The sequence below is a fragment of the Hylobates moloch genome, unplaced genomic scaffold, assembly GCF_009828535.3.
Source record: "Hylobates moloch isolate HMO894 unplaced genomic scaffold, HMol_V3 SCAFFOLD_2, whole genome shotgun sequence".
Lineage (NCBI taxonomy): Eukaryota > Metazoa > Chordata > Mammalia > Primates > Hylobatidae > Hylobates > Hylobates moloch.
In genome coordinates this window covers 75,415,817-75,487,905 of record NW_026652277.1, presented here as the reverse complement: position 1 = coordinate 75,487,905, position 72,089 = coordinate 75,415,817, and positions in this window count along the sequence as shown.

Here is a 72,089-nt window from a genome sequence, read left to right as displayed (position 1 = left end):
ACCAAGTGCTCCATCTGTCTGGATTACCTGAGAGGCCCCATTCCATTGAGTGTGGGCATAAGTTCTGTTGCTCCTGCATCTAAGTCTTGGGAGGATCTATAGGAAAGGCTCCCCTGCCCTGTCTGTTATAACCAATGCCAAGAGGGGCCTTTTAGGAGATACACCCAGCTTGGCAAGATAATTTAAATTCCCAAGCTACTCTACATCACCAGGAGCCATAGAGTCAGGCTGTGCAAGAAGCACAACCGGGTCCTGACCATCTTCTGTGAGGAGGAGTTATTGGTGTTGTATCTCCTGTGCAGCCAGCCCCCTCACCACCAGGATCACCACATGAGGCCAACAGAGAAGGCTGTCTTATCACAGGAAAAGGCTATGCAGTTACATCCATCTCCTGAAAAAGCAATCGGAAGACCTTCAAACATGAATAAGCATTCCAAGCAAAAGACTCTTAGAACTGAGAGAAAGTGAAAAACCTAATGCAAGAATTGTCCTCTGAATTTGAGCACCTGAACCAGTTTTGAGAACGTGAGCAATAGGCAGCTCTTTCCAGGTTAGCTGAAGAAGAAGAGAGTCAACAGAAACTTAGCACGAACATAACAGCATTTTCAGTCTACATTTCCACACTCAAAAGTCAAACAAGCAAGATAGTAGAGTTCAGTGTGTTGTCTGAAGTGGAATTGCTATAACAAATTAAAATTTTCTACAAGTTTGAAAAATAAGAATAGCCCATCAATCTTTGCAATTTATTTAAGGAGAGATGACTGCAATTTCCTCCCAAATATTCTGCTCTGCAGAGAATGATAAAGAAATTTAAGGTAGATGTAATTCTACACCCTGAAACAGCATACCATAATCTGATTGTATTTAAGGATTAAAGAAAAGGTGTGACATTTAAAAAGAGAAAACAAAAGATTCTTGATTTCCCAAAAAGATTTACAATTAAACCTGTAGTCCTGGATTTTCCCTATTTTCATTCTGGCAGGCATTTCTGGGAAGTAGAAGTGGGACATAAGTCTAAATGGGCTATTGGCATTCACAGGCATTCTTTTCCCACAAAGGTGAGGAGACCACTATTAGCCCCACAGGAGTGTTGGAGGATTCAGCTGCAGGCTGATAGCTGTCATGCACCATGAGCTATTCCAACTCCTCTGTTGTTAGAAGTGAAAGCCAGAGGCATTGGCTTTTTCCTGGACTATGAACTGGGTGAGATCTCATTCTGTGACATGACTGAGAAATCTCACAACTACACTTTCACTGCTACTTTTATTGGAACTCTTCCATCTTATTTCTATGCAAAACTTGATTCCAAATCTCTCAGAACCTATACAGGGACAGTTTGTCAATGAAACCTCCTAGAGGACTGAACCATTTACTATTCGGTTTTATTTCTTAAATGGAAGAAGTGATGACTATTGTATTAATATACCTATAAATCTAATCCCCTCCCCATTTTTTCTTTCACAGTTTCACCATCTCTAAGAAGAAAGTTTTTGTTCCAATAACTATCTACAAAACAATGCTAAGAATGTTTATCTCCCAGGGATGTTGTGGGGGTTGCCTGATCAAGTGTATGAGCCTTGGCACACTGTTGAGTATGAGGGTGATTTTTTCTGTATGTCAGAAAGCACAGATGGAGTTTGCATCCTTGCCAAACTTCAACCAAAGCAGAAATGGTCAACTTTGCCTCTTCTATATAAAAGTTGAATTGTGCTATTCCTGACACACACAAAAGTGTCTACTTGGCAGGGAACAGGTTGTAACCCTTAGTTAAACCACGGGGCACAAGTGAAAGGGGTGGGATGTGCACCACATAGAGAGGGTAAACATTTTTAGCCTTAATATATCAGGCTGTGACAATTTATTTTTCTGTTATCCCCAGAAGCCACCTACTGGTGGCATTCACCACATTAGGTTTCTTAGAAACCTTCTGCTCCACATAAGTTTTATTACAGCCTATATTCTTTGCTATTGTGCATAGAATTTTATAATATGGTGACTTGTAATGACACTGAAGAGAATTGGAAAGTCTTAATAATGAGGATTACGGTTAGTTAGTAGGTCAGAGACTAAAAAAGACTGGGTAATAAAAATTATTTGGGCATTATGGTACACTGATTTTTCTTCAGAATTTTCTTAAAAACATAGCTAACATTTATTGAGCCCTAAATATGTCCCAGGAGTTGCAGTGTTTTCAAAACAACTAATGAGATGGAGGAAATAGGCTGTTAAAACAAATGAGCTTAAAATTGAGAAAACAGTCTTAGGCAAAGTACCTTTGTTGAGACGTCTCAGCCAGTTGTAAGGAGATGTCTAAGGATGCCTTCAATCACTGATAAACCAGGACTCTTAAAGGATTTGTCAATGGAGTGCTTTATTCATAAAGAAGAAGTAATGAGGTATTATTTTTCCCTCTGATTACAAAAAATAGAGATGTCCACAGGTACGTTTTTAAACTCGTAGTATTAGACACTAAGTTAACCAGAGGATCTGGGTTTATATCTACATTCTGCTAAATTCTGGTAGTGGGCTTAAACTCATTTGCAAAATGGAGGTACTATTTATTTTGCAAGAAAGTTATAAAGATGAAATAATATGTGTATGTGTGTATATGTACCAAAGTTAACACACATATCTTTTCCTAATGTATTTTATTTTATTTTTTACATCTTTTCAGAGATGGAGGTCTTCCTCTATTGCCTTGGCTGAAGTGCAGCAGTAAAATCATAGCTCACTGTGGCCTCCAACTCCTGAGATCAAGGGATTCTTCCACCTCAGCCTCCTCAGTGGCTGGGACTGCAGGCGTGCACCACCACAGCCAACTAATTTTTACTTTCTTTATGGAGATGGGATCTTACTATTTTGACCAGATTAGTCTCAAACTTCTTGTCTCAAGCAGTCTTCCTGCCTCAGCCTCCCAAAGTGCTGGGATTACAGGCATGAGCCACTATACCTAGGCTAAAAAGACATTTCTGTCTCAGTAAGAGAAATGTGAGTACGGCAGGGTGTTAGGTGATATCAGAGAACTGTTAACCATTAGGGGTGATAGCATTGTAGTTCAGGATATACCCTTATTCTTAGAGATTCATAGTAAAATATTTAGGGGTGAAATTGTTCTTATATAATTTTTATTAAAGAATATCAGCCAAAAATGGGGATAAATGAAGCAGATGTGACAAAATACTGATAATTGTTGAATCTAGGTGATGGGGTTTGAACATTCACTTTGTGTACTATTCTTTGTACTTTAACTGAAAAGAACAAGAATAATAAAAGAATAAAAGAAGTTCATTCTGTTCCTATTTCTGGAGTCTGGGAAGTCCAAGAACCAGCACAGCATCTGCCAAGGGCCATCCCATGATAGAAGGTGAAAGGTGGAAGTGAGCATGTGAGACAGAGAGAGAAAGAGGGAGCCAAACTCCCAAGATAAGTAACCTACTGCCAAGATAATGACATTAACCCATTCATGAGGGTAGAACCCTAATGATCCAATCACCTCTTAAAGATCTCACCTCTTAAAATCATTAAAATGACAATTAAATTTCAACAGGAGTTTTGGTGGGGACATTCAAACCACAGAAAATTCCTTCTAAGAAACATTTGGGAGGGTTGATACAAACTAACCTCATACAGAATAAAACAGGGGTCTCCAAGTCCCAGGCCACAGACTGGTACTGTGCAGCAGGAGGTGAGCGCTGGGTGAGCCAGCAAAGCTTCATCTATATTTACAGCCACCCTCCATTGCTTGCATTACAGCCGGAGCTCCGCCTCCTGTCAGATCAGCGGTGGCATTAGGTTCTCTTAGAATCTCGAACCCTGTTGTGAACTGTGCATGCAAGGGATCTAAGTGTCTGATCCTCATGAGAATTTAATGCCAGATGATTTGTCACTGTCTCTTATCACTCCTAGATGAGACCATCTAGTTGCAGGAACACAAGCTCAAGGCTCCTGCTGATTCCACATTACGCTGAGTTGTATCATCATTTCATTATATATTACAAGGTAATAATAATATAAATAAAGTGCACAATAAATGTAATGCCCTTGAGTCATCCTGAAATCATCTTCCTTCCCACAAAACTGAACCCTGGTACCAAAAAAGTTTGGAGATTGCTGGTATAAAAAAAACGAAAAACCGGTGTAAGTAAAAACTTAATTGATGTTTATGAAGACATAATGCTTCAAATAATTTAAGCAACTCTCAATTACATTAATTTATGAAAAAAAGAAAGAAAAATCTGCTTTAAAAAATTGTGATAATGTCAGTGTTCCTCGGAGTTCCCTCTTGGATCATTTTTCTGTATATTCTCCCTATTGAATAACTTCTACATGTAACTTTAACAACGATCATTCCCCCAACGTATCTGTTTCTATGCTTTCAGCCAAACAAGTATTCTAAAATTCAGACTGTAGTATCATCAGACCTCCTAAAGGTTTCCAGTTAGATACTCTAATGATACCTTAATATCACATATCAAAAATGCCTCTTTTCCCTCAGACCTGTTTTTTTCCCAAATTTTTACATGGTTAATATCAGTCTCATCTCAGTTCCTGAAAGCAGACTGAGAGATTCTTTATGTGTCTATAAATCATCCTGTGTCTTGCAGCTATCATGAGGCATCTGCGATCATTCTTTTCTCATGATATGCCTACTTAGAGAATCACAGTCGTTCCTGACCACCCTAAAATGAGCAACATAGTCTTACGATGTTCTTTCTGATTCTACCAAATGTTTTGATCCTCATATCATAAGTCTTATAAGATACTGTTGGGTTGTGGTGAGAGGGGTCTTCCACACTATGCCTCACAGAGCTACCAGCGTCCATGAAATATCTCTTACTGTGCTGGAGGCCTAGAGGTTCCCTTAGGCTCTTTTTCCGTGCCCTTTCTCTAAAAGGCTCAAAATGATTTTAAGTGTGAGAGTGTTCTGGGCAAAAATCATTTTGTCCACTTCTGAATTCTGATTCCTTATCACTTAGCCTCTTCCTTGATGAAGTACCTTCCAATTTTTCCACTCGCTAAATTAATATCTATGCATATGAATGGTAATAAACACCCAATGGAAGCTGTAGAGGGGGAAAGGAATCAATTAAAGAGGAGTGTTTCTCTTTATGCTTGTCATATTACCAATCTTCCCAAATGTCACCACCATCATCTTGGTTACTCAAGGTAGTAGACGGGTAATTGTCATAGATTATTGTCTTTTCAAAATGCCCTTATATTAATTACTCGTTCAATGTACTCAATCTATCTACTATATATTTTTTCAAGTCTATTCCTCCTTTCAATTTATGCAGCTACATTTTTCAGGTTTTAATTATTTACTTAGATGACCCTCACTAACTTTTAAGTGATTTCACGTGTTCAGTTCTTTTGTGTCCTTTTGGATTCCATCCTGCCACAGTCTGCACAATTATCTTTATTGACACACAATTTGAATCATATTTTATCCTTTACTAGATTTTCTCCAATAGCTCCCTCTTGTCTTCAGGAATATGAAATCCTTCTGTTGTAACAAGATACTATTTAACAGCTTTGTAAGTCAGGATCCAGCAAGATAACAGTGATAAGGTAACATAATTATGAGCTCCGGTGGACACTGAAGAGTGTGCCCTAGAGTTTCTAAAAATGAAGGTCTTTAAAAATATAGTGCATTATGGGACAAGGGCATAGGTTTTCTTTTTTATTATTATTATACTTTAAGTTCTTTGGTACATGTGCACAAAGTGTAGGTGTGTTACATATGTACACACGTGCCACGTTGGTGTGCTGCACCCATTAACTTGTCATTTACATTAGGTATATCTCCTAATGCTATCCTTTCCCCCTCCCCCGACCCCACCACAGTCCCTGGTGTGTCATGTTCCCCACCCTCGTGTAGAGAACATATTCCCCTGATTGTCACTGGAGGTCACTTGACTAATTTCCAGAAGTTTGTAACTTGCATTAATTCTACAGTCCTTCTCATTACTCCAATTTATAAAACATCAACACTCTGTTTACCATTGCATAAGAACTAATTACTATAAAACTAAGCTACAGACCTTGGCATCTTTTCTGCAGCATCAGCATTAATCTGAAAGATTTCTCTCCTGAGTGTGGTGCAGGTTTGCTTTGTTAGTTACTAAAGTTTTATCTCATTCGACTCTATAATTGGAATGTTTTTGACATTCACTTGTATACCTTTTATGTAAATGATTTTGTTAGCGTCCTTTGGGTATTCCCTTTCTTGGTGAAGCATGCATGCCTCACAGTTCTTTGGGTATTTCTTCTATGGTATGAGATGCACTCATTGTTTATATAATCTCACTATCAGAATCAGTCATATAAACATATATTTATAACTTAAAGTATATATATAAATTAAAAATAATGATAATATCTCACCATTTTCTAAGAGAACAATTCAATATTCTAAGTAGACAGGTAGCAGCAGCACATAAACACTATGGCAAGGTAGATATGTTCATGTAATATCATTAGGCATGAGTAAGTATCATAGTAGTTTGACCTATGTGGGTCTTCAGGACGGGCTAATTGATCAGGGTCTTTGCCACTAAAATAAGTTGGCATCCTGTGAGATTTAACTTGAGATACATAGAGAAAGAAAACACTAGGTCTAACGAAGAGAGTCTTGATGGAAATCTCCATTTGAGATTCACAGCTCCTCTCCAGATTCCAAGATATTAGTTCACAGATCTGAGACCTTGAATGAAGAGTGTGGGTAAGCCATGAGAAAAAACTTTCAATAGTTTCAAAGACATACATCTTCCTTCTAGCCCTTCCCAGTGAGTTCTACAGCCTTTTTAATATTTGCAACAAATGTGCCACTCTGGTGGGGGATATTGATAATGGGGGAGGCTGTGCATATGTGGGGGAAGGGATCAGTGAGGTTTCTCTGTACCTTTCTCTTAATTTTGCTGTGAACCTAAAATTGTTCTAAATATTCTTAAATAATATAAGTGTCAATGCCTACCACATGCATACGCAAATATAAATGGTTGAAAAAATTACCGCAGTCGAAGAATACTTTCGTCACTTTGCCTCTGAGCTACAACATTTATCTTTCACTGAGTGTAATAATTTAGTCTGGAAAAACTTTGATGATCTCATCATATCAGAAACATTATAGTAGTGCAATAAATATATGGCATCATAATGTTTGGTCCTGGAGAGAAGGAAGTGATATACTCCATAACTATTACAAGATAAAGGCTTATAAAGCATACACTTAAGTTAGAAGTAAGAACAGATATGGAATTGTGTTTTGATGGTATGTTATCCAAATTCTCCTTTTATGATTACCTTTACCTCTCTTTGGCATCCTCTCCTTCACCCCAGCCTTCTTATGCTAAATCCTCAGGGAGATATACATGACTCAAAGAAGGCAATTAACTCATCACTGAGCTAAAATGTCTGATAAACCCAAATGTAGAACTTAGGTAAAGATTTATGGGAGCATGTGGTTTAGGCAAGAGATATAAGAATGTTCTCCTACCTATCTCAAATTTAAGTATTAAAATTTTTATTATGTTTTGTATGGCTAAATGCTTTAAAAAAAGAAAAAAAAAACACTATCTCAAGAGAATGAAAAGACAAACCATGCTGTTATCCAAAATATACTAAAGACTGAAAACTCAATACTAAGAAAAAAACCAACCCAATTAATAAATGGGCCGAAGACTTTAATAGATACCTTACCAAAGAAGATATACAGATAACAAATAGGCACGTGAAAGTATGTTTCATATCATACACAATCAGGGAAACACAAACTAGAACAACAATAAGCTACCACTACCCACTTTTTAGAATGATCAAGATTCAGAACACTGACAATACCAAATGCTGATTAGGATGTGGAATCACAGAAACTCTCATTGATTGCTGGTGGGCATGCAAAATAGCAGGGTTACTGTGGAAGATAATTTTGTCGTTTCTTGTAAAACAAAACATACCACACAATCCTTTAATCATGCTTCTCGGTATTTACCCAAAAGAGTTGAAAATATATGTCCACACAAAATCCTGCACATGGACATTTACAGCAGTTTTATTCATAACTGCCAAAATTTGGAAGCAAGCAATATATTCTTCAGTAGATAAAGGATAAACTATGGTGTATTCATACAGTAGAATGTTATTCACCACTAAAAAGGAATGAGCTAGAGAGCCAAATCATGAGTGAACTCCCATTCATAATTGCTTCAAAGAGAATAAAATACCTAGGAATCCAACTTACAAGGGACGTGAAGGACCCCTTCAAGGAGAACTACAAACCACTGCTCAATGAAATAGAAGAGGATACAAATAAATGGAAGAACATTCCATGCTCATCAATAGGAAGAATAAATATCATGAAAATGGCAACACTGCCCTAGGTAATTTATAGGTTCAATGCCATCCCCATCAAGCTACCAATGTTTTTCTTCACAGAATTGGAAAAAACTACTTTAAAGTTCATATGGAACCAAAAAAGAGCCCCACATTGCCAAGTCAATCCGAAGCCAAAAGAACAAAGCTGGGGCATCACACTACCTGACTTCAAACTATACTACAAGGCTACAGTAACCAAAACAGCATGATACTGGTACCAAAACAGAGATATAGAGCAATGGAACAGAACAGAGCCCTCAGAAATAATGCCACATATCTACAACTATCTGATCTTTGGCAAACCTGACAAAAACAAGAAATGGGGAAAGCATTCCCTATTTAATAAATGGTGCTGGGAAAACTGGCTAGCCATAAGCAGAAAGCTGAAACTAGATCCCTTCCTTACACCTTATACAAAAATTAATTCAAGATGGATCAAAGACTTAAAGGTTAGACCTAAAACAATAAAAACCCTAGAAGAAAACCTAGGCAATACCATTCAGGACATAGGCATGGGCAAGGATTTCATGTCTAAAACACCAAAAGCAATGGCAACAAAAGCCAAAATTGACCAATGGGATCTAATTAAACTAAAGAGCTTCTGCACAGCAAAAGAAACTACCATCAGAGTGAACAGGCAACCTACAGAATGGGAGAAAATTTTTGCAATCTACTCATCTGACAAAAGGCTAATATCCAGAATCTACAATGAACTCAAACAAATTTACAAGAAAAAAAAAACAGCCCCTTCAAAAAGTGGGTGAAGGATATGAACAGACATTTCTCAAAAGAAGACATTTATGCAGCCAAAAGACACATGAAAAAATGCTCATCATCACTGGCCATCAGAGAAATGCAATTCAAAACCACAATGAGATACCATATCACACCAGTTAGAATGGCGATCATTAAAAAGTCAGGAAACAACAGGTGCTGGAGAGGATGTGGAGAACTAGGAATAGTTTTACACTGTTGGTGGGACTGTAAACTAGTTCAACTATTGTGGAAGTCAGTGTGGCGATTCCTCAGGAATCTAGAACTAGGAATACCATTTGACCCAGCCATCCCATTACTGGGTATATACCCAAAGGATTATAAATCATGCTGCTATAAAGTCACATGCACATGTATGTTTATTGCAGCACTATTCACAATAGCAAAGACTTAGAACCAAGCCAAATGTCCAACAATGATAGACTGGATTAAGAAAATGTGGCACATATACACCATGGAATACTATGCAGCCATAAAAAATGATGAATTCATGTCCTTTGTAGGGACATGGATGAAGCTGGAAACCATCATTCTCAGCAAACTATCACAAGGACAAAAAACCAAATACCACATGTGCTCACTCATAAGTGGGAATTGAACAATGAGAACACATGGACACAGGAAGGGGAACATCACACACCGGGGTCTGTTGTGGGGTGGGGGGATAGGGGAGGGATAGCATTAGGAGATATACCTAATGTTAAATGACAAGTTAATGGGTGCAGCACACCAACATGGCACATATATACATATGTAACAAACCTGCACGTTGTGCACATGTACCCTAAGACTTAAAGTATAATAAAAAAAAAAGAAAGAAAACCGAATACCACACGTTCTCACTGACAAGTTGGAGCTAAGCTTGGGTACTCGTGGACATAAAGATGGCGACAATAGAACCTGGAACCTACTAGAGAGGGGAGGGAAGGAAGGGAGAAAGCGTTGAAAAAACTATGGGGCACAATGCTCAGTACTTGGGTGATGGGATTATTCATACCTCAGACATCACACAATATACCCAAGTAACAAATCTGCACATGTACCCCCTGAATCTAAAATAAAAGTTGAAAAATAAAAAAAAAAAGGAATGAGCTATCAAGCCATGCAAAAAAAAAAGGAATGAGAGAAAGTTAAATGCATATTACTATGTGAAAGAAGCCAATTGAAAGGCTATAAACTGTTTGATTTCAACTATATGATACTTTGGAACAGGCGAAAGTATGGAAACAGATGACGACGTGTCAATGTGGGTTCATCAGTTGCAGTACATGTACCACCCTGGTGGGGGATACTGACAATAGATGCTATGTATGTGTCAGAGAAGGGATCAGTGAGGTATCTCTGTATCTTTCTCTTAATTTTGCTGTGAACCTAAAATTGCTCTAAAAAAATCTTAAATAATACATGTGCCAATGCGTATCACACATATATACAAATATAAAGAGCTGAAGAAAATCCCACAAAGAATAGTGAGATTTTTTACTTCTCTGAAGATGAGAAATGTAAAATTGAAAGAGAAAGAACCACATATAGGCAAATGGCCCTTTTAAAGAATGGGAACCTACCTATTAATAATCACGATCTAATCAATGCCCTCTGAACATAGACAATCCTATTAATCATTTCTCTTCCCTGGGGAATGGTGTAAAACGGAGCCAAAACTTTCTTTCTTTATAATATGAAACTGATAATACAATAGAAGGTATTTAATGATGTACACAATTTTTAAAAAAACTTCACATTGGGGAGCATAGTTTCATGGTAGAAGTGTATAAAATGTGAATATGAGCTTACTTTAATTCCGGCTAGAATTTAGTTGTTGGATAATATACAGAGTAAGTTTTAACTAGGGACAATTAATTTTTATCCAGTGTTTATCTCTTTCTGTCTGGCTTTCCTCATAAAAACTGTGCAATTTAGTTATTGTTTTCTCTGTTATATAAAGATATTGAGCTAGAGCAAGATTAGGTAACTTATCAAGGGATCAGAGCTGTTCTTTGACTTGGAAAAAAAAAAAGAAAAATAAGTGTAATCATCACTTGAATAGTTTGGATATTTGTTCCTTCTAAATCTCATGTTGAAATTTGATCCCAGTTTTAGAGGTGGGGCCTAGTGGGTGGTGTCTGGGTCATGGGTGTGGATCCATCATGAATAAATTAATGCCTTTCCTGTTGGTGGGGGCGGGGAGCATGGTACAGGGGTGACTGAGTTCCTGCTTTGCTAGTTCCCACTGAAACTGATTGACAAAAAGGGCCTGGAACCTCTCTCTTCTCTCTCTCTCTCTCTCTCTCTCACCATGTGATCTATGCATGCCTGTTCCCGTCAGCTTGCACTAAGAATGGAAATAGCCTAAGTTCCTCACCAGAAGCAGAGGCTGGCACCATGTTTGTTATGCAGACTGCAGAACCATGAGTCAAATAAATTTCTTTTCTGTATAACTTGTCCAGCCTCAGGTATTCCTTCAGAGCAACATAAACAAAGACAATACTTAACATAATGTATAGTATTACAATTAGATGGTTAAAATATGTATACTCCCAGCAGCTACGTTCTTGGCTGCCTGAGAGATTGGGAGTGTTAGGATGATTTACCAAGTAAGACAGGGACTGTAAATGGATATTGTTATTTGGATGAGAATCCAAGGAGCTACCTAATATTTTAAGGTTAAATAAATCAGAGCAACATGTAATTTTCTTAATTGATTTATGTTAATTTCTATATGCAGCTTCTATAATTTATGTGCATTTGCATTTGCTTTATTTATATATACAGCCATAGCTTTGAAGAACCAGAAGAAAAATGCCACATTTTCTTTGCTAAAAGGTTGGGAAAGATTGATTTAAGAGTAGAATTAAATTTGAAGCACTTTGTACTTTCTGATTTAGCGGTGGCTTTGAGGATGATGATGTTTGGACTTTCTGCTTCCACCTCCTACTTAGAAAATCTAGCTTGTGAATGAAACAACAACAACAAAAAAGAATTAAGGGGTTTGTTTTTGAGAACTGGAGTTGGCAAATGTACCAATGTGTTTATGGTAGCAAATGAAATATTCAAAAGGAAAATGGAATTCCCTTTAAAATTAACTTAATCAGATCAGGACAAGAAAAAAAAGCATGAGGAATTTATGTTTGGCTTTTTCATTATATATTTGCAAAACACTGTAAATAAATACATTTAGATTGCAAAGTCTGTAAGTTTTCCCTGGGTGCTTTAATTGGTCATGTTTACTTCGCTGATGAAGCTAGGAAAATTAGAAATGCAATATTCTTGTGATCTCATAAAGAAACTTTCTCCTCTCATTTCTTCATTTACTACACTGGATAGGCTTATGGCAGCTTATCAGCCAAATATATTGCAGGAAGTGCAGGGCCTCTTTCTTAACAATACATCAAATAATGCCTGTGCCCTTCATGGCCTGGCGTCTGAAAATGTCAGAGCTTTCTATTTATGAGAGATCGGTTGAAGTCTTTTTCAGACTCCTAATTACAAATATGGTGAACTTGTTGCCATAGTTTTTCTTCAGATGCATCGCAAGCAGTCGGTGTGCCACTTCTGTATTATTTGAGGTCATGGATCACTGAGAAATTAACTAAATAGGAAAATTGCCATTTTTCCAACAAACTTATTTAGGTAAAAGTTATTTCAAGTTTCATGGTCTGATGCAACAAGCTGTTTGCTTAAGACATCGTTTCCTCTTAGAATAAGCATGAAGAACTTTTTTTTAATGAAATGGGTCAAGCAATGACCACAGGTTTTTGACAGATCATAATTTTACATGATTAATGTTCGAAGTAAAAGCACTATTACATACTCAATATGTAATAATTTGTGTTTTCAAAACACAAAATGTTTAACATTAGATAGATAGATAGATAGATGATAGATAGATAGATAATTTTTTTTTTTTTTTTGAGACTGAGTCTCACTCAAGTTGCCCAGGCTGGAGTGCAATGGCACGATCTCCGCTCACTGCAAGCTCAGCCTCCCAGGTTCAGGCCATTCTCCTGCCTCAGCCTCCCAAGTAGCTGGGACTACAGGCGCCCGCCACCACGCCCGGCTAATTTTTTTGTATTTTTGGTAGAGACAGGGTTTCACCATGTTAGCCAGGATGGTCTTGATCTCCTGACCTCATGATCCAACCCACCTCGGTCTCTCAAAGTGCTGGGATTACAGGCGTGAGCCACTGCGCCTGGCCTATATATTTTATAGTTCAATCATGTGAAGCAAAGTAGGATAATATTTAAATATATATTACTGGTATTTCAGTTATGTTTACATATTGCCCACTAACCATTTATAATAGAACGATTTATCAGAGGATATTTGCCAATAATATGAAACCAAACAATTTAGTATATTGAATTAATTAGCTAACTAATTAACTTTACCCTTTTTACCCAAATTGATTTAACTATGTAGTTATAGCTATAAGTCATTTTGAAAACCAGAGTTATTTATAACATTTAGGGTGAGGGGAGAGACAGGATATACAAAAATTAAGTGATTTCCCAAAGACATGCTATTTGAGTAAAAAAGATACTTCAAAATTGTGGTGCTAGGGATTTAGGGGACATAGCTGGTGCCCAGCCAAGTTAGTGTGAGCATTAGATCCTAACAGTTTCCTGCTAGCTCCTTTTGAGAGACTGGCTCTTGTCAGAATGCTAAATGGGAGTCAGGTTATCAGACTCAACTTCAGACACAGCCTGCAGTCAATGACTGACTCACAAGGGTTACAGCAGGCCAGACACTGTTGAAGTGACCAACTCTGTGCTCCGAAGCTCCCTGTGAGATCAGGCCATAGCTACAGCCTTCCTGAGACACATCTTTATTTTGTTCCTTTCTTTGCTCTTGATATGGTTTGGATCTTTGCCCCCATCCAAATATCATGTCAAATTGTAATACCCAGTGTTTGAGGTGGGGCCTAATGGGAGGTGACTGAATCATGGGGGTAGAGTTTTCATGAATGGTTTAGCACCACCCTCTTGGTGCTGTTCTTGTGATAGTGAGTGAGTGAGTTATTATAAGGTATGGTTGTTTTGAAAGTGTGTAGCACCTCCCCTCTCTCTCTTTTCCTTCTGCTCCTGCCACGCAGATGCCTCATTTCTCCTTCGCCTTCCACCATGATTAAAAACTCCCTAGGCCGGGCGCGGTGGCTCAAGCCTGTGATCCCAGCACTTTGGGAGGCCGAGGCGGGCGGATCACGAGGTCAGGAGATCGAGACCATCCTGGCTAACACGGTAAAACCCCGTCTCTACTAAAAATACAAAAAATTAGCTGGGCGTGGTGGCGGGCGCCTGTAGTCCGAGCTACTTGGAGAGGCTGAGGCAGGAGAATGGCGTGAACCCGGGAAGTGGAGCTTGCAGTGAGCCCAGATCGCGCCACTGCACTCCAGCCTGGGCGACAGACCGAGACTCCGTCTCAAAAAAAAAAAAAAACCTCCCTGAGGCCTCCCCGGAAGCAGAAGCTGCTATGCTTCCTGTACAGTCTGCAGAACAGTGAGCCAATTAAGCATCTTTTCTTTGTAAATTACCCAGTCTCAGGTATTTCTTTATAGCAGTGCAAAAATGTACTAATACAGCTCTTTTCTACCTTCACTTCTGTTTTCTTGAGAGTACTCCGTCAATAAACCATGTGTAAGAAATTCATGTTTCAGGCCTCACCCCTAGGGATCTCAATCTGAAACAATGAAATTAACCAACTATTAAGAAAATAAAAAATAAAAATTTTTCACATCTGAATGCATATACTGTTTGTTTTCTTCAGAAGAATTAGTGAATCTTAAAATAGTCAGGTTGGGTCTACACGCAAAACAGGCTTGTTTGTTTTCCCTGGACTGATTGTTACTAACCCCACTGTATTATAGACTTACTTTGTGTTTCGACATTGTTTTAATATTTCCTTGGAGCAAAGAACACTGCAAACCGTAATGAGAAGGGAGGTGAGAAAAGAAGCACAGCCACAGGAGCTGAAAAATAAAAGGAAGTGACTCATCCCCTCACAGCCTCCACAAGGAAACAGGCCTACCGATGACTTGAATTTAGCTTAAGTGAAACTGATTTTGGACTTCTGACTCCCAGAAAACTATAAGAGAATAAAGTTTTATTGTTTTTAGTCATCAAGGTTGTGGTAATTTGTTATAGTGGCAACAGGAAAATCATAGAGTACCCACCTATTTTTAAGTTAGGTTTAAGTAACACAATGTATGCACATCCCAATAACTGTGCCTTGGATGGTGAGCACTCTTCCAGTATTGGAGTTAAAGTTCACATTTCATGGTGCATGACAGAAGTTGGATGTTTGATTTTTTAAGTTTTGCCTCTGAGTACTTTCTCCCTCAGGACTGGGTACTCTGCTACCACTGATACAACAGAGCATCCACACAAAAAATAATAACTCAAAGGTAAAATGAAATGCTGAATTACTAGTATTTATAAAAAAACACAGATATTTATTTATTCTTTATATCTATATATAAATCATGCATAATACCATAATAAAGGACAGATAAATATAACATTAAAACATAGATGATGGTAACTATTTGCCATAATTCTGAGCCTCATGTTGAATAAACTCTTTCTGCTAATCAGTCAGGTCTCAGTAAAAGCATGCTATAACTCTACCAGGACAAAAAGTGTTGCATTTATCAAAATAATTAAATACATATGCAAAAACAGATATAAACTCTCCAAAAAAGCTGAATGCTATTCCTGTTGACTGCCAAATTGAAGAAAAGTCAGTATTTTTCTGTCTATTTCATCTTCTCCCTTATTTAACAAAAGAAAAACTCTAACAGAAGACAATTGTCAAAAGATTGTGGTTTATTTTTATACAGGTAAAATAAGCAAGGTGTCCATATTTATAGCTTTATTTTGTCTAGGATACACTTATGTTGTTTCCCTGAAGAATTAGCCCCACAGAATGAATCCAGTTTTATTGTTCTTCATCTATTTAGTAATATCACACCTATAGGTTCAGTGGCAATCAAGATATGATTACATGAGTAAGAATTTAGAATCTTATAATTTTTACTAACCTGCAGCTTGGCAATGAAAATTTAAGTTCATATGTTGCAAAATAGTATAGGTATCCAGAGGGAGGGAATACATGTGAAAAGCAAAGAGAAGCAGCAAAATTCGGCATTTGCTCCTAAAATATCTATTCAATGATATCAAGAGCATTTAAATCCTTAAAAAAATGAACCAATCACACATTAAAACTGGAAAATAGAATTGCTTTCCATTTTAAATATACATGAGCATATATATCCTCTAGGGAAAGCAACATAGGAAATGTCATTGCAATAAGCTACATGTGAGCACTCAATTCCTCTTTAAAAAATAGGGGGAAATAATTTGCATTCTCTGTCAATCTAGCTCAGCATGTAGTTGGGCCTGTCTCAGCAGTGGCAGTCATGTGAGGAGAACCATTTAGATGCAACATTTACTTTGGCACAGGTTTGGTTCCACATTCAGGTTTTCCTCCAGATGGACTGTCTCCATGTGCACACGGGTCTGCCTCTTAATTCAACTACTGAAATTAGGGGCAATATCTGCAAGAGCACTTGGGTAATAAGAGAACCAGCAGGAGCAGAAGTGGGTATCCCTAAGCCTTTTGTGCTTCTCACTTTCTTCCCAGTGCCTGGATACTTTGCAAAGAATCTATCTTACTTTGCAACCGAGTCCTGATAACCGCAGCTTTAGAATAAATTGTATCTGCACATGGGCATTGTATCAGCATTGATCATCTGGTTTGTTATGAATTTCTGATGAGCCATCAAAGCATATGCGTGAATTGTTAAAAAGTATCAAATAACCAGCTGAGTGTCCTGAGGTACACTGCCTCAATTGAGGAAGGTTAATGTCTTTATTTTAGGTTACTTGAAAAGTAACTTTTAGAAAGAATATAAAAATATATTTAGATTTGGGGTGCTAGGCTGGCCCCTCAGGGTGTCAAGCCCTGAAAGGATGAATTTAACGCATTGAATAAATTTAATGCATTGAGACTGCTGTTCAGAAGGATAAGTTACACAAATAGCAATGAAAATAATGCTATGAAGCAATTCATAGTTATAGATAATTAGCAACTGCTACAGAATAAAAGATATGAATTTGGATTGAGATCTGCAGTAGACAGAATGATGGCCACCAAAATTGGTAATTTTTAATCCAAGAAACTCATAAATATGTTATCTGGCAAGGGAGAATTAAAGTTGATCATCAGATAATGTGAAAATTAGGAGATTATTCTTGATTATCAAGTAGACACAATATAATCACAAAGGTCATTTAACTGGAATTATAAAATCAGTATCAGAAATTTGAAGATGCTACACTGCTGGGTTTGAAGATGGAAAAAGGGGCCCCAAGCCAATGAATTGAGGCAGCAGTAGCTAGGAGCTGGAAAAAGCAAGAAAATGGGTACTTCTGTAGACGTTTGAAAAGAAACATATCCTTGCAAACACTTGATTTTGGCTCAGTAAGACTCATTTCAGGTTTCTAATTTTCAGAATAATAAGAACATACCTTTGTGCTGTTTAAGCAACTAAATGTGTGGTAATTTGATGCAGCCACAATGGGAAACTAATATTGAGTCCTAGAAGAAGCACAAAGTAAAGAAGTATGAATGAATGTTCAATGTACCTTTGGTAACAAAAATAACTTTAGCTGATTATTGGTTTTGTGAAGGGATGATCTGAGAAATAAGACAGGAAAGCATAAATTGGATCACTTCATAGCGAAGGTAAGAAACAGAGGTATCTCTCAGGTAGTGAGGGGAAGTAGGAAGAGCTATCAACCTTTCCTACTTATACAATCCTTCATGGATGTTTTTTAGTGCAAACCAACTTGCTTTCATATTCTTTCATTTTTTCTTAGTGTAAGTCATATTATCTCACCCAGCCCCCACATGTCAACACTTTAATGTAAAACCATTTTGTTGTATTTCCTTCCATCATGTGGAGGAATAATCTTTGAGTATGTTACAGGATAAAGATAAATATTTCTCTAAGATTTATATAGGCTTTCTGGTATTTATATAAACAATACAAACATTTCTTATTTACAATTAATATCTATATAGAAATTTAAAAAATAAAAGTGCTTTTATATTTACTATCTCAAAATGATATTAATTGTAAATAAGAAATGTTTGTGTTGTTTATATAAATACCAGGAAACCCATAAAAATCACATATTTAATTCTTCATTCTCATCTACATGATCCCTTGTTTTCCAGTACAAAATCTAGAGGATGTAGGTTAAGAAGTAGGCATTTAAAAAAAAAACTTCATATGCAGTAACAATTACTGTGTATATGACATATCAGATTATTGCCACATACATGTATTAATTTGTAATGCATATAGAGCTTTTCTAAGCCTACTTTGTTTTCTCACATCCTCCAAATGAAGGAAATAAAGTGTCTTTTTAAATAGAAGATCGGGGAAATTAGTTAAAATGCCCTTAAATTAAAATGTTCATATACGGGGATGGATGAGAGCTAAGAATAATATAATATAAATTAAGATATAATAAACTAATAATATCTATTATTGATACTAACTAATATCTATTATTGATACTACATTTATTAGGATATCCTGTGACATAGATATTAAAACTCACATGGCTGCATGTTTATATATATATATATATAAATATATATAAGCATATATATTATATATTTATTTTTATATATTTATTTATATTGCTATGATCATCTCTATAGATGGGTCTGGGTCAAGTTTTACACTGCTATCAAGCACCTGACCAGGATTCAAATATGAATCTCCTATCTCTAAATCTTTCGCTCGTAGACTTCTATAATTTCTTCAATGAGATACCAGAAACAATTTACTTCTTGAGGTCTGGGAATAAAGACATGAAATAGTTCCCGCATATAGTGCCTATAGGATAAGGTTTGTGGCTAAGAACCATGGATAAGCAAGTGGTGAAGGGGTGGAGGGTTTTAGCCCCGGGACTTTACCTGCCCCTTCTTGTTTTTCACTTCCTTTTGCCTCTGGCAATTTGCCACCTTAGGTCTCTCAGAACTATTGTGTGTGTGTGCTGCATGTGTGAGTGTGCACATCTACACATGTGCACAGCTAGGGCAAATATTTGAGCTTAAAAAAGTTGTCAATTTACTTGCCACATACATTGTTTCCATAGTGAAATGTATTACTAAATGCAACACAACGAGTCTGTAATTTATTTACATGATAAACTGTTAAAAACATTTCACTCACAATAGGCTACTTTGTATCTTCAAACCATCCCGGGATTAAGCTTACTGTTTCTTAGGTAATAGTTTTATTCCCCACCGCTTGTGGAAAAGTTGCAAGTGTATTTACACTTTATAATATATTTCTTTGTACTTCCTTTTATTTAATACTCATAATTAAATGAGTAAGTACATGTAAAGAGCTGAGCATCATTGCTACATAGCGCTGTAAACCAAAAAGTAAAATTCTAACCCCCCCCGCCCACCAACTGCAGGAACTCTTCCTCTTGGCCAAGGGCATTCTAAAGTCAACCTGAAACACTAGTTGGTCACAATGGGAAGTAGGGGCTGGACATGCCTAATTATACCTTCCTCCCTTTGGAAGTCAGGCACAACTGACCAGCATTAATATTAAAATGGAGATCTTGTGACTGACGGAATGGACTCTGTGTCTGATAGGAGACATCTACAATCTATTCTCTCTGAGCCTACTACGTGGAAGCTTCATCTTCATATTAAGAACCTTGGTCTCCAAACCCTTTTTTTTAACCCAGATATCACTTTCATCTATTGATTCTAGGTCTTTAGATAAATTCTTTCTACCAATTACCTATCAAAAAATCTTCAAATCCACCTACGACCTGGAAGGTCCTCCCTCCCCTTTGAGTTGTCCTACCTTTCTGGACTGAACCAATGTACATCTTAAAAGTATGGATTGATGTCTTATGTCTCCCTAAAATATAAAACCAAGGTACAGCCCAAACACCTCAGGCACATGCTGTCATGACCCCCTGAGGCTGTGTCACAGCCATGTCCTTAACCTGGGCAAAATAAACTTCTAAATTGATTGATTGTCTCAGACTTTTTGGGTTTATAGCGCTCAAAAACTATTATCTATTATGGATACTACTTTTATTAGGGTATCTTGTGGCATATATATTAATAATCAAATGACTGCATGTTAAGATTGCATGGAAAAGAGATAATATACTTGCCTGCAACCGGACTGTTTGCAAATAGTCTTACATTCCTTTTTTAAAGCAATGCCTGGCCCATTCTAGTTGTTCAGTGACAATCTTTTAGATGAATCATTAATTGACAGATGGGCTCCTTATCTCAAGGTTTTACATACTATGTGTATAATTCGGTAAGTTGGAAGTCATATAATATTTCTAGTTAAAATATCTTTGAGCCTATCTGTTTAGTGCTTATGACATGGGAGCGGGGCAGGGAAGTGCTTGGTAGAGAAGGGTGGGTCCCTGGTCAGAGCTCCACCCCCAGGCCTGTGCCCAGGGATCTAGGTGAAGACAGGCATTTTTGTTTTTGTGCCCAAATGTTACATTTCCCAAGACTACCCTGGCCTGCCACACCACCGTGCTGTGACCCCAACTGGCAGAGACACAAGCGGCTGGACATCACAAGGAACACGCTGGCAGAAGAGCATACTGACAGGCACTGGCAGGCACCAGCAGTCTGGCAGGTCATCAACTGGCAGAACAATGTGGAGCTCGGCTGGGGCAGCTGGAGGAAAGCCTGGCCGCTGAGTGCCCCGACTCCAGGGGAAAACCACCTTCCCACTCCATCTCCTTTCTGGCTCCCCCATCTGCTGAGAGCTACTTCCACTCAATAAAACCTTGCACTCATTCTCCAAACCCATGTGTTATATAATTCTTATGGTGCACGAAGGCAAGAAACCCTGGGATACAGAAAGCCCTCTGTCCTTGACTAAGGCAGGCAGTCTAACTGAGCTGACTAATACAAGCTGCCTAGGGATGGCTAAACTGAAAGAGCACACTGTAACACATGCCCACTGGGGCTTCAGCTATAAACATTCACCCCTAGACACTGCCGTGGGGTCAGAGCCCCACAGCCTGCCCATCTGCATGCTCCCCTAGAGGTGTGAGCAGTGGGACACCAAAGAAGCGAGCCACATCCCCACTGCATGCCCTGCAAGGGTGACAAGAGAAGGTTTCCTGTTTCACTTATAGTAACATCACTTAGTTTTCCTTTGAAATGTTACATTCACCATAAGGTATTTAAAATAATGTAGTCAACCTCAAGTTGTTTTTGCTTTCTTTTCTAACACGAAGTTCATGAATCAGTCACTATAATGTCTCAGTTTAGGCTTGGGAGAACAATTTTCTAATTCTCTAAATCTAATAAAAGTTTTATGTTCATATATATGTTTTTTTGTGATGACTCTCCATACTTGTTACCAGATTGTCAGAGATATTATTGATCAAAAATATAATTAAGAACTAGTTTTGCCTTTGGTTGGGTTATAATTACCACATTACAAGGAACTGAGATCTCAGGATATCAGACTCGCAAAGAAAAGAAGGAAGGAAGAAAGGAAATGAGAGAGACAGAGAGAAAGGAAAAGATAGGAAAAAAATGAAGAAAAAGGGAAGAAAGGAAAGAGAGACCAAAGGGAAGGATTTAGATTTAACAGTGTAAAAGAAGGAGGAAAATAATTTTCTGAATAATTTAAAGTACTTCATTATGAAATCTCTTATTGATCCAAAATTTTGTAAGCCTTTTTCTATTCCAAATTTCTTCAGTAAAATGTATGCAAAATTATTTCATTCCAGCAATGTTTCTAATATGCTTTAAGCCTGAAAATGTTGCAACTTACAGTTAATCATTTTTTTGATTTATGTATTTAATATAGTTTAGCATGCAATGTTCTGATGAGTTAACCTGACCTAATTGACATGAGATATATGAGAAAACTTTCTGTTCTGACTCAAGTGCCAAAGACTAATTTTATGGGGCAGAAAGCATAGTAGAGTTTAAATAATCAGGACTTAGAAATGAAGACATAGAAAAAAACCACATCATTAATATACAAGTAATGTGCACATACACAAAGTTCAAATTATACCCCAGTGCAGAGCAGAATCGGAAATAGTTTGCAACACTTGAAAAACAATGGATTTTCATTTACTAGGATTAGAACCGTTATTATTCAAATACTACCGTAAAGGCTCACATGTGATTATAACTTCTTCTTTGATTTGATGAGTCTCCTTTTCCTCCTATGAATTCTTTTTCAAATATTTTACTATTAAAACTGTATTTTGCAAAACTTGGATTTCACATTTCTCACTAGTTGGGGAGGAAAGTAGGCTATAAATCACTGCTATGCAAAACAGTTTTTCTTAATTTAATTTCCTTCTTCTTAGAACCCATTCAGTAATTACATTAGTGGCCTGATGTGCCCTGGAATAAGTATATGACTATAATGCTTAGCCTAAATTGTTTTGATAACAAATTTGCAGAACTAGGACACAGTTATATTGGGTTTTTTTTAGAATACCAGATGCTTGAATCTTGGAATATCAACTACCTCCCAGTCATTTCCTAAGCCATTTGTGCATGATCAAAAGAAATTTATCATCATTTCCTAAGAAAGAGTTGGCTTAAGCTGTGTGGTAGACCTTCTGTGCCTTACTAATTTAGCTCCACATGTCTCTGAGATATGGATGCTCTCTTCTGGTTACTCTTAGAAATACCCTTCAGAACCTGCAATGCCCCATTGGGATTGCCATGAGCTTCATTATATATGGTTTCAACGGATGTGTCTGCATCAAACTATTGAGGTCGCTAATAGAGTTTGAGTTCATATAACGGAAACTCACTGGATGTGTTTTGAATATATGAATATGTTAATTTTTAACACAGAGAAGGGGGAGAGTTTGGGAAATTAAATTGTATCACTTTTTTTAGATTCTCTGATAGGGTACCTATAATAAACCTTATTAGTACCAACTTCAATATTTTCTAATCTGTGACAATTTAATCATGTATTAGCCGGTAACATAATTTGTTGAGAAAAATACAGTTTAGAGAAAAGAAATAATTAACTACATGTATTTTCTTAGACAATAATTATTCTATTTCATATACAATATGCCATATCATAATATTATGCTAGAAAAATAACTTCAGAAGTACACATGTATAATATTGTATGCTTATGTGACCACTGTGGTATTTAAGATATTATATAAAATATCAACTGGAAGTCATCAGGTGAATAGTTCAGGCTAACTTTCCTTTATCTTTTTATTGATGTAGGTAAATTATTACATTAGTAAAACAAAACAAAGCAAATACTTGTATTTCTTTGGCTCTGAACTTTCCCAGATTACACATTAACTAAGTATATGCTATAGAATCAAGAAACATCACCGTCTTTCATACTCATTAAAGGGAATATAAAGAACGGGAAACATGATGGTAAAGGTTTGCATTGAAAGTTAAAAAAAAAAAAAAGCACACTAATTCAGAATTGAGGTCTTCCGAATAATTATAATTGAAATTCATTATGTAGGACACATATCAGGCAGAAATCAACTAGGTTTTCTGACTTAATAAGTTTGTTTAATGAAAATATGGAGAACAAATTGGGGGGAAAGCTCAAGAATTGTTTTTACCTCATTATTAATGTCCATCAGTATGGCTTTAAAATGTTTATCTTTCACACAGGTGACTAAATTAATCTTTCATAGTTTGATGGAATTTTTATCTCATTGCTTTTTCTTAATTGGCAGTAAGCACTGATAATGTAGAATTGAACACTTGTACAATGCTGCCCTTTGATGGAAATTTTGTCCTTTTTCTCTGACATTATTTTTTTCTGAACCAGTTTCTCTTGAAAAATCAATAACCATAGCACATTCATTGATTTTTTTCCTTATCAATAATACCAACTCTCTAATTCAAAATATACAAGTACTCTTTATTGCTCTCCATTATTAAAAATGTTCATTTAATTACATTTGCCATGTTCTTTAATATAGTTTACTTTAAACTAACTTTACATACAATTATCAAAAGTTTAAATGTAAGACACACCATATAGTTACCTTGTTCCACAAAATTATCAAGATCTAAATCTTGTTTTTCTTCCTTTTTTAAATGACTTGCTCATTTAGTTGGTGACACTTCAAGATAATCCTCAAATGTAATCAGGCAGATGCACTGTAATTCTTAAAAATAAGTTCGAACAAAACAAATAATGCAACAAAGTAAAAGCAAAAATGAAGAATGATAAACTAAAATGTACCTTAGCCAAAACAGACATCATCCATAATAAAGTTATACTACCCAGATTTCTTTATTAAACTCCCATATTTCCATAATTCTTTTATTTTTACTGGTTCTCAACTTTGAATTCTTTCCGCAGTCCCGTTTCTTATGTTCTTCAGTGGATTCTTCATGCATCTTGTTCTGACACACAGACATTGACTTCACTATTCTCAACTCCATGAACACAACCTGACATTTCTCTGCTTCTCTAATGATCATTTCCTCCAGGCTTCTGATTTTTATTTTACAACCCCCACCTTTGAACGTTCTTCTTCCTTTGACTCCTTTTCTGCCTCATCGACTAATTATTGTTATTATTATATTATTTTGAGATGGAGTCTTGCTCTGTTGCCCAGGCTGGAGTGCAGTGGCTCAATCTTGGCTCACTGCAACCTCCTCCTCCTGTGTTCAGACGATTCTCCTGCCTCAGCCTCCCAAACAGCTGGGATTACAGGTGCATGCCACCACGCCTGGATAATTTCTGTATTTTTAGTAGAGACAGGGTTTCACCATAATGGCCAGGCTGACCAACAAGTGATTCGCCCACCTTGGCCTCCCAAAGTGCTGGGATTACAGGTATGAGCCACCACACTCGGCCTAATTTTTTTTTTTTTTTCCAATGCTTAGCTGTGATGGTGAGGAATGTGAAGTTTGGGAGAGGTGGGTGTGGTATTAAAATTTTTATTAAGAAAACAAAAACACTTATTGAATTAAATTATAGCTCAATTACAGCTCAACATATTTATTTATTTTGTAATATACTTTTCTTTGAGTTGTAATTCTTCGTCCAAATCTGATATTTATAAAGGTCTTAAAACATGATTATCATATATTTTACAATATGTCCTACTTCTTGTGATTTACTTACCTGTATTTTGCCAGATGATCAATAAAATTACTTTTAAAAATATCACTTGCAGATCTTGCAAAACAGTTGTCTAGTCAGAATTTGTCTGGTTGCAAATGGCAGAAACCCAAATAAACTAACTGAAGCAGAAAGTGGTGTTTATAGGAAAGATCCTATAAGAAATCACAGAATTAACAGAAGATAAGCAGGTATCATCTACAGAGACTTCAGTGACTGAAACTGCAGATTAAATACCATCAGCATTCTGCCCCCCTCGTCAGTTTTTCTCTTTTTTCTCTACTTGGCTAAATCCTTTCCCACTGCAGTTTTCTCTCTCTCTCTCTCCAAGTTCTGATAGATTACATTCTAAGGAAGGACTATGATTGGCCTGGACTGAGTCATGAGTCTACTCTTAATTGTTCTGCTTAGAGGCATACGGAAATATGGTTGACCGGGTCTAGGCTACAGGCCCAGCTCCATAAATTATCAAAGCACTGGACTGGAACTCCCTCATAATATGGTTTCAGTGGGGAAGAAAATATTTTTTTTAAAAGGATGGAGAAGTATCTGTTACCACAAAAAAAGTGAAATAGTGCTGGGAAGATAGAAGCCAATTAAGAAGACCATAATATTTTGAATTTTATAAAGCCCTTTTTTTCAGTAGACCATAAGTGATTACAGTAAAAAATAAGATTTAGAAAAAAAAAAAAAAAAGAAAGCAAATAATCAAAATGGGTAACAGAATTGTTCTTATTATCCTATGTATTCATTAGGCTGGAGACAGCGCTCTGAAAATAGGAATAAATAGTGGCTCCTCGATAAACATCTTCTTGCCTACAGCATATATGACTGCAAACACATTCCCACTTCAATTAATCCAAGATGAGAAGGATGACAAAATAAAGTATCATAAATTCGTTGCCAAAATCATGACTTTCTGTATTAAAAACTTCATAGCATGCCTCTTTCTGTATCTCTATTTCTACTTAACGGTGAAACTTTTGAATATCGTGAATTCTTGAGCATGACAATAGCTTTGTGAAAGCTTCTAGAGAACACAAAGGAGTTGATGAGATACTCTTCGGATACTTTTATAGATTTGTAGATTCTGATGAATTTTACTAAAAAGATTATAGTTCAAAGAGGAAGTATACATGGGCAATATCCATTTATATGTGCAATCTTACAAGTGATTCTTCCTCTTTATAATTAAAAACGTACATAGAAAGATCCAGAATTATAATTTTACATTCAGAGCACTACCTTCGTTAGACTCAATATAGATTGCGATGAACCTTCCCTTTCAACGTAATGTGCTTTTGTAAGACAACAAGAAATGATTATATATACATGAGGTTTCCTTCCCTTTTCAGTAAAGATATTTCTCTTCAAAATGTTGACATGATATTCAACAAATCTTGGATAGCTTGTATCATTCAGGCACCTAAAACAAGCTCATTTTGTCTTGTTTGTACAATGTATGAAATCTAAAATTTACTCAGAATTTGTTTAACCTTAAGATATATCACATGGAAAAAAAAGGTAAAACAATTCCCCAACGTACGTGAAAAAAACATATTCTTAAAAAAAAAAAAGTTGCAGGAGTTGTATTATTTGTAATAATACTACACTGCCACCTTGTGGAGTGACTGACTGAAAACCAGTCAAATAAATGTCACTGCCCGATTTTCACCCCCTAGAGGCTCAAACATGTCTCTTGAGGATTCAGGTAGGGGCTGTTATGTAAGTAACTTATAAATAACCACATAAATGGATACATGATAGTAGCAGACTACATTGCTTATGAATAAACTTGTTATAAACAAATAGCCATTATAACTAATTTCTTTATAGATATATTTATTTTTAAAAATGATTATATGCTATGAAGTACATTTTACCTGGAAAATAGAAAATATCGAATTCAAGTCCTGCCTCTGCCATTACTAGCTGTTTATATTAAGGTTTTATAGCCCCAATTTTTATTTTTCAGAGAGAGCTATGCTTACACTGTATTTTAAAACATCATTTCTTGTGCGTATAATTCTCCATTTGGCATTCTGTGAGACATCCTTTGAGAAAAATTTTTTCACATGCCAACTATTTTCTAGGCAACATACCTGCTGCTTGGAAATTGATGAGGAAATAAAAACAAGCATGATATGGTATTATCTGTTTATGATGCTTAGTGAAAAGTCTAGTAAAATGTCAGTCAAATTTAATTACAGTAAAATTTTGATATTTAGTAAAGGTTTAATCCCCCAGTTAATAATAAGAATTACATATTTATTTCAAGGTCTGATTGTACTACTTACAGTTATAAACCATGAGACAATTATGTAGATTATCAGCAGATTATTTTAATTTCTTTTTCAAAAAATAATATATTTCTAAAACAATTGAAGTTATATAACCATTGGAAACAAAATGGGCTTTGTAAAATGTAAATTTTTTGTTTGTTTGTTTGTTTGTTTTTTTAAGATGGAGTCTTGCTCTGTCACCAGGCTGGAGTGCAGTGGCGCGATCTCGGTTCACTACAACCTCCACCTCCTGGGTTCCGGCTATTTTCCTGCCTCGGCCTACTGAGTAGCTGGGATTACAGGAGACTGCCACCACGCCTGACTAATTTTTGTATTTTTAGTAGAGATGGGGTTTCACCAAGTTGGCCAAGATAGTCTCAATCTCTTGATCTTGTGATCCACCCACCTCGGCCTCCCAAAGTGCTGGGATTACAGGCGTGAGCCACTGCGCCTGGCCGTAAAATATAAATTTTGACAAGCAAAATTTTACTACAATGTAATTATGCGGCTAGATTTTCCAGGGAAGGGAAAATGTTTCATTAAATTTATATTCTTTCTGCACTTAACTATTTCAATATAACTAATATTATATTTACATGGAAATTCATTAGACTATTTCTATTTGTGCTTAGAAGTGCAACATTCTAAAATACATTATGATTACATTTTTAGCCCACTTATTATATCAGATTTGGAAGAATTACTAATTTTTTAATTAAATCTTATTAGAGTCACTACTCTAATACTACAATGTCATAGATTAATGATCACGTATTACGTGTGTGTGTGTGCGTGTGTGATTTGTGTTTCAATATATGTATTTCAAAGTGTCATTCATCCAAATACCTACCTCTTTTGTGCTAGCTACTTGGGGCCATTAGCTTTCATTTTTATTTTTCTACTAAATAATTGCACAACATCATGAGGGTATCTATGTGACAGACCTGCCAGATCACCTTTTTCTCATTCTCTGGTTGACATTAATAATTAACATGATTATTTTCCTTGCTAATCATCTCATATTGTTTCACCTTCTCTCTTCCCAGCAGAATATAAGGCAGCTTTAAACGATTGACCAGAAATACATGCAAATTGAAACCCACTGTCGATCTCTAATAATTGTGTTCTAAAATGATAGGATAAGCTATTTAGTCCATATCACTTATAGTAATGCATGGGTAATACATGTTTAAGGATTATTCTTGTCATACTGTATTATGTATCTAAATGTACTTTTCTACTTCAGAATGTACAGTGAAGTGAAATGTAATTGTGCAAAAGAAGCTGTCAAAAATACAAATAAGAGAGACCTATTAAACCAAAAAGGCATAGAGACATAATTCCAAATTCTAAGTTTATGGAAAGACTTGGGGGATGACACCTTATTTATCTATCAAGAAACATTTGAAAAATATTCGAATAAAGTATAACAAAAATAAGAATAACCAGTTATTTCTATCATTCACGATATTTCAAATAAATGTTGTTTCACCGTCCCCTTTCTAGAAGCATGGGCCTTAATGATTTGCAGAAGGACAGGTCTCCAGACGGCCTTTGCTGACCCAGTTCTTCTCCTCCTTCGTTACAATTATCAGACATTCCAAGAGGAACATTGTGAGATAAAGAGGAAATATGTGATACAGCCCAGTTTGCGTCCTCATTTCTCCCAGAATAGGATGTTCTACAGTGCTTCCGCACGGGGACTCAGCTGGGGACTAGGGTATAAAACCCAGAGCAAAGTGCTTTGGGGGTCCCTCAGCAGCAGAGGTATATGGAGCACATGGTGACGAGACTCCGTCTGCCCTGGGCAGTTGCACTGAACCTTGGAGGACTAACTCACTGTAGACCCAAGGCTTCTGTGTATACCTGGTGCCTATGTATGACTTCGCCTGACTCATGAGAGTGTTCTTTCTCACCAGACCACACGTAAGAACCTTTGCTATGTTCCTTTTGGTAATGTATTTGCTTCCCGCCTCCTTCACAAAACAGTTTCTAGGCATCAACTACACACCACACGGGTTTTAGGTACTAGCTGTTTAACAGTGAACAAGGTGACAATAGCCCCTGCTTTTATGGAGATTACAGTCAGTCAGGAAGCAAATAAACTAAAATGCATAAATGCTGTGACAGGATAGATAATACAGGTGAATACGATAGGACATATCCTAACCTAGAAGGGCAAATAAGGCATCCTGAAAGAAGTAGCCATTAAGTTATGCCAGAAAGATACCTGAGAATTATCTAGACTAAAAATAGAATGGGAAACATTTCAAGAAGAGATATTAGCATATACAGTCTTGGAGGCCAAGAAGACTTAGTTGGATTCAAGAAATTAAAAGGTGAGTGAGTATTGCTGGAGATTAAAGTGGAGGGGTGAAGTGACAAGAGGTGGATGTGGATACATGGGCAGGAGATAGTGAAGAAGAGTCCTGAAAATATAATGAAAAGTTTGAACATTATACCAAATACAACTTGAAAGCTCTGACGTGATTCACTTTTCATTTTAGAGGAGCCACTCACCATCATTGTTGTAGACTATATTGGATAGTTGAAAACTGGAGGGAGGCTAAACAAGCAGATGATGGGAAAAGGTCTAAGCAAGAGGCTATAGTGACCTAAACTCAGATGATCATGGTGGAGATAGAGAAAAGACGGGGGTTCCCTGTGTGGACAGGTCGTGGTACAATTATCAGAGTCAGAGATTGCTGTGAGAGCAGGAAGTCTGTGGAGTTAGATGGGCATAGAGAAGAACATGAGCTAGTTCAGTGTTGGATGTGTTGAGATTTTGATAGGGCCAACCAACAAATACATCAGGTTGAAAGTTTGAAAAACAAAATGTATCTGTGCTTTCTCTTTCTCTCTACAGAGAAATCCTGGGAAAAACTCCCCTTTTCTGTTTTGTCCACTTTACTTTGTGAAGTGAGAGCTATACTCATTATCACCACATCCCCTGGCATCCAACTCCGTAAGTACCGTGAATTCCACTGGCTCTTAATTCTTGAAACTTTTGGTGAACTACAGATTTTCCGGTCTGTTACCAAGGCTGTATACCGGAGAGGAAAGTCTGGGAAGAGAGAATGTAATCATTGATGAAGAAGTTTTTAGTTAATATACAAAATATACTTTTAACCTTCAGACAAAATTGGCGTTTTTAAAATCACTGTAGAGATTTATTGATCCGCAGAAGTTTTGCTACCATTAATATTTATAACTCGGAATGGCAATGTCAAAGTCAATAGATACAGTCAACCACATCCAATAGCAATAGCATTAGCTCGAAGAAGTTTAATATAAATTCTTAAACTATTTTTAAATTGATTTAGTCTGAAAGTAAAAGATTTTATTTTTGAAGAGTGTCATAAATGCAAGTTGTAGTATTTCTGGAAGTATAAGGCAAATCGTTTTTTCAAAGAAAAACATTTTCTTTCCCAGAGGCATGTTTGAGTGATAGAAATTGAGAAAATGAACAGTATTAAAGTGTCATAATTTCTTGATTTTTTAATGCATTTTAATTATTGACTATTACAGACATGTACTTCAGCATCTGTTTAATAAGTATATTACTTTAAACAATGAGTGTTGTGGAGAAAGTATACCACTTTCTCATTGCAGCTATCACCTCAATATTTGCTTAACACTTCACTGTGAAAGTTAGAAATAATGGAATAAAAGAAAAGCAATGTTTATTAAGTTACATCTCAGGCCAGCTTTCTGAATTGTATTCTTTTAGATTTTTACTGCGTTTTATAATTTTTTTCCTCAATTTTTCTAAAAGAAATAAATCTTCAAGAGACAGCTGGAGAGAGCTACCTGGATCTTTCTCAATAATATTTTACATCATTTTACACCAGGGAAATCATTATCTGAATTTTTTTGTTTCTTAAACACGTTTTTATACTTTTATTACAAATATATCAATACATAAATTATATTGTTTTTATTTTCATTTTAAATATTTATAGTTATATTGCATATATCCAGCTTTAAATTCATATTCTTGTTTGAGATTATGGATTATGTTTATTTATTTATTTATTTGGAGATGGAGTTTTGCTCTTGTCCCAGGCTAGAGTACAATGTTGCTATCTCAGCCCACTGCAACTTCCGCCTCCTGGGTTCAAGTGATTCTCCTGCCTCAGCCTCCCAAGTAGCTGGGAATACAGGTGCCCGCCCCCACATCTGGCTAATTTTTGTATTTTCAGTAGAGACGGGGTTTCACCATGTTGGCCGGTCTGGTCTTGAACTCCTGACCTCAGGTCACCCTCCTGCCTCTGCCTCCCAGAGTGCTCGGATTACAGGTGTGAGCCACGGCGCCAGGCCGGTTTTATTTAACATTTATTTACATGAGCCTGCGTAACTCTGGTTCACTTTGAAAGCTTATAAAATTTCATTGTGTGATTATACTGCAGGTTAACCACTCTACTTTTGGTTGACATGTGGGAGGTTTTTCTTACATAGCTGTGATAAGAACTGTTGCACTGAATGGTCATTTACAGGCCTCATTTTCACATATAGGTGAGATTCTTGGAGTTTTATACCAACGCATGAAATTGCTGAAGTGTTAAAAATATGCATATTAAACTTTATCGTGTATTGACAAGGTTGTGGAAAGTTAATGAGTTAATTTATCTAATTGTATTTGGCTTCCTCAGAATCTCAGATATCTTTTCTTCTTTTTAAGTCCGTTTCACTAATTTATAATTTTCAGAAAAACTTACTTCACTTATTTCTTTTGAAAAAAAGTTCATTTGTTTTAATATCTGTCATAAATGTATTATGTCCTGATTTTTATTTGTGTCTTAGTCTGCTTTCTGTTGCTAAAACAGAAAACATGGGACTAGACAATTGGAAAAGAATACAAATTTATTTCTCACCGTGCTGGAGGCCAGGAAGTTCAACATCAAGGTGCCAGTTTCTGATGAGGGCCTTTTGCTAATTTCTATGGCAAAAAGTTGAAGAAAGAGCTAGAGAATACAGTCAAGAACAAGAGCAGAGGGAGCCAACTCATCTTTATTTTTTTATTTTTGGAATGGAGTTTTGCTCTTATTGCCCAGGCTGGAGTGCAATGGCGTGATCTCGGCTCACTGCAACCTCTGCCTCCCAGGTTCAGGCGATTCTCCAGCCTCAGCCTCCCGAGTAGCTAAGATTACAGGCACCCGCCACCACACCCAGCTAATTTTTGTATTTTTAGTAGAAACAGGGTTTCACCATGTTGGCCAGGCTGGTCTCAAACTCCTGACCTCAGGTGATCTGCCAGCTTCAGCCTCCCAAAGTGTTGGGATTACAGGCGTGTGCCATCGCACCCAGCCTCATCTTTTTAAAACAGGAACTTACTCCCTTGATAACTTACTCACTCTTGCAATATCAGCATTAATCTATTCATGAAAGCAGAGCTTTTATGACCTAATTACCTTTCAACAGCCCCATCTCTCAATATAGTTGCATTGGGGATTAAGTTCCAATAAATGAATTTTGGGCGACACCTTCAAACCATAGCAACATGTTTTTCTATGGCTGTTCTTATAGCTCACTTACTAATACATATTACTAATATAGTTTAAGTCTTTATTTTAATTGTGCTACATTTCAAACCTAAAGAGAACTACAGAAAATTATAAAAGACTACTTAACCTTTATTTAAATTAATATACATCAAAATATAATTAGAAATAAAAAAATATAAGAAAAATTATTTTCATATTTTCTTCCTGTCACTTTTATGGAAATAAAAAGTTATTCATAAAGTTGAAACATTATTATGTTTTTCCTTAATTCAGTCTCACTCTCTTCACTAAGGTAACAATAATTTTTCTGAATTTTGTGCTTATCTATTTTTTCCCTCAGCATTATACTTCTGAGATTCATCTGTGTTGATGAATTTAAATCCAGTTTATTCATTTTAATTGTCAAATATTATTCCCCTGTGTTAAAATGTTAGCATTTTCTTATCCCTTTCTTTACTTAGGGGCAGTATGAAGCCTCTGAGCCTTCTTCTCAGGATGCAAAGCCTTGGCATTGTCCACAGTCACCCTGGAATCACAGTGGATTGGCAGGGCTCTCTTCTGTCTCTTTCCCTGGCCACACCGAGCTGTTGAACTCTGCTAACTGCCATTGTTTTCAAAAAGTTCCTGGGAAATAAATTGTTTTGTAGACTGATCCAGTGAAACTTCAGCTCCTTTGAGAGAACAGTTTCCCAGGTCAGTATTTGAGATTTGTTCTGGTCCCCAAAAATGGCCTCGCAACTTTCTTTTTCCCCAATTCTCTCCGGCAAACTAGTTGGCCTGTAGTTTAGATTACGTCTTCAAGGAACTACATTCTCTTCCCAAGTGCCTTTCACTGCAAGCTCCGATGATTTCAAGAATGCCCTTAATCTTGATCTTCTCCAAATTCAGTTGCAAATGATGCTTCCTAAGAAGGGAGAAATTTGCAGCTCTCTGTTTTGTGGCCTGCTTTTGTCCAGCGCAAAATCTCTAAGCCATGGCTTTGCGTTGAGGGCAAGGACCCTGGTGAGCTTCTCTTGAATGACATGCTTCGTTTAATAGCTGAGAACATGGGAGAAGGGGCCACACCTCCAGGTCTTCTTGACTTGGCTTTTCTAGTATAAAACCTCCACCCCAAACACTGGTGCAAAGAGGATTGCGGGACCCAGTATTTTTAACATCATCACATCCCAAGCAAAGCCCCCATCCTGTGAGTGCAGTCTGCGTTGCAAATGGGAGCCCCTATCTCTTAGTTGGTCTGCTTAGAACTTGGTTTCACAACAGATAAATGACAGACTCACTTTTACTGATAAAATTTATTAGATATTCATTGAATATTATGAATTTTATTTTATTAATATTTATTAAATAGTTCATTTGTTGTATACCTTTAAGACCATTGTGAAACATTTAAATGTCAGGGTCTCTCTGTGTGTGTATTTAAAAATGATATGATTCATTTTATTGGAAAGTAGGTCTGCAGAGCTCCTCCTGGTATCGTGTCGGAATTGGAACTGCTGCCCCAATATCTCTTAGGTGGTATCCCGCGAGTTTCATACATAGTGTTTTAATCGTAGCTATGAACTAGATTGTGTCCCTCCAAGTTTTTCTGAAGACCTTAACCTTCACTGTGATGATCTTTGGAGAAGGGCTGTACAAGGAGGTAATTAAGGTTAAATGAAACCATAAAGAAGGGACCCAAATCTGAAACGGATGGTGCCTTTGGAAAAAGAGAAAGAGACACCAAAGCTTTCTCTCTGTACTATGTCAGGACACAATAAGAAGGCAGCCATCTGCAGGCTAGAGAGAGAGTACCTTCACCAGGAATTTAATCAGCCACCATCTTCATCTTGGACTTCCCAGCCTCCGGGACTGTGAGACAGTGAACTTTGTTGTTAAAGCCACTCAGTCTGTGATATTTTGTTGTGGCAGCCTGAGCAGACAGTTATTATTTAATTATATAAGTGTATATTTTATAATGGCTGGATTATTTCTTGTTCTATAAATTGTTTATAAGCCTATGTTTTGTTTTGTCATATTATTTAATGGGAATTAGATATATTGAGTTATTTGCTATCCTCCGTCATACCATGGTGTCATAATTGGTTTATGCACAACCTCTCACTTATTTTTGGGACCATTTATATTATTTTAATTTGCCGTTACATTCCAGAAGCAAATGTATATTTCACTCTTATCATAAATATCCTGTTCAATAGATTTGATAAATGTACTATGAACTTATCTTTATAAAATATATACTGTGGCATTTTGAAGGCATGAGTGGTATAGGTTTGTTAATTGTATCATGCTATAAATTTCATTTGAATTCTTGACTTTTTCATTTAAAAGTATATTTTAGTATCTACCTGTGTAGTTCTATGTATACTAGTCTTTCTTTTTCTAAGTTAGTATGCTGTGGTGGGCATCTACCAAATATTATTTAGGTATAATTCCTCTCCAACTTGTCTTATTAAAAATATCATCACATTTCACACCATGCAAGTTTGGACCCTAATCTGTGTGTGGCCCATAATTGAGGCTTTGATTTTGTAAAAATCACTTTTCACTGGAAGTCCTAATCACACTGAAAACTGCCCAATTATGCATGCTGATGGGAAGAAGTGTTCTTTGTGTTTGATGCTGAGTTAGGGGAACACTGCATTGCTTGCTTGGTTGCTTGGTTATTTATTGTTGGTGGTGGTGCTTTTTTGTTTGTTTGTTTGGATGATTTTCTTTTCTTATTTTTCTTTTTCTTATTTTTTTCCTTTAACTTTTATTTTAAGTTCCTGGGTACACGTGCAGGATGTGCAGGTTCGTTACACAAGTAAACGTGCACCATGGTGCTTTCCTGCACAGATCAACCCATCATCCAGGTATTAAGCCCAGCATCCATTAGCTCTTCTTCCTGATGCTCTCCTCCCCCCAACCCCCATTTTTAACCAGGCCCCAGTGTGTGTTGTTCCCTGCCATGTGTCCATGTGAACCTCGTATGTATTTAATGATAGGTGTCATATCTTACAATGAGAATTAGAAATCTAGAACCCTTGATCTCAGAGCCTGTCTTGACATAATTTACTTGTAAGTTCACTTTCATCTTAAAATTATGGCTTTCTTTGTTCTCTTACTTTGGTATATGAGGCTATCCCTTTCTTTCGAGTTAGACTTTTTATTTAATTGCTCTAATTTATCAAGCTTGTTTGTTTTAATGTATAAGAGCACTGCCTGCATCACCTTAGTTTGTCATGTTGCTAAAAGTTCTCCGAGCACTGCTTTTCAGAATCTAACGCATTTCCATTGTTGGCAGTTAAGAATTTTGACTAATGAGAACATATGGTTCTGTCAGTACAACAATAGCATACTATTTAGAATAAAATCAATTATCTATCAAAATTAATCATCTATCATTTCAAGCAGAATATGCACTACATGGCATAGAATATCATGTGAAAGTGCCTCCTGGAAATATAGAATGTGGCAGTATGGCAGAAAAAATAAACAACTGTTGGTAAAGCAGAACATACTCATAAAAAGTAAACACTTTACAAAGTCATTTTTTGTGATCAGGTGGATAATAACAAATGAGAACAAATATTATATTGTAGCTTGGAGGAAAAACAAGAAGCCTTTTTTATCATAAATAAATGAATACTCAAATATAATATATCAAATAATTATTTTTTTAACTTTTATTTTAAGTTCAGGGGTACATCTGCAGGTTTTTTATGTAGGTAAACTCATGTCACGGGGGTTTGTGGTACAGATTATTTCATCACCCAGGTGTTAAGCCTAGTAACCATTAGTTATTTCTCCTCTCCCTCTTCCAAACTTCAACCTGCTGGTAGGCCCCAGTGTCTGTTGTTCCCTCTTGATGTACAGGTATTCTTATTATTTAGCTTCCACTTATAAGTGAGAACATATGGTATTTGCTTTCTGTTCCAGCATTAGTTTGCCAAGAATGATGGCCTCCAGCTTCATCCATGTTTCTGAAAATGACATGATCTTGTTATTTTTTATAGCTGCATAGTATTCCATGGTGTATATGTGTACATGTACCACATTTTATTTATCCAATCTGTCATTGATGTGAACTTATGTTGATTCCATGTCTTTGCTATTATGAATAGTGCTGCAATGAACATACATATGCATGTATCCTTATGATAGAATGATTTATATTCCTTTGGGTGTATACTCAGTAATGGGATTGCTGGGTCAAATGGTACTTCCGTTTTTATATCTTTGAGGAATTTCCATACTGCTTTTCACAATGGTCGAACCAATTTACACTTCCAACAACGTATACACGTTCATTTTCCTCTGCAACCTCGTCAACATCTGTTATTTTTGACTTTTTGATAATAGCCATTCAGATGGGTGTGAGATGGTATCTCATGGTGATTTTGATTTGCATTTCTCTAATGATAAGCGATGTTGAGCTTTTTCTCATATGCTTGTTGGCCACATGTATATCTTGAGACTTTGAAACAGTTTATGTTTCTGTTTTTCATTTTTGTAATTTTCAAAGCAAAATTAGAAATTCAAACATTAATTCGGAAGGAAAAAGTCTACATTATATGCCACATATCCTAATAGGTTCATTGTTTGTCTTGTGATGTATTTATTAAAGTACAATTGTTGGTAGATCTTTTGAAGAATGAGAGAATGAAAGAAGTGGATAAATTTGAAAGATTGCTGCATTGTTCTGTAGAGGCTTTTTGAAACTGTTGTGACAGAAGTATCATCTTAACAGTTTTATTTTTGCCAGTAGTGCTACCAGCAAGTGGAGAATTGGGAGGCAGAAATAGAAGAAAAGTAAATATAGGAGTGACATGATCTTTTGACTTTCAGAGATGCATCCTGATTTGTTGCACGTGAGGAAAGAAAACTATAGACGGTTTTTATTTCTATGAGAGTGTTTGGGGGTTCATACTTATAATGTTTTATTTGACTGGGGAATAAAACTTATAAGCACTTGTTTTGTTTTGCAAAATTGTTAAACTAAATTGAGAACATCTAACTTAAATTTCATTAAAAACAATTTGAGGCCTCAGAAATTCTAGATAAACAAGATGTCACTTGGAATTTAGACATTTAGAATGTCATTCATTCAAAATAAAGTGATGTTATGCCTAGAAGACATAGTTTCAAAGTAGAAGAGTTTAGCATAGCAATGCCAATCATACTGAAAAGTAGATATTAGAGAATATCTAATTCTCTTTGCTTTTGAAGAATGAGAATTGTTGAGACTTCATGAGGTTAAATAGTATAATTTTATTTTTGGTGGAGGAATTATGGAAAACTTTAAAAATAACATCAGTTATTTTGTCTCTGTAAAAAACTAGTTCTACGCAAATAAGAATTTATACTACCTATAAATGTTAGAAAGAAAAATATAAAATTCCCAAATTTGATTTTTATAATGGCATTTTATTTTTATCATAAAAAGGATCTATGTATAATGAATGAAGTGAGAAGATAGAAATGTTAGGATATGTGTGTGTAAAGGCCTAAATAAAACATAGTCCTATATAGCAGATTAAAGTGTGTGTGTACACATGGGTTCACAGTTTCATGCACAAGTGATCGTGTGTGTGAGAGACAAAATAAATTGTGAAAACACTGGAGTGACTGGCTACGTGCTAGTAATCGAGGAAAGATAGAACAACAGAATCAGTGGAAACTGTGGAACGCATATGAGCTAATCTGCAGCTCTGAAGCTCGTTGGTGACTCAGCTGTTGTAAATATATGTGAGGTTGCATGGCGCCATCTCAGAGACCTGCAGACACAATGTCTCACTGTCATAAGAATAAAAGGAATATTTTATCGTGTTATTTTTATGTCTAGCTAGAAACCTCCCTTTTAAGTTATTTTACTTTGGGTTTTGCTTTTGAGGACAGAGACCGTTCAGGATACGGAGTGGAACTTGTAAACATTTGCTTCCTCACCAGTTCACACACACGCATCAAGGCAATTGAGCTTGGTTCTAGCTACATCTTGACCCTTTAGCTACTTTGTTTTTAATGGTATTTACCATTATTGTTCTTATTTGTTTATTACTTAGTCACTAAAATCAGATTTCTTACCTTTCATAGAAGTCAAGATCTAACTTCATGAAATAATTGAATTGTCCCTGAAATAAGTTTTCCATTTTTTGATGCTGTTGAAGGTTTCTTTGGCAGTCTTAGAATAAAGCAGTCTAGGCCGGGCGCGGTGGCTCACACTTGTAATCCCAGTACTTTGGGAGGCCGAGGTGGACGGATCACGAGGTCAGGAGATCGAGACCACGGTGAAACCCCATCTCTACTAAAAATACAAAAAATTAGCCGGGCGTGGTGGCGGGCGCCTGTAGTCCCAGCTACTCGGAGAGGCTGAGGCAGGAGAATGGCGGGAACCCGGGAGGCGGAGCTTGCAGTGAGCCGAGATCGCGCCACTGCACTCCAGCCTGGGTGAAAGAGCGAGACTCTGTCTCAAAAAAAAAAAAAAAAAAAAAAAAAAGAATAAAGCAGTCTAATGGGAACAACCAGATAAAACATTCTAATACTAAATTAGATATGATTCTTTAATTCTGTTTTATGTGTGCTCTAAGGACCTGATATAAATGGAGTTGTATAGTTTTGGTCTTCTTGTGACTGGCTTATTTCACCTCATGTAATGTCCTCAAGGTTCATCTATGTTGCAGCATGTCTGAATTTCATTCTTTTGTAGGGCTGAATAATATTCCATTGTATGTATATACAACATTTTGCTGTCTATTCAACAGTCAATGGACACAAGTTTCTTTTATAGTTTAGCTATTGTATAATGCAGCTATAAACATAATTGTAAAAATGTCTCTTTGAGACCCTGCTTTCAACTTGGAGGGTTATATTCCCAGAAGACTTTAATGGGAAAAGCAAAATCTCTTTAAAAATTCGTGCTGTCATGGACATAAAGATGAAATAACAGACTGAGGACACCAAAAGACAGGAAATAGGGAGAGGGGCAAGGGTTGAAAAAGCTACCTATTGGATATTATATTTACTATTCGGTGATGGATTCACCAGAAGCCCAAGCCCTAGCATTAGACAATACAACTATATAACAAACCTGTACACCTACCCCTGGATCTATAATAGAAGGAAAATAATGGTGTTGAGAAAAGTGGATTTCCACCTGCAAAAGAATAAAGTTGGACCCTAATCCAACATCATATATAAAAATTAACTCAAAATGGATTACAAGCCTAAATGTAAGACATACAACTATACAATCCTTAGAAGAAAACATAAGGCAAATGCTTTGAGACACTGGATGCGGCAATAATACCTTAGATATGGGTAATATAGTTAATAAAATGCAGTAAATTCTTAACAGTTTATATGGTAATGTTTGAAGGCAATTACAAATGGAATTCTGAGATATGATTATTTGCAATGTGACTAGCATAAAGTAAGTACATTGTTTGATTTCCTATGGGAAATTGCAAAAACTCACTTTCTAACTTAAATATTTATAAATATCATGGGAATTTAAATGTGTGTTCCCTTGGGAAGAAGTTTAATAGAAGAGCTATGTGTATATTCAGGAATTTCTTCAGGACAGGATTTCATGGAAGAGTGTATTAGTTATAGAAATATTTATTCCTTTTTCTCTTCCTAAAATTAAACTTTACAAAGTTAAATCTACACAATTGTCCCTTCTAAACATGACCATAAATCTACCACTAAGAAGATCTAGGCTACATATTTATTCTAGAGAAATTTCATTATTATAACAAAAAAAACTCCTAAAGTCAATTCTAGGAAGTGGTAGTATCTCAGAGGGAGGACTGTTACTATTGAGTACATTACAACTTCTGCCAAAAAACAAAAAGGAAACTCATTTGGTAAATTTTGACTGCATTTTCCTCATCAGTTTCTCTCTCTCTCTCTCACTCTCTGTCTGTCTCTCTGTGTTCCAAACTCTCTTCTAAAAATTAGTAGTGTGGAAGTGAATGGGTTATTAATAATCACAGGTAATCAAAGAGAAGCTACAAATATGGCCTTTTATTTAGGGAAAGAAAAGAAAGAAACAGAATCCTTGTGGATATTACGTCACCACATTCTTCTCCAACTTTTGCTTAGGTGTGCTCTTTTTGATGGAGTATGGAGCTATGACACAATCATTTGCATTTTCTACCATGTGAACATTTGTAATATGTGATTTCGGGGTGGAATGATGGGAAAGAAGCGTAAAACATTTTGACACGTAAACAAGTTTCACCCATGTGTAAGGAAAACAGATGATTTATTAGACCTGTCTCTCTGTAGATAAAAACAACATACAAATCTTCTGCTGTTTCAGAAGACACAATGATTGGCTACCTCATAGGACTATGAGGATGCATTGAGTTAAGGAAATAACTTAGCAAGGTGTCTAGCATATACTAATTATGTAATGTGTATAGTTAAAATTACAGATGCTTTATCAATGCATGTTTTTATCTCAGTGTTTTCTCATTTGACGTTTGCTCTCAGTCTACTACTCCTACTTTTTTATTTATCAACTGCAAGACTTTACTGTTGTTATTGTTGATGTCTTAATACTGCCTGTGCCATCTCTCTATGGTCCCTGGTATAGTTGGCTTATATATGTGGTATTTATTAGCCAACTATACAATATATAGTCGGCTAATAGCAAAAATATTGGAAACCACAAAGACTTTAGAGTCGGATAGACCTGGGGTATAAAATCACTATTAAAAAGTTGGTGTTTTGGGGAAGAATACTTGATTTTTTTTTTTTTATTTTGACAAAGGAATACAAAGATAACTTGGCCTGGCCATCCTTAGCTTAACCTGCAGTACCTAAGAATGTGACTGTATTTGAAAATACAGCCTTTTAAGAGATGATTAAGTTAAAATGAGGCCACTAAGGTGATGTCTTTATAGCAAAAGGGAATTTGAACAGAGCAAGAATACACATGCATAGATGAAAGACTATATGAGGATAGAGAGAGAGAGAATGCCCATCTACAAACCAAGGGGAGAGCCTGCAGAAGAAAGCGAACCTGTTGATGCCTTGATCTTGGACTTCCAGCCTCCAGAACTATAAGCAAATAAATCTCTGTTGTTGAAGCCATCCAGTCTGTAGTATTTTGTTATGGCAGTCCTAGCAAACTAATACACACATATTGATATTTGTCATAATTTTTGAAAATTTACTTTTTGAGGTGAAATTGACATAACATAAAATTAATCATTTTAAAGTAAACAATTCAGTGGCATTTAGTTCATTCACAATGTTGTGCAATCACTGCCAATAGTTCCAAAACATTTCCATCATTCCAAAATAAAACTCTTACACATTAAACAGTTTTTTCCCACTCTTCTCTGTCCTGTTTCTTATAATGTTGATTATAACATTAATGTAGAACTTCAGTAAGGTAGGTTAGATTATATAGCTAATTCCTATTTTTTTATATTTTTATTGTTAGGTAGTCATAAGCTAAATAAAATTCTATGAAAAGCTTGTTGAAGGAAGTCCACCATCATCTAAGAAAAAAAAAGATCTAAAGAGCAAGCCAGTAATAATTTCCTCCTTCATTAAATGGAGCTGCTCTAGTCTTCAGGACACAGACCTAACTATACAGCCAAACCACTCACCACATCCCATGAATTGGTTTGTAACAGAAACTCTGACTATTTCTCATTTCAAGCAAACAAATATCCAGATGCACTGTTCCAAGTTCTGCCCATTGGGAGAATTTCTGTTCACTAGTGTTCTTCAAGGATATCTCAAAACGGGGCTATAGGGTTGAATCTATTTACTTTTAGGCCACACCTACATACTGCACAGGACCCTGTGTAAACTAGGCCCTTTTTCTTCAGTCAATTGATTATAGAGAACTCTCTAATGAGGCAGTAAATGTGGACTGGAGAGAGAAGAGAACATGGTAGGAGTAGGAACCATGGGCATTTGGGCTGCTTCCTCATGTAACTTACTTGTTCCTCGGGGCTTCCTTCAGTCCAGTCTCGCATATACAACTTCCATTTAACGTTGGAGTGCAGCCATGCATACCTAATTTTATAGTTTGTCCCCACAATACTCAGTTCAGGATGAGCATCTCAGGTCACATGGTAACTTGGTGCCTGGGGTTAACACTCAGTTGCTTCCCAGTAAACAGGATAACCAATAACTTCCCACAAATTTGCAGTACTCTGGATCAAATGTAAAGCTCTGGTTAAAAAAAAATTGTGAAGAATATGTGGCGTGAGGCTGAATTGTAAGTGGTTAAACATAGTTTTACTCATGGTGAATGGGGTCTATTTATCAACTGATGTGACACGGTAAAATATCAGCTTAATTTGGGATAGAAAAGCAAATCAACCTTATTGTTGATGCCTGGGGGATTAATGATTCCACATTCTTATTTTGATTCACTTATTTTGATCTTAAATTGTGAAACTCAATTACTAGAGATAAATCCCATCTAGTCTCATGGCATAATTAGTTTTTGTAGAGTCCATTATCCTAATAATTATACTCTAATTGGCACAAAAATAAAATATTCTGATAAGAAACATCAGGAAATAATAGCAGTAATTAATAGTAATTAAATTCCATGCAGCCCATCATAGAGCTCAGAGGTTGAAGGTGATTTTAAAAGTACATTTAGTAGGACTCAGGCAGAAATCATAAATACTTAATATGCATTGTTTTATTTTTAATTAATTATACTAGCTAAAATACACTAAAAATTCACAATAGAGAATTTTTTCTATACTAAAAATAATTCTGAGTGAATTCAATGAGTGCATGTATGTTGCGTGTAAGCTTTTATTCATTCATTTAATCCAACATGCCTACCCTATGTTAGGCATTGAATTGAATACTGAGGGAGAAACAACTTATATAAGACATATCCTGAATCCTAAGGATGATAAAACTTCATCATAAATTCAGATCGTAAAATGAGATCCCCTGATTGGAGATCTGAATTCAGGATAAAATGTAATCTCTGTTTGGTGGTAACAGTGGGGATGGAAATTGAGAACATCTTTTTCACCTACTCTGTGTTTTCACGTGGAGAGATAACAATAAATATGACCTTTTTGTCTCTATTTCCTGAGTTACTCTGTTGCCTGAATCCTCTGGAAAAGAGGAGTGAGTGCTTTGATTAAGTCTGAGAACTAAAATTGAAATTGCATGGCCAAGTCCATCTTATTTTTTTCTTTAGAATGCTCCTACCTTCACAGGATGTATTTGCTTTGCTCTTCGTGCTGTAAAATTTACATGGGACACATGCAACATCTGTGAGATGGGACTTCCAGTTGTTAGGCATTTTACAAGAATGTGTAGGTAAGGCAATCTAATTCTGGGGCTTAGTTTTAGGGAAACCAACAGGCCATACACCTTAGCCATGTTTGCCAATAACTCTGTCATTTGGCCTACATCAATGTTTCAGTTACTTATTTTTGAGTAACAAACCTGTCAGTGGCTGAAACAAAACCAATTTATTTTTTCTCATAGTTTTGTGGGTTGACTGGGCTCACTTTGGTAGTTCTTATACTACATGTGATTTAGCTAAGATCACTCACATAAGTTGTATTCAAAGCAAGTCCAAAGCAAGTTACTTGACCTGTTGTTTATTGGGGACTACAGTGAAACAGTCTACCATAATCTACTTGACCCCTTTGTTTACCTCTCAATTGGTTCTGAACTTGAATGAGGAAGAGGGTTACTATAAATTAGAGTCATGAAATAAAAGCACTCTTTCCAAGTTTCTTTCTTTCAGTGATGCTGTTTTTCTTCTTTTAAATCTTTTCTATTTCTTAGCAATATTTGTTGCCAGTTTTATTGATTATTTGAACTTTTATTCTCTGCATTTCTTCTACGTCTGCTCCTGATTTCAACACATCTGATCTGCTTCAGCATTTAGTCTCCTTCCCTGTTTTTAGTAAATTAAATGCAAATTGTAGATAATTGTTTATTTTTACGTTTATGGTCACCGTCCTTTCCACAACACGTGAAAGTTCCATCTCAATAAGGAATCATTTTTTTCACCCAATATTTATAATTTTTTTATTATTTACATAGTTTTTTGTTTTAAACCTGCCAATACCATATTGTGATTATATGTGAAAGATTTAACAAAGCTTTTTGTAATTTTATCTAATGGTAATCTATCAGGTTCCACATCAGTGTAATGTCTGACACACTGCTTTCCTCAGAATAACCTATAAGACTATAAATCACACGACCAGGCATGGTGGCTCAAGCCTGCAATCCCAGAATTTTGAGAGGCCGAGGCAGGCGGATCACCTGAGGTCAGGAGCTCCAGACCAGCCTGACAACATAGAGAAACCCCGTCTCTACTAAAAATACAAAATGAGCAGGGCGTGGTGGCACATGCCTGTAATTCCAGCTGTTTGGGAGGCTGAGGCAGAAGAATCGCTTGAATCCGGGAGGTGGATGTTGCGGTGAGCCGAGATCATGCCATTGCACGCCAGTTCAGCCTGGGCTCGAAACTCCATCTCAAAAAAAAAAAAAAAAAAGAAAAAGACTATAAGTAACACAATAATGATAAATAATGATAAATACCTTTTTGTTTGCATTGAGAACAGCTTGAAATACAATAATAAAAATAAAATATGAAACAAAAGACATGCAAAAAAAGCAGGGGGCAGCCTTAATAAACACACATTGTGGCACACTAGGCAACAATATTGGATTCCTAACTAGCTTTTTTCACATGTCCATTTCTAATATAAACCAAATATGTAGAACCATATGCTTAAGCCTGGGATAGAAATACAAAAAGAAATGATAGCTATTTTCAAATATTTTAGGAATTTCCATGTGAATAATTTAAAAACTCTTTTGTACCATTCTAGAAGAAAGATTGTTAAGACCGATAAACAGTGCTTTCATGAGGGCAGACTTAAACTAAATGCAATAAGAAACACCAAAAGCAATGGCAACAAAAGCCAAAATTGACAAATGGGATCTAATTAAACTAAAGAGCTTCTGCACAGCAAAAGAAACTACCATCAGAGTGAACAGACAACCTATAAATTGGGAGAAAATTTTTGCAACCTACTCATCTGACAAAGGGCTAATATCCAGAATCTACAATGAACTCAAGCAAATTTACAAGAAAAAAACAAACAACCCCATCAAAAAGTGGGCAAAGGGCATGAACAGACACTTCTCAAAAGAAGACATTTATGCAGCCAAAAAAACACATGAAAAAATGCTCATCATCACTGGCCATCAGAGAAATGCAAATCAAAACCACAATGAGATACCATCTCACACCAGCTAGAATGGCGATCATTAAAAAGTCAGGAAACAACAGGTGCTGGAGAGGGTGTGGAGAAATAGGAACACTTTTACACTGTTGGTGGGACTGGAAACTAGTTCAACCATTGTGGAAGTCAGTGTGACGATTCCTCAGGGATCTAGAACTAGAAATACCATTTGACCCAGCCATCCCATTACTGGGTATATATCCAAAGGATTATAAATCATGCTGCTATAAAGACACATGCACACGTATGTTTATTGCGGCACTATTCACAATAGCAAAGACTTGGAACCAACCCAAATGTCCAACAATGATAGACTGGATTAAGAAAATGTGGCACATATACACCATGGAATACTATGCAGCCATAAAAAAGGATGAGTTCATGTCCTTTGTAGGGACATGGATGAAACTGGAAACCATCATTCTCAGTAAACTATCGCAAGGACAAAAAACCAAACACCACATGTTCTCACTCATAGGTGGGAATTGAACAATGAGAACACATCACATCTGGGGATTTGTGGGGTGGGGGGGAGGACATGGAGATATACCTAATTAAAGACGATTAAGGTCATACACCAAAAATTAGAGTTGTCAAATCAAACTGAATTCTAGAGAAGCAGACAGATTTCTTTTATTAGAATTATGTAAGTAGATGTTGCAGCTCTTTAGCAACTAAAGAAATTTCTGTACTGAATGGTTTTTGAACTATAATATATGAATAAGATTCTTTCTGGACATCAGATTTTAGTAATCATTTCCTAAATGTTACATGATAAGCTCTCTAAGAGTTTATGGTAATTACCCAAGTTAAATGGCAAGAGAAATTAGTGTTTATGTCAACATGGTTTAAGAAAAATTAGTGCCTGGGGTGGGGCATGGTGGCTTCACACTTACAATCCCAGCACTTTGGGAGGTTGGGCTGGGTAGATCACTTGAGGCCAGGAGGTGGCAAAAACCTGTCTCTACTAGAAATACAAAAATTAGTTGGGTGTGGTGGCACACTCTTATAATCCCAGCTTCTTAGGAGGCTGAGGTGGGAGAATTGCTTGAACCTGGAAGGTAAGTGGCCGTGAGCCGAGATCTGGCCACTGCACTCTAGCCTGGGTGACAGGGCAAGGCCCTGTCTCAAAAAAAAAAAAAAAAAAAGTAATTAAGATTCTCAAAGGTTGCTTTGGTGCTGATATTATTTAGTGTTATCTGTGGACATTTCTCTCTGATTGCTCCACAATCTCATTGAAAACCAAATGGCCTGGTTTGAAGATTTCAGGAGCTTTAAACCATATCACTGTACATTAATTTACTTAGCCAATAATTGCATCTGTCTTACAAACTCCTACTGATTTAATCAAGACCCAAAGCATCACCTGCTGGTAATCAGCCAGACATAGATAGTCACTTCTTCATTTCTGTTCCCCTAGTACTCTAAAAAGTACTACACAAACTATGCACGCTGAATTGTAATTATTTGATTGCATTAGTATTTTTCTACTTAGATTATATAAAATACATTTAACAGTTTTAATCCCCAGTAACTTGCCTAATCTCAGAAACATTTGAGTAAGTATTTATGATATGTTTGTTTAGTGAATATTAGCCTTTCATCTTATACATTTCTTCAAGGGTATACAACAAGAGGAAGAAAAAGAGCCACGTATAATAGCAACTGCAATTATTTCAGTCCTTCTCCATATATAGTATATGTGACAGACCAGAGGTTAAACTGAGAGTATATACTGAATATGGACCACAGACTGTTTTTGGTTTATTTGTTTTATTTTTGGCTTGCAAATATTTTTAAACTGCACCTATTACCAACAATTACAAACCATATTGTACATAGTAACCTGGATACTGGATTTCCCTTTAGAAGCAATGAAACCGTTGTTCCTGTGTTTCATCATGCTTGACCCTTCGGACAAGACATATATTCTCTGATTTGCCACACTTTCCACCATTCCCTATTATTTCCTGGTCACTGAAGCTGAAATACCAGTTGAGATTTATTAGCCTACAACCAAGAACACAATGGCCATTTTGTTCTGGGTTCTATTCATCAGTTGGGTTTGGATTCCTTGTTAGAGGTAGTTTTTCTTAAGATAATATCTGATGCTCGTCTCTGTAACATAATAAATAGATATGTCTCATATGTCTTCTTTATAGACAGGATTTGTGCTCTTCGAAAGAAAAGCTCAGGAAGTTTATACTGACAGAGTGAAAGTAGGGTACAGCAGATAATGATTCATTAGCAATATCTTGTATTTGTAAAGATGAAACTTTTTTTTTTCTGGAGTGCTAATAAAACATAAGTAATCATTTATATCCCATTCCTAATGTGAGCACCATTAACTAATTTATAATTCTTGGACTATAAAATGCAAAAATGAATCTATTCAAGGAGTGGAATAATCAGTGGCAAGTACAAACAGAATGACCATTTGTTAAAGAAACATCAGCAAAGAGCAACATAATACAGCGGTTGGTGTATAATCTACAGTGTCAAAATTCTAGCTTTAATATAGCTTGACTGCCCTGGGACAATTCAATCTCTTTATGCTTCAGTTTATTTGTCTTTAAAATTGGAAATACAATAATGCTAACTTCTTAGTGTATGTCAGGATTAAATAAGATAGGACCTCTAAAGAAGTTAGAAAGATGTCAGACACATCAAATGACTTAATAGACACAGGAATACATCAAAGATATTGTAGGTTCAGTTCCAGACACAATAAAGCCAATATTTCAAAAAAGTCAGTTACAATTTTTTTTGTTTCCCAGTGCATATAAAAGTTTTACTTGCACCACACTGTAGCCTCATTATGTATAAAAGAACAATGTACATACTTGAATTAAAATATTTTATCGCTGGACAAAGGTTAACCATCATCTGAGCCTTCAATGAGTGATAACCCTTTTGCTGGTGGAGAGTGTTACCTTGATCTTGATTGCTGACTGATCAGATTGGTGGTTGCTGAAGGCTGAGGCAGCTGTGGCAGTTTTCCAAAGTAAAACAACAATGAAGTTTGCCACATAAATTAACTCTTCCTTTTATAATAGATTTTTCTGTAGCAGGCGATGCTGTTTGATAGCATTTTACACACAGTAGAATTGGGACCAATCCTCTCTAAATGCTGCTGCTTTATTAACTATGTTTATGATGTATTTTGAATATGTTGTTGTCATTTCAACATTGTTCACAGCATCTTCACCAGGAGTCATTTCCATCTCAAAAAATGACCTTCTTTGCACATCAATAAGAAAAACTTTCTTTCAAGTTTTATCCTGAGATCGGAGCAAGTTAGTCACATCTTTAGGCTCCACTTCTAATTCTATTTTTCTTGCTATTTCTACCATACCTGCAGCTATTTTATCCACTGAAGTCTTGAAGTCAAAGTCTTCTATGAGAATGAGAATCAACTTCTTCCAAACTCCTGTTAAGGTTCATATTCTGACTTCATCTCATGCATCATGAATGTTCTGAATGGCATCTAGATTGATAAATTCTTTCCAGGAAGTTTTCAATTTACTTTGCCAAGACCCATAAGAAAAATCGCTGTCAGTGCCAGCTATAGTCTTATTAAATATATTTTTTAAATAATAAGACTTGAAAGTCAAAAATACTCATTGATTCATGGGCTGCAGAATAGGTCTGGTGTTAGCAGGCATGAAGACATTAATCTGTTTATACATATTCATCAGAGCTCTTGGGTGACCTGGTACGTTGTCAATGTTGGTAATATTTTGAAAGGAATCTTTTATTCTGAGTAGTAAGCCTCAACAATGGGCTTAAAATATTCAGTAAACCGTGCTGTAAACAAATGTGCTGTCATCTAGGCTTTGTTGCGCTATTTATAGAGCACAGGCAGAATAAATTTAGTATAATTATAAGGGTCCTAGGATTTTTGGAAGGGAAAATAAGCATTGGCTTCACCTTAAAGTCGCCAGCTGCATTAGCCCCCAACAAGACAGTTAGCCTGTCCTTTGAAGCTTTGGAGCCAAGCATTGACTTCTCTTGAGATACAAAAGTCCTAGATGATATCTTCTTGCAATATAAGGCTGTTTTGTCTACACTGAAAATCTGTTGTGGCCACCTTCATTTTCTTAGCTAGATTTTCTGTATAACTTGGTGTAACTTCTACATTAGCATTATTATTTCACGCAGAACCTTTAAGTTGTCAGATGACTTCTTTTCTTAAACCTCATGAACCAACATCTGCTAGCGTCCAACTTTTCCTCTGCAGCCTCCTCACTTCTCTCAGCTTTCATAGAATGGAAGAGAGTTAAAATCTTTTTCCGGATTAGGCTTCAGCTTAAGGGACTGTTGTAGCTGGTTTGATATATCCAGACCACTAAACTCTTCTCCATATCAGCAATAAGGTTGTTTCACTTTCTTTTAGTTCCTGTGTTCACTGGAGTTGCACTTTCAATTTCCTTCAAGAACTTGCCCATTGCATTCACAATTTAGCTAACTGTTGACACGAGAGTCCTAGCTTTTGGACTACCTCAGCTTTAGACATACTTTTCTTACCAAGCTTCATCATTTCTAACTTTTGATTTAAAATGAGAGACATATGACTCTTCTATTACTTGAACACTTAAAGGTGAGAAACCACTGTAGGATTATTAATTGGCCTAATTTCAATATTGTTGTGTCTCAGAAAGTAGAGAGGTTGAATGAGATGAGTGAGAGAAATGGGGAAGTGGCCAGCCAGTGGAGGAATCAGAACGCATATATTTATTGAGCAGGTTCGCCATCCTAAGTGGGTGTGGTTCCTGGTACCCAAAAACAATTACAATAATAATTGCAAAGATTATTGATCAGATATTACCATAACAGATAACAATAATAATGAAAGTTTCAAATAGTTTTAGAATTACCAAAATGTGTCACAGAGATTCAAAGGGAGCACATGCTGTTGGAAAATGGTGCTGATAGACTTTCCCAAGGCAGGGTTGCCACAAATCTTCAATTTGTAAAAAATGCAGTATCTGTGAAGTATCATGAAGCAAAGTGTGATCAAACGAGGTATGTCTGTATTTGCTACGTGAATAGTCACACATCACTTAATCATGGCAATCTGTTCTGAGAAATGCATCAAGCGATTTCATCATTGTGTGAATATCAGAAGTCATATTCACTCAAAGCTAGATGTTATAGCCTACTACAGACCTAGGCAATATGGTATAGAAGATTGCTTTAAGAATATGAACCTAGACAGCATGTTAAAGGACTGAATACTATAGATAACTGTAACACAGTGGGAAGTATTTGTATATAGCAACATACCTAAACATAGAAAATGAACAGTAAAAATACTGTATAAAATTTAAAAAATGATATACCTGTTTAGGGCACTTACCATAAATGGAACTTGTAGAACTGGAAGTTACTCTGGGTGAATCAGTGAATGAGTGGTGAGTGAATGTGAAGGCCTCGTGCATTGCTGTATGCTAATGTAGACTTTATAAACAATATTAACTTAGGCTACACTAAATTTATTGAAAATACTTTTTCTTCAATCATAAATTAAGCTTGGCTTACTGTTCCTTTTTTTACTTTCTATACTTTAAAAATTTTTTAAGTTTTTGACTCTTGTAATAATACTTACCTTAAAACACAAACACACAGCTTGGTCAACACAGCGAGACTTCATCTCTACAAAAAATTAAAAATCAGCTGGATGTGGTAGTGCACACCTGTGGTTCCAGTACCTGGGAGGCTGGGGTAGGAGAATCTCTTGATTCCAGAAGTTCCAGATAACAGTGAACTATGATCACACCACTGCAACCCAGCTGCCTGGGTGACAGAGCAATACCCTGTCTCTAAACAAACAAACAAATAAACACTACAAACACATTATACAGCTATACAAAAATATTTTCATTTTGTATATCCTTTTCTGTAAGCTTTTTAATATTTTGTATATTTATTTCTTTGCTTAGTAAACTTTTTTGTAAAAAACTAAGACATAAACACACACATTAGCCTAGGCATAAACAGTATCATCAATATTACTGCCTTCCACTTCTGTATCTTGTACCACTGGGAGGTCTTCAAGGGCAGTAACGGGCATAGAGCTGTCATCTTCTGTGATAACAATGCCTTCTTCTGAAATATTCTGTGAATGACCTTCCTAAGGCTGTCCTACATTTAACTTTTTAAAAATTAAATAAGTAGGAGTACACTATAAAATAATGATAAAAGCATAGCATAGTAAGTACATAAACTAGTAACGTAGTCTTTTTTACCAAGTATTATGAACTCTACATAATTGGATGTGCTATACTTTTATATGACTCGCAGCACAGTAGGTTTTTTACACCAGCATCGCCAGAAACAGCTGGGTAATGTGTTGGGTTATGTTGTTGGGAGAGCTATGGCATCACTAGGTGAAAGGAACATTTCAGATTCATCATAGTCTTATGTAACCACCATCCTAGATTCCATCTGTCATTGAATGAAACGTCACTACGCTGTGCAGGACTGTATACACGTAAGAAAGTTGCTAATGGATAGGTATTACTCAGCGTTCTGTTTTAGTACAGGCCTTGCCTAGCAAAAGTATTAAAACAGAAAAATTAAAGTAGTACACTTTTCAAATTGGATAAATCAGATAATGGGTGTTTTACTGTTATTAAGCCAAAGCATATTGCTACAGAATTGATAGATGAGTAATTTTCAATATTTATATACAGTTACATTTAAAATAAGTTACTTGTATTGTGTTATTTAGCAAACATAAATGTATTTCAAATGAAGCTTTTAAATCTCAAACTTTCCTTGGCAGAGACTAGATTCTAACTTTAGGGGGGATTATTGCAGTTGTCTCCCAAGCAAAATATCTGTACAAATGCTTGAGGAGTGACCGTATTTGAATGTTACCAGAAGCTGGAAGTGTAATCTTCAAAATATCAGCAAATGGTTTCCCTAAACTATCTTCTTAGGTTACCATGAGAGAGATTTTATATTTCTCCCTGGCCTCAGCTGAAAAAAAAGTAACTAGACTGAGTGTTACCTGGAAATTTCTCTCATTACTTGGAATTATTTTTCTTTATTTTGTTTTCTGTTTCCCAGTATTAAATTGTTCTTAGTATTAAAACCTGAGGTGAAAAGTAATTTTATTTCAACACTGGCACAAGTTTGAAATTTGCTACCTAATCTAATAGTCTATACACTGCTCCAGATACTATTTGCACAACTGCAGAAAGTGAGAAAGGGAGTTGAGAAAGGGCATGTTGAATGGTTTTGAGTGGGATAATATGAAGAGTTTTCAGACACAGGATAGTATACATTTTTTGTTACTTGTTTTTGTGAGTTTTTCCAGATATCTTGATCTACTCAGAGATCATATTTGTTTAAAAATAATTTCTATCAGTATCTTAGTAATACAATGTCTTTTTCCAACAATTTAATACAATCCAAAAACTTTACTAATGAAAGGTAGTATTTTCTTTCTAAAAACTCTTGCAGGACTTATGCCACTTACCAATGCTATTTAAAATTTGGTTGTCATACAATTCATTACTTAAACTGGGGCACTGTTCAGAATAAAAAGAGGTGAGATTAATAATTATATTAGGGATTAGGAATAAATCAGACTTACAGGCAAATTAGCATGCACTGGTGTCACAATTGTAACAATATTTACTAGCTATTTTCTTTCTCACATAACTTGCTCAGGTTAGCAATTAAGAGTTGTAAAATAATCCCCAAGAATTGCTTTTATATGAAACAGTTTAATAGATGTTATTTGAAGAAAAACCGAAAAGCTAGTCATCAAAATAAGGAATTTAGTAGCAGTGTTTAAATCTATATCTAGTATTCAAAACCCACTAAGAATTCATCCAGATGATATGCAGGAATGGCCTCTACTGTTCTCAATTGTCTGATAGTTTTAGCCATAAATTAAAATAAAATTTGATTTAAATAAGTATTAATTAAGCAACTTGAAATGCTCTGTTTACATTCTGATACGGCTTGCACAGCACTTTTCGAAAGATTTCTTTGCAAATTCTATCCACCTGAAAAGATAGTCTTCTAAGTTAAGGAGATGAAAATTTTTATTTTGAAGTGTTTTTAAGTGAGGGCGGGGGTGAGGCTGGGTAAGTCTTCCTCCCTCACCAATGACAAAAGTACTGTGACACATGTCAAGCCTGGACCTTAGACTGGATCTGGATCTTGTTTCACACCCAGTAACATCTCATCACAGTGTCCTTCAAAAATTGATCTGAAGCAAATATAAGCTCATCTTTTTTTTAACTAGCACACTAGTAGAATACTTCATTCCACTAACTTTCAGATTGCTACAGAAGTAGATAAATCATGTCTGGCAATGCAGTGAGTATCCATAAGGATTAGTGTATCTATCTGCTTACTCTGTACTTTGTTTCTGTTGCTTTTTGAAATATTACTTTATGCAGCTTAATGAAATTTGATGGTAAATTTATTAAATATCTTTACATAATACTTACATATTATATATAAAATATTTACAATTACATATTTTTCTGTGTAGAAAATTCTGCTATGGGTCTATAACTTAAGAATTTTTAACCCTACAGTTTTGTGTAACGATGGTATAGAGGAAATTCTGTATGTATCAGTCAATAAAAACTCATTTTTGCCATGCTTTCTCCTCAGCAGAGTTCCTTTTTGTGTGTGTTTAGAAATCTCCTAATTCTATTTCCAGACATTCTACCTCAGAAGTTATTTGGAGGGATCCAAGGGCTTAGATATTTTAACAATGTCTCTGTGATTTTTATATCGGTGGCCCATGGGTGTTGACCTGTGAAACTGCTCTGCAACAGATATTGAGAAATAGGAGTTCAGGTAAGGCTCCTATGAGCTATTCTACTATTACTTCCTAAATGTAATTTGTTAACATTCCAAACAAAGAAGCTTAATAGTCTCTCGAGTCCATTCATATACTCAGTAAATGTTTACTAAGAACTCTGCTGGATGCTGAGATGAAATGGTACACAAAAGAGACAGGTTTTATTCCTCTAAGTATCTAGTGAGATAGACAGCTCAGGCAAAATGATAAGGACAACAGTGAAACATACATAGTGGTAAGGAAGCACACAGAAATATTCTTAGCCAGAAAAGAAATTCAGAGAAATATCCTCAGACTGTCATCTAAACTAAGAACCGAAGTTTTATAAAATTTAGTTAAATGAAAGAAAAATAGAGGGGGAAAATTATCCGGCAATATAAGCTAGTTTGGGGAACCGAATTATTAGACTTTCTGGAGCACAGTGTATATGGGGCTATTAAACGGGGGATGATGGTGAGAGAGATGTGACTGGTTTGGGAAGATTTCATCAGATCTTGAAATAACTTGTGAACAATATCATAGCATTCAGATTCAAACTTAATTCTTATCTCTAACAACTTTAATTTCGTCCAATGTTCTCTTGAATCAAGTTGGTATTAAATATTTCCTTTTGCTTCATGTCTATTTTGTTTCCAAATGATATCTGATGCTTTTCTAATACTTAGAACTACAATGAGGATTACTAAAATATTTAAAATATGTTTTTTGTAGTCTTGACATACTGATTTTCTCTATTTTTTAAATAGCGGTTCTTATAATTCATTTAACAAGGTGCCTAAGTTCTAATAAAATATCCTATGCCTGTTGGTGTCAATAGTTGGTTTTATTGCAAGCATACCGCTTCTAATTGCACAGATTCCTCTCTGCTGTTTTTCTTATTAAGGATACATTCAACTGATGAGTTCAATACCCCAGCAGCTTTAAAGGCATCATTAATTTGATGTCACTCACTCTTCATTTATTAATAGTCCTAAGTTTTTATCAACCCTGAAATATTTGGAGAAGCTGACCTGTACAATTTGATCCTAGTTGCAAGCATTAATTAATCAAGGTCCCTGATTGCCCTTCTGTTTCCCTGACAGCTTTAATATTGAAACAATCTTTACTGGAAATGTTCATCGCCGTAACTATAAGACTATGCTTTCAGGTGTATAAAATTTGGAAAAAGACCTTTAGAAAAGTGATGTGCAAGTCATATCAGAATGTAAACATAGAGCATTTCAAGTTGTTTAATTAATACTTATTTAAATCAGATTTCATTTTAATTTATAGCTAAAGCTACCAAACAATTGGGAATATTAGAGGCCATTTTCTACATATTGTCTGGGTGAATTCTTAGTGAGTGTTGAATACTAGATATAGATTTAAACACTGCTACTAAATTCCTTATTTTGATGACTAGCAAGAAGTAGGTGTTGAGGCAATACACTCTTGTCAAAATGAAAGTCTAATTTCTAAAGATCCTTTGGTAGTTTATACTCAAGAAACTACTAAGCATACCGTGTTAAATATTGTTTCACTAACTGAGTTATTATCCAATTTTACTATCCAGTTTGGCAGAGACACATGTCTACCACTTTTGATAAATCTCTGCTTTCTTATGAGCTTCTAACCCAGAGCTAGACTGTTAATGCTCTTCATTTTTTGCATTAGTTTAGCACACTAAATTGATTTGAACCTCACTTGAGGCTTTCAGGAAAACCAAGGGCACACTGGGAATCTCCACTGAGATTCAGCTAGCCGTGTCCTTCTTTCCTCCCTTTTTCTCTTATAAAATATGTAAATAAAACTCAAGAAAAGTGTTTGAGGTGAAGTATTGTCTTCTTAACAATGAAGCAGTCAAGGAGCTTTGATAGTATTATATTTAAGAGCCTTTGAGACTTTATGTAATGATGTTGAGATTTAGGCTTAATATATAAATACGGTATTTTCATCAACAGATGCTTTCTTCTTCTTTTGAAAAAGAGTGTGTGTGTGTGTGTGTGTGTGTATGTACATGTGTAATCAAATATGTTTCACTTGGTAAAATAGTAATGTTGAATCAATAATAAGTGTGTTCTCCTAAAACAGTTAATACTGTTCCTGCGTTTGTAGTGCCAAGTCACTACAGATTAAAAAGTCTTGCACTGTGGCACCAACTGAAAAAGGAGAGATTGTCAACTATGTTTATGTACTGTCATAAAAACATAACCCGGTGTGTTGGCAACTGTGTCCCATAGTGGGGACTTTGAGCGGTAAGAGCAGAGGGTGAAAAGCAGCAAATTGGTAATTTTTTCTCCCTTCCTCCAGCAGTAAATCCTATGGCCTATGGTTTCTCGGAAGACAGAGATGGAACAAACAATCACATTTCACAAGAAGCTTTGATGAGCTCATTAAAGTGCTTCCTTTGATTTTTTCCCCTCATTCTCTGCCTGCATCCCTTTTCTTTCTTTCTGCTTTATTGGCATTGCACTGTAAGGAAGCATCCACATGTAAGCCTTTGAATCAGCCTCTGTTCTCTAGGGATCTGTGGCTAAGACAGATAGCAAAGGTTAAAATATATTTAAAATTTCAACTCAAACTTTCAGTGGATTTTGCTTTCTGGTGTTAGACATTTGAAAATCATTTTTTTGAATGTTGCTGTAACATAAACCACACCAAGTTCAAACTTGGGTTTATATTTCTTCAAATATAAGTGAGGCTCACATGGCCCTAAAAACAATATTTACAACTTCTCCCCCAATACTAAGTAGTAAATAATACTATTTACTAGTATTATCTATATAGATATATGCTATATAATACATATGCATATATAGTACTATATATATATATATATATATATATAAAACAAGCAACATGCAGAAAAATATCTTTAGATTCAGTTTCACCAGTTTACCTACAGTTAAAACCAAATGATGGCTTTATAAGCAACATTGTCAGTCTTTTTCCTGAGGGATTTATTAGCCAGATCTAGGGTTTAACTTTTTGATTTTTAACACTTATGTTCTTCTCACATATTTTCCACATAACACTCTTATTAGATCTAAAACATAAAACTCTTAAACCATGCATTTTACAGAATTTTTTCTTTTTTAGTTATAATAGTTAAAATATATACATTTTAGTTATATTATTGCCAAGATGAAAATATAGATATAAAATTATTTTATTCTTTTAATATTCTCAGACTGAGCTGGTCCAATTTGTAGTGGAATCTTGCAAAGAAATCAATTTAATAACAATTTATACCATATTACAAATCTTAATTTCTAAATCACTTGTATCTAATGTTAAAAGTTAAATATAATAAAATTTAGATATTTACTAGCAATATATCTATGTATCTCCAAGAAATTGTCACTATTATATAATTCTATAACTTACATTACTGTGTCTATGTTTTATGTTTAAAATAGTTACCTGCATATTTGATAGTTTGTATTCTATGCTTGTTTAAAGTACTAAATTATTCAGTAATTTTATAACCACATCCAATAGCCTTTCTAGCGTTAGATTATTAACCAAATGGCATAAAAGTTAAAAGAAACACAAAAGTGCTAACCATTAAATAATATCTACAAATTAGACTATGTTAACATTACGTACTTCTGAGGTTACTGAAGTAATTTTTAATTTCCCCAAATTCATCACCTAAAACAACAAAAAAGTATTTCAGTTATTTAATGTTGTGAAATAAACTTCCCAAAAACTTACTGGCTAAAAAGAACATATATATAGATTATATATATATATATGTCTTTATATATATGTTATATATATATTTGTCATTGTATATATGTTATATAAGTTATATGTATAATGTTATATATGTATAGATAGATAGATAGATAGATAGATAGATAGGTAGATAGATAGATAGATAGATCGATTAGATAGATAGATAGATATCTCAGTTGGTGCCACGATGCAGGACTTTTTAATCTGTAGTGACTTAGCACTACAAATGCAGGAACAGTATGAACTGTTTTAGGAGAACACACTTAATATTGATTCAACATTATTATTTTACCAAGTGAAACACATTTGATTACACATGTACATATACACACATACACACACACATACACACACACACACAATTTTTAAAAGAAGAAAGAAACATCTGTTGATGGAAACACCATACTTATCTATAATATATAATCAATATATAGTTATGTATAATATATATTATTGATTCAACATTATTATTTTACCAAGTGAAACATGTTTGATTACACACATACACACTCTACCTTTTGTTGGTAAATGGCAAGTTTTCTGGGAGTGCATGTGGGATGGTAGATATTGTGACTACTTTTGAAAAATAGAATCTGCCATACATAGCAACCAAAACAGGGTAAAAAAAAACAGAGAGTGAGAAGAAAAGAAATGAACCCACAGCAAAATTAAATTTTATGTCTCCATGGATTCCAAATATGAGCTTGTGTGTTTATTAACATTAAAAAAAAGTGGTATCCTCAACAGTGTGAAAGGAAGCAGAGGGTAGACCAGTTATTCTGATGAGACTGAGGGCTGGACAATCAGGAAATCAAAGACCTAAAGACAGAAATACCATTCAACTCAGCAACCCCATTACTGCTTATATACCAGAGGAATATAAATCATTTTATCATAAAGACACATGCACACATATGTTCACTGCAGCACTATTCACAGTAGAAAGGCACGGAATCAACCTAAATGCCCGTCATGATAGACTGGATAAAGAAAATGTGGTACATATACAACATGAAATACTATGCAGCCATCAAAAAGAATGAGATTACTTTCATTGCAGGGACATTGATGTAGCTGGAGGCCATTATCCTCAGCAAACTAACATAGGAACAGAAAACTAAATGCCACATGTTCTCACTTATTGGTAGGAGCTAAATGATGAGAACACACGGACACACAGAGCAGAGCAATGTAGCTGGGGCCTTTTGGAGGGTAGAGAGTGACAGAAAGGACATAATCAGGAAAAATAACTAGTGGATACTACGCTTCATACCTGAGTGATGGAATAATCTGTACAACAAACCCTCATAACACAAATTTACCTTTGTAACAAACTGGCACTTGTGTCCATGAAATTAAAAGTTAAAAATTTTAAAAATCAATAAATAAAAAGCAAAAAACAAATCAGGTTTCCAAAGATACTAACTCATAAAATGAAGAATTCTTCAATTGGCAAAAAAGTTTCAGGAAAATCTGAAAATGAAATACAAATTTCCTCAGTCTACAATTGCATGAGTGCAAGAAAACTGCAGAATGGTGAATGCAGTTTAGGTCCTCTGAACTCTCAACAATTACATTGGCTTTCTTCTGCAACAAAGTTCTGCTTTGAGGAGGATCTACAGAATCAATATTTAACTGTGCAGAAACACAAGAGGTAAAAGAAAGAGAATCAACAAAAAAATGTGAGGGGGGAGCAGAGAAAGAATGTAAAAGGGCATATTGTTGAACACATTTACTTTACGTTAACAACAGTATAGGGATCCCAAGAGTAACAGGACAAGGAAAGCTAGCCTACCTTATTTGCACATCTTAAGAATATATTTTTAATGAAAATCTCAACTAACAGGTTTGGCTGTAAATTGTGTATTTTAAAAAGTTTAAGAGTGGGCTGGGGCTAAAAATAGTTGAAATGTTTCAAGCATTTTAAAATCACCTATTTACAAAGGCAATTGTAACCCATCAGAACTTTTCCTATCTACTGATTAAAACATTTATTAGATAATAATTAATTAGATTAATATTCACTTGAAAAACACATTTTTTGCATTCCTTTGATTAAGACCCATAACTAATTCAAATCACCAATTTTACCAATTAGATCGTTTTCTATTTTCTATTCACAGAACCTAATTTTAACATGACTTCTTTTTACGTTACTTGTGTATATCAGATATTGCCACTTGAAATTTATCTTCACAAGGTCAATACCTGTTGTGGCTATGGTTTTCCTATATTTGAAATACATGTTGGCCAGGGGCAGTGGCTCACACCTGTAATTCCAGCACTTTGGGAGGCCAAAGCGGGTGGATCACTTGAGGTCAGCAGTTCTAGACCAACCTGATCAACATGGTAAAACACCATCTCTACTAAAAATACAAAAATTAGCTGAGTGTGGTGGTGTGTGCCTGTAATCCCAGCTACTTGGGAGGCTGAGACAGGAGAATGGCTTGAATCTGGGAGGCGGAGGTTACAGTGATCTGAGGTTGTGCCACTGAACTCCAGGCTGGGGTGACAGGGTGAGACTGTGTCTAATATATATATACATATATATAACATGCTATATAGTATATAAAATATACTATATATAATATATAGTATATAATATATATAATGAAATAAATGTTACAAAAGGCTTTTCCCATTTCTGATTGTTTTGTTTACATAGTTTTCAAATGCTTATGCATTAGCTCCACAAAAATGCTATGGCTGTGTTCTTCCCACAGCCCCACCCCCACTTATAGGAGATAGGTGTTTATTGAAATGTCATTGTAATTTCCTGAGTAAAACTATTGATATTGTTTATATCGTTTATAGTTACTCATCCCCCTGTTTAGGAAAATTAATTTTAATCATTGAGCACTCATCTGTCCAGCAAGAAAATATTAATTACCCCTCATTTAAAGGAGCTTGACCTTTTCTACTTTTACTGGCAAGTGGAAAGTTTAATTGATTTAGAATAATGCACAGATATGCATGTGTTTACTCTGCAGAAAAAAATGAGAAACACAAACATTTATATATTCTACAAATCTGTAACTTCGTTATCAATAAGGTCTTATGGGCAAAGAATCAATTAAAAAGAGAACTATACGATCAAACTAGGTTAGCAATGCCAGAAGGCTGCTAGTTGGTGTCTCAGTTGGGGACATTGTTTAGCATTCTGATAATTTAAAGGAGATGGAGAAAATGAGCAATAATCAAAAAATGGTTGCGTAGGTAGTGATTTGCATTTTATTTACCTTTGGGTTTTCTTGCCATATGTTGATATTTCCACAAAACCTTCTATGATATCCTATAGAACTCATGTTCTGACATAAACAAAATTTCCTATATCTCTAACTTCTTTTTCAAACATTTCCTTCCACTTCTGCTTCCTGTTCTACCTGAAATTTGTTTCTCTCTTGGAGACATGACTTTCTCTTTGCTCCTTTTAATTATGGCTACTCTCCCGCAGTCCTAAAATCACTAGGCTTGGAGATGACATGGAAGTCTCCAATATGCATCATGCTTGCTTCTCCCTAGAAGGAACAATTTTCTGCCTCTCACACACAAAAATTCCATCCTTGAAGCACAGGCCATCGGATATTATCCACTATTGCTCCTATAGCAACAACTATGGACTCCCAAAGGCACTGCCTCTGTCTGGCTGTTTCAAAATCTAGTTTACTCTCACTTTCTCTGATACTATTCTTGGCATAATGATTAATCATTTTGAGTAATTCATTATATTTATCTTTAAAAAATATGAGCAGAGTAGATACTTTATGAGGTTATTGTGAAAATGAAATTAGATAATATTTTCAAAGTATATAGTACAATATTTGATACAATGTAAGCCACCCGTAATTCCTAGTGATATTATTAAATATATCATATTCATTCATATCCTCCTTTTATTACTTTTCATTAATCTGTTTATTAATAACAATTTATCAAATTGCTTTTAATTAATTTTTCCTTTCAAAAAGTAAAGCCTATTATGTTCTAAGAATCTAGAAGACTATAATAAAAATACAGACAAAATGTTCAGCCTTGTGGATATTACATTTTATTGAAGATGACAGACAATAAACAAAATAACCTAGTAAAAGAGTTAAGCACATAGTATATAGAAGTTATAAGTGCCTGGGAAAAGAGAAAGAAGAGCTGAGTAAAGCAGAATGCAAATTCAGAATGGGACCCGATCTTAAATAGACTGGTCAGATGGGCCTGAGTGATTAGATGAACAAAACTTGAATGGAGTCAGTAGTAAAAATCCATGCATGTCTATCATACATTTACACATAATTTTAGATTGGATATTTTACTTAGGGAAAAATTATTTTCAAAATACAACTACATGACAATATGGTTTAATGAAAGGATCATCTCCTCCAAGAAGAATTCGCTGACTTCCTTGAGCATATTGGAGCTCCTCCTATGTGCTTCTATGTGCATCGGGAGTACTGAATTTATTTTTATTCTTTATAAAATGTTATAAAGATCGGTCTTTGTTCTTATTCTAACAGCAGTTACATGTACTTCTTTAGAGCAGAGTGTGAGACAGCCAGGTGGGAGGGGGGGTCCCTGGAAATACTTAAAAACATTTTAAAAAAAAACTAATTGATCAAAAGTGTCACTTGTCAATCAGTAGTCAATTGACTCAGTTGGTACCTGGGTTTAAACAGCTGATTTCAAACATTGTTAAATAAAAATTCAATCAAAATGAGATGATTTGTGGTCACCCTTGTTCAATTTGTATATCTCTATCATCTATTGTGAAATGTACATATTATTGTTGCAGGACTTTTCTTTCGTTCAGCTAAAGACAGGGTTATTTGTCCTAAGACCGCAAAAATTCAGGCTTGCAGACAATTTGAATGTGAGTAAGAGAGGGTTGTATTTGGTGAAAAGCAAGAAAAGGGGGAAACTGGGACTCTGGCTAGAACGCTTCCCTCCTGGCCGCTGGAATCCCAGTTTCCACACAGGAAGAGGAGGGGCCAGTCTCCTCCCTGCTGCAAAGGAGGTGAACTTCTGTATCTCCACCCCAGTGCACATTCCCAGTGTGCAGGTCAGTTGGAGTATTTCCAGGGACCTCCCTCCCACCTGGCTGTCTCACTTTCCCCTCTAAAGAAGTACATGTAACTGCTGTTAGAGGAAGGATGAAGACCAATCTTAACTGCTTCCTGCTGACAGGGGGCGCTGTTTTGGAAAACTGCAGTCAGAGATCCCTCCAAGGCTGATGTAAGGGTTCTCAGCAGAAAGGACTATCATCAGAGGCTCTGGTTGCATGACGGTTTGGAGTTTGACGGCCTGAAGGCCAAGAACAGACAAACTGGGTCATTAAAAAACATGTTTCAAAATAAAACAAGGGGAGGGGTAAGGACAGCTCAATAATCCCGAGGCCTTTCACCAGTTTGCACAGGGAGAGGGAGGCCAAAAAGCCGACTGGTAAAGAAGTTTTACCCTTTTTCCAGCATGTTGGGCTTCTGGGTCCCCGTCCCCTGAACTCAGTCCTAAGCCAACCAGTTTAAGGTCTGGAAAACTAACTCTTTCCAGTTTGGAGGATGCATCAGAGAGGAGTGTCCCATAGTATGGAGACACAACTACCTATCGGTGAAGAGAGAACCAAGGGGGAGAAAGAATAAAAGGTGCTTTTCAAACGAGTCCCAGGGTTCAGGATGCATTTGAAAGGGGTGCAGACTGAAGATGAATGGCTATCCATCTAGAAAGAGGGGAGTAGGTGACCCTGATTCCCTTCTCTTCCTAGCAGATACCTGAGGTAAGGGAGGGAGAGAGGGAAGAGCATCTTTTTTCCCTCTTCCGTCCTTGCATCCCGAGTCCCGGCTATCTTGGCAGGCATCGCCATGAGTGTTAAAAAGGTTTGCACCCATGAAGCAGGAGGGCCTAGGGGGTGGGAATCATTTGCTCTTATCCACGTATGCCCTGTTTCCCCTGCTGTCAGTAGCCTTGGATTACCTAGACCTCATTTATGCCATGGATACTAACGTGGCCTTTATTCGTGAAACAGGAAGCTTGGGGTTGGCTTAATCAGCAGGAATCAGCCACGCTCACCTTTGTTGTGCCTTTTAACTTCCGTTATTATCTGCCTCTGGATCCCTCAGATCCAGTTTGTCTTCCGAGGGCTTTGACCGGAAGCTGGGAAGTGAGTTTGTGACAAAAATGTGTCTTGTGGGTGGGGGAGAGAAGGGGTTGCATGGACTCCTTATTATAAGCCAAACACTAAGGTGAAACTTTGGAATTGAGTCCTCCTCCAACAAGAGAGAGAAATCAATGTCTTGTGACACACCCAAATAACTGATGGCTGTAAGTATGCTTGCTAGGATTTGCATGCATGTTGCTTGGCTTTGGTTAGCTCCCTTGGTTTTACTTTCCCAAAAAGGAAACGTCCATGTGATGGGCACCCTGTTTATTCCCATCACCTGTCGGAATTTGCAGGATAATTGCCCAGAACTAGAATGTTGATCCAGATTTCTACATTACCCTTCTCTTTTGTTCTAAGCTGGAGTCAGAGATTGCTGGTTAGTTCACAGGAACAAGCAGGTTTAGTCTAAAATGTAGGTAAAAACTTAAAAACAACTGATGAGTTTAGAATATAATGACAAACCTATGGTAGGTTTTGAAACATAATTTCTCTCTCTCTAGTTCTCATATTTGTCAAGAAAAAATCATCATAGGACCGAGTTGTTTGCAAAATAGACTTTATTCTTACACTTGGCCTGATTATTTGCATAAAGTGCAGCAAGAATAATTATTTCTACATAGGCCTTTGGACTGACTTTGATGGAAGTGTGTTCCACAAGCAATCTCAGATAAACCCTTTTAAAGCTGAGCCCAGCCATAGATTTGTATCCTCAAATACCTGCGAGTTGGGAGATCCTTTCTACTTAAGATCCCAGCATAAACTTGGAGCTCCTGAAGCTTTTCGAAAGTGACATTCCCTACTGACCACAGGTCAGGAAGCCTGTACAGGGACTGTGTAGGCAAGGCTATGAGGCCAGTTTCCCACTGGGCTTTTATTGGTTCTGCAAGTGGAGATTGACTCCTTAAAGGGAAGCGTACCCTTCCAGCTAAAGCCTTTGCAGAATGATCAGTTTTTTAAATTGTGTCCTGCTGCAAAAGAAAAATGGATTTTTATTGCATGGATGTGAACAACTATATTGTCATAGGAATGCTCACAGAGTTTCCAAATTCTAGAGGAACCAGGCAGAGAGAAACAAACCTGCTCCAAATTTTGTTCATAGGAGAATAACTTACTCAATTATTAAAGGCTGTAAATAGTTCAAAATAAGTTTCCTTGACTCTGAAAAACAAATCAAGGATCAGCAGTATTGCAAGCAAAAGTCAAAATGGCTGCTTCAGATTTCTCCGTTCAGTCCATTAAGTTAACTCTTGTTTTGCTTGATATTCGTGAACATTTTAGCTCTTCGTGAGTCCTGTACACTTTCCTTTATTCCAATGTCACAGTCTTCAAAGTTACCAGAATGCTGTATTTGAGAGTGCCTGTTACAGTTCTATAACTTATTATACACCATCTTTTGCAAAGGATTAAAACAAGACAATTGTCTGTGAATAGCAAAATGTCCAGAATATTACAATTAGGAAGACAATTGATAAAGACGTTTGATTATCTCTGCGGTTTACTATAACTTAACATAACAAGCTTAATTATGTTTGGTAGCATATACTTAGACATTAGAATTTTAGAAAGTCTCATACAATTTTTGTAACATATTATTCACAAAAATATATCATAAAGAAGATTGAACATCATTTTGACAATCCCATACACACAAACATGTCAAATAATCCTGTTTACCTCTTTAATGGACATTCCAGGGGCCCTCTGGACTATTTGAAAAGCCAGGTGTCAGGAAATACAATTTTGAAACTGAAGTTTGATTTTGGGAAGGCTTTTCAATATATTTAAAGCATTCGATATTATGAAATAGAATTCCAGATTACCATAAATTATTTATCCAAAATGATGACTCAGAAATTTTAAAGAAGCAAAATCTTTTATAACCGTTTATAAATTTTGCCAAACGGCAGATTAGCATTTTAAGAATACCTTGTTGTGTTTTTATTTCAATGCTCAGTTTACAGAAAAAAACTTATAATACCCTTTTGATTTTAGTTAATATGTTCACATAGAGAACCTCTTCTACAAGACTGTTTTCCACAATTCTTCCACCACTTCTTTGAACGTTCAGCTTTTTCTTATCTAATTTAAAACAATCCTTTAACTCTAAGCAAAGTTTACATTTACATGACTTCTTATAACCTTTCACTATAAAAACACATTTTACTGTTTTTACACACCTTGCATGTAAATCTAGTTTCTATAGTCTCAATTACATGTTATAATGGTAACTCCTAGCAATTTTTAACTTTAATGTAAAACCTGTAAGTTGTTTCCATGGTGTGCTAAGTGCAGCCAAGTTTTTCCTTCTTAATTAAGGGCATGGTAATTTCCATATGCCCCCAAGCCTTACCAGTTGTAAAGACAGGAAATCAAATAGTTCTCAAAACCCCAAAGGAGTTTGTAACCTTAAAACATCTAGCAAACATTGACTCTGATGTGCATAGTTTATTTCACTTATTTACATTTTGATGATATCTGCTTTCTACCAATAATATTTAAGGCTGTTTTTATTCCTCAAAGATTAAAGTCACATGAACTGAAAGGTACCACAGCTTTTATCTTCCCTTTAAAAAAATTTTGCCCAATAACTTGTCTTCCTTTCAGGCTAATTTAATTAGACCTCTTTTTACAAATGTCACATACTCACACACATACAGGCAGGATAAAACCCAATTGCTGGGTGAGGCCCTTTAAGAGACAGGGCTAGGAAAACATACAGATATCAAATCAGAAAGAAACTTATTCCCTAAGGCAGGATTGCGAAACAAAACCTTAATTTCCTAAGGCAGGATTGCTAAACAAACCACCAGAGTTACCAGCCATACTCACACCACAGGATGTAAAACAAAATGGAAGCTTAGAAGTTTGCTAGGTACCATACAGACATGCAAAGCACAACAGATTGGTGACAGCCCAAGACCAGCCCAACAAATCCTTTTTCACAATAAAAACATTACAGAAAATAAAAACAGTAATAGTTTGAGGAAGGGCTGGCATAGTAAAATGCTTTCTAAAAACAACAAAAAACTTTAAAACTTAACCTGTCCATCCCCAAAAAAGGGAAGAAAGAGCCTTTCCCTCAACCCCCAGGAGTGACAGGGGTTGGGAGCATGTTTCCCCTAATCTTAGAAGTCTGAGGATGAAAAAACTTAGAAGGGAGAGGGAAAAAGAATTCTCGGTTTGTATTTCACTCACTGCCTCTGTGCCCCACACTGGGCACCAAAAAATATTGCAGGACTTTTCCTTAGTTCAGCTAAAGAAGGGGTTCTTTGTCCCATGGCCACAAAAATTCAAGTCCAGACAATTTGAATGGTGAGTAAGACAGGGTTTTATTAAGTTATAAGAAGAAAATGGGGAAACAGAGACTCTCGCTAGGCCAGAATCCCAGCTAAAGTACTTCCCACCTGACTGTTTGAATCCCAGGTTCCACACAAGAAGAGGAGGGGCCAGTTCCTCCCCAGTACAAAGGGTGTGAACTCCTGTGTGTCCACCCAAGTGTGCATTCCCAGTGTGCAGGTCATTTGGAGTATTTCCAAGGACCCCTTCCCACCTAGCTGTCTCATTACACTGCAGGTAGATAAACTATTTTTAAATAAAAATACCATAAAACCTTCACTTGATCATTTAACCATGAATCTGCCCATTCCTACTTTCACAATTACTTTCCCTTATACAGTTGAGGCTTGCTTGTGTGCTAGGAACTACACTAAGGACTGAGGAGAAAATAACCAACTAGGCTCTGAGAATAGCCTGTGTCCTTCAAATAGAGAAGCTTGCATCCACTTTCTGGTGGCTAACTCTATAATATTTTTTACAATTAATTATTAGAGGAACATAATTATCATTGTACATGTTGCTGAGTTAACTATACCTTAAGGATTTATAATTTTTTTCAGTTTAAATTCAAATTTATTTTTTAAAAAATCTCTAAGGTGACAGATACCATAGCTGTCTTGAAAAATCTGTTGTTTACAATGACTCTGTGAGCTATGTATTCTTTAACCCCATCTTACAGAGGAGAACAGTGAATCTCCAAGCAACTTGTTGATAGTAATCAACTAATAAGTGTGCAGAACTTACCTTTAATTGCAGGGATCTTAGACATAACAACTCATATTAATTCAACAACTTTTTACTCAACTACACAGTAACATTATTTGAGGAAGACTTCACAGTAGCAGGGCTCATGGTGGCAGATTGAGTTGTCCTTAAATCTGTAAACATCTGAAGATATTTTTGTCTCCGTTATAATATCTCATATCTGTATGATTGCTACTTGTCATACTGGCATTTGTAGATAAATTTTGCAGCTTGTATATTTTCAGGTTTGGTCTTTTGGCTTGGTTAGCAAAGCAGTCAAGTAGTCCCTAAGACACTCACCACACTCCCATAGTTTGGGTTAGTAAGAAAACAATTAGCTCCAATGGATTTAGACAGTTTGTTACTCAATGCAAAGTAGTGTGAGCTTTATGTCTGCATCTGTTCCATACCTCTCCCAGGTCTCATGGGGCCAATACTGAGGCGATCTTAGTTTCATTTGTACACATGAGGGTCTGCTTTATTGTTGACAATCATTGAGGTTAGAAACTTTCCAATTTAATAAGAAGTCTTCTATCAAACATGCCCATCCTCTCCTCCAAAGATAGATATTTTTATAAACTGGGAATATAATCAAGGGTGGAAAGCAGGCATTCTCTATATATAATGATACTGGTTAGGAAATAAATCAACTCTCTGTTACAGAAAGAGATACTATTTCTAGCCTCCCAGGCAATTTCCTGTCAAACATTCTTGAAAAAAAAGTCCCAGACCAAAGTTGTCACTAGATATGTAGGAATGCCCTGGAGAATTGCCCCCCAACACTTGGATATCGTAGGTATCCTTGTCGATTTGCCTCAACTTAGGTGTTCATAACATTTTAGGTTATTTGGGACTTTGCTATACTCTATACTGGGTGCCTGGTCTAGCTGATTTTCCAGGCCTCTGCTGCAGATTTCCTTTATTCCCTACTACGGGGGTCCAATGGCAAGCTTACAAATTAAACTCAGATACTCTCCAAGCCCCAACCTGGGACCTGGGAAAGTGAAATTCCAGCTCTTTGTCCTATCATGCTGTATTTCTTTGTTGACCTTGACATAGCAACAGCCCAGTGTTAAGGAGGAATAGGCTGTGTGGGGTAATTTCTTTCTAAAATTCACATGCAAATGTGAACAAACACTCTCCTGTTCTCCGGGTTACCTTTAACCTGTCTAACACATCTTTCTCTTGTAAAGTTGATGGCCACAAGATCAGAACCTGCTATTCTTTGGATATTTGTCCCCTCAAATCTTATCTTGAAATTTGATTCTCAATGTTGGAGGTGAGGCCTAATGGAAGATGTCTGAGTGATGGGAACAGACCCTTCAGGAATAGATTAACGCCCTGAGGGGAGGGAGTTGAGTGATTTCTCACTCTATTCGTTCCTGGGAAAGTTGCTATTAAAAAGAGCCTGATGCTTCCCCCATTTCACTCCTTTCTTCTCTCTGGCCATATGATCTCCATACACACCAGCTGCCCTTTCATCTTCCACCATGAGTGGAAGTAGCCCAAAATCCTCACCAAAAGCTGATTCTGGTGCCATGCTTCTTGTACAGCCTGCAGCACAATAAGCCAAATAAACCTATTTTCTTTATAAATAACCAAGCCTCAGGTATTCCTTTACTGCAACACTAAATGGACTAAGACAGAGCCTAATTAAATGATCCCCCTCTGCCTCCATCACTAAATTTTCCTGGCAATGCACTAGAGACAGAAGAGTCAGGCTTTATATTTCAACTTTTGGTCACCTTCATATGTCAAAGCATATCATATATTCTCTATCTTCTATCTATCTTTATTATTATAACTGCTATATATATATTTTATTTGAGTTTTTCTGTCCTGACTCTTCTTTAAAGGCACTTAGAAAAGCCTTGCTCTCTACTGTTTTCTACAAAACTTATCTTTCAACTATATTGCTGTGCAGCAAAATATTGCAAAGAATATTAGAACATACCTATTATTAATTTCTTATTTTATACTTTTATGGTTATAATCTAAATACTCCATAATCCCAATCTCAGACCCAAGTCTTGGTTTGACCAGGAAAAATGTCACCTTCAGAAAAAACGCAAATAAAAAAAAAGTCAGTGTATCTTTAATGTTACCCCCACTTGCAAATAATTATTTATTACATCTTAATTTTTCTAGGTTTAAATTCAGAACCACCATGGCTGACAGTCCCACTAAATGCTGATTAAGTTTCACCATTTTGACAGTCATAGGTTTCTGTCTGTTTTAACTTTTGCATTACAAGAAATTGTCTTGTTTTTTCTCAGTACTAGGGGTGATACTATATGTACTGACAGCATTGTTTTGAGAAAAAATAGATTCGGTTTTAGAAGGAAAGACTTCAAGGTAGAAGGCTGACAGGACGATTACCCTATTATGGTTCCCTTCTAGGGCATCTTTCTGTTCACATTCTTAGAAGTATGAATGTAAAATACAATAATTAATTCCTATAGCTACATCCTACTATGTAACTGCTTGCCCACATTTAATTCTTTTATTATATGTTGGTTACACCATGCTCTTTAATTGTTACTGTCATATTTTTTAGTACACACTATCAAAATGAATCAGTTTGGTCAATGAAGCACTCACTTATTTTCAACTGCCTAACATTCATTATTATGCTCCCAGATGCTCAATATTATTTATTTTTATCTCCTGTATTCATTTTCAATATAACAAACACAGGCAATAATAATTTAAGACAATTAGCATCGCATAGCAGCTCCAAACAAATCACCCTCGCTGAAGCTTCCCTGTTACAACTGATTTTTATTTTTCAACATTTAGAAAAGATTCCTGAATATTCATATATCTTTGTTTGAATTTTGGCAAAAAATTAATATTTGGCAAAATATTGACATGAACTTTTGTCTAGAAATTAGGCAGCCTGAATTTTCTTCTTAGTCTGACAATAACTGTGAAAACTTGAGACAGAA